The sequence below is a fragment of the Papaver somniferum genome, unplaced genomic scaffold (genome assembly GCF_003573695.1).
Source record: "Papaver somniferum cultivar HN1 unplaced genomic scaffold, ASM357369v1 unplaced-scaffold_79, whole genome shotgun sequence".
Lineage (NCBI taxonomy): Eukaryota > Viridiplantae > Streptophyta > Magnoliopsida > Ranunculales > Papaveraceae > Papaver > Papaver somniferum.
Genome location: NW_020650859.1, coordinates 875,287 through 946,727, shown reverse-complemented (window position 1 = coordinate 946,727; position 71,441 = coordinate 875,287). Strand labels below are relative to the sequence as shown.

The window sequence follows — 71,441 nt, the reverse complement described above, 5'->3', positions numbered from 1 at the left end:
ACGAAATTGAAGAGATGATGGGGAATTTTAGTAATCAGTGAAATTAGGGTTTTTTAAGTTTATTAGAAACTCAATTAGGGATGGCTAATAAGAAATTAGAGGATGGGTTTGCATGATTTGAATATTAGGATTGAGAATTTGATCTCGAATAAGGGAAAAGGGGATTTGAGATTTGTTTCAGGGTTTCTGAGAATCAAGATGGTGATGAAGTTTGAAAGGTTGTTGTTAAGTTTGGTAGGAGTTATTGGATCGAGTCAAGTGAAGAGAAAAAAAATTGATTCCACTGCCATGGAATCAACGAGTCTATGATAGAGAAGGGGTTTTGAGTTGAGGTTGTGATTCCGAGGAATGGTGCTGTGAGATGCTTCGTCTGCGAATGGGTTTGACTTTGAATTATGGGTTGCGGAGAAGAATTTAAAGCTCAAAACAGAAACTGAATGTGTTTGTATTAGACTGAATCATTGCAGGGACAATATGTGTTTAGTGGATATTGGAGAACTGAAAAGAGCGAAGCATAAGTAAAAGTATTGATGAATGTTAAGAAATTTGCAGGGGAAAATGGCCAGAAATTTGCCTGAGAAAAGCCCAAAAAACAGCGGAAACTCGGCCAGATTCCTGTTCCGGTAAGTCAACTTGGTACCGACGATGGCTGAATCTGGTGAGCCCGATAATTGATCCAACCAGCCAAATCAGACAGGCAATGACTCACACTGTTAATTCGATTTGAATCATTCTTATTTAGACAATCTGGGGGCTTAAATGTCTTTTACTATGTTTGATTTATTGCCACATATATACTAACGGCCATGAATTGTTTTCTCAAAAAAAAAACTAGATGGAAAAGGTCAACAGTGTGGCACTTTATAAATATTGAAAAAAATGATGGCACTTTATTGAACATGAAATCGAAAGTGTGACACTTTATTAAAATCCCCAAAAATATTTTGTATGCCGGCAAAGAACGATGGATGACAACATTGGTGTAGAACCAAAATGTAAATCTCATGCTCAGCCTCATCTTTTTATCAATTGCGATGCTTCATATATTTCCGGTAAGTGGGTAGGTCTCAAGAATCAATATCTCTGTTCACAAAATCTGTGAAACAGCAGTCTTGGTTTGGCTATCATACAAATGTACATATATCTTTTGGATAAAATGAAAGTGAAACAGTATGTCGTTGACAAAACGCTTGTTAATTTTGACATTTTGCACATCTTTAAGATACCTAATACTAAATACACAAAATTGGTTAAAAAGATCAAAATCAACAATTTTTGGGTGAAATGGACAGTTAGATTTTGATACTGTTTAGATGAAAAAAAATGTAAAAATAGGCAAGATGTAACCAGTTTCATCGTGCCCATTTTCAAATATTTTTTCTTATTTTTAATTTACAGAGGATGTATCCGGTTTATCCTTGCTATTTTTTAAATTCAAACTAGGATGAATCCAGTTTCATCCTTACTATTTTTTTTTGGCCATTTCACCCAAACTATTTTTTACTCATCCATTTGAACCGTGATTTAAAAATATTTGGACAAATGACCCATTTTCCGTACTAAATACTGTTACGCACATACAATGGATTAATATTACGAAATTAGGCTGGAGGAGGGAATTGGCATTTAGGGCAGCCAACATCTTTCCGTCACTGCTTTGTGTCACACATTTTTTTTTTCTGAAGCTAATTAAGAACATGGCATTTCTCTAGTTTCGGTGGAGTATTAAGGTCCAAGTAAAACCGAAAATTCTATTCAACTCTTCCTTTTCACCTCTCTACAATTTAAATACCAGATTTAGGAAATGGTGAACCATATATGAACCATAATATAATAGATAGCTCGAAAAATGCCAATGAGTTCCCCTGCAGCATCTGATCAAGGAGTACTTGATGCTCTTGTAATAAATCTTGTCATTTAGGAAAATTATGAAACTCTTCTTACATCAAGAAACAACTACAAGGCGCCCTCTATATGATCCATGCACTCTGTGCATACTCCCCACATTATAGAAGATAACCAACTATAGATATTTAGAGATCCAATGCAATTACCTTTGGATCCCAAAGAAAAAAAGCATTTCTTTGTGTAGGATGATTTTGCAAACAAGTTAAAAATAAACATAAGATATTGAGTAGAGAGCAATGGAGAATAAGTAAATTAGTTGGTATATACTACATAGGGTTCTTCGTTTCCCTGACAGATCAAATCCGGTAGCACCTCGCGCTCTGTGAGGCAATCAATGACGCAATAATATTCTCTCTTAATTTCAGGATTTATATAGAGAAATTAGTAAATGATTATAACGTGACTTCCACAGAGAGTTGGTGGGGAGTATATTAATGGATGGTTTTACAAGAAAGAAAAGGATACAAACAAGAGAAAAGTTGAAAATCAGAACACAACTGAATGGAGTTTTATGAAAAAAGAAAATGTGCATATAAAATAAACACAGTTGTATTATACACTGTCAGTTGGAAAAACAAAGAAAAGGGAATCAATGTTGTGGTGTAACTGACTTACATGTATCTATATCATCTTGGGATATCCATTTATTTGGTTTTTGGTGTTTGTTTTCTTTTTCTTGGTAGAACCCTACTGCTGCCGGATGATACCATGCATGACGATCTTGAATTCTATCTTTGTTATGAAACACAGGTTTCTGTTGCTAGGAAAATAAATTAAACTATCTGTTTTCGGAAAACAGATATTATCACTTTTTCGAGAAACAGAAAGAGTAACTACTTATAAGATCGGCGTTGTATATAATTGCCTCATGGCAAGTGCTGAATGAACGAAGATGATTTTGTTGAACATATAATAGAGTGAAGCAGGACTTGATATAAAATTTTGTTTCCACGAAAACATTAATAAACATTAATTTCAATGATTTAATTAACTAGTATATTAGTTCTCAATATCAATTGTGTAATTTTGTTGCCGATTATCTGTAAAAGACTTGTACAAATATCCAAATGTAATGTATGCTTATCTAAGTAACTAGCAGTTGAAGCCTAAAGAGACTTGGGATTAAACCTTATTTATAACTATTAACTAGACAAGCTAAGTAAAAAAATTTGATAAACATGGATTAAATAGGTACATACGTCTATTTGAGGTCCATGGTGCGCAAAGAATCCGTTGCCGCCTATAACCGGAGCTCAAGATCTAACTCATCCATAGATGAGTTATAACTGTGGAGTAACCCATTCGTCTTGTCAAAAGCTGAGGATGTTGAACCAGCAGTACCACCTGCTGGCATAAGCTGGGAGAGAGATGAGGGCGGTTGTATATCTCTTCGGCGTCGCTTGTTACTAGTCGAAGATACATGACGATGAATGTTAATAGAGCATGTAGGGCGCCGGTTTGAGTCTATATTACACGATAAGCTTACACCTGAACCAGCAGCTGCCGTTGAATCCTCCTTGGCTAATTCATCTTCGAGTATGTCTATGTCATTTGCCTTTGATGAACTTTTGTCTCTATCAAGCTTTACGGCTGATTGACAGATAACAGCACTACTACTACAACTACCACTACTACTAGGGACCCTAACCAAAACCGGATCTGCTGTTTGTGAGAGATTTTGTGAAAAAAGTGTCGATCCTGCTACTTCCTTAATCTGTTCATAATTGTTTTCATGAACAACTGTGGGAGACCAAGCAAAGGAAGGAGAAACCAGTAATATGGTCTTCCCGGCCGCACCGTTGACATCTCTAATCTCTTGCGTTGATGATAGAGGTAACAGTGATACAATACTACCGTCAGAATTGTAATCCACAGCTCGATGGATATTGTTATTGTTGGGACTATAATGATAAATTGGAGGATGATCAGATTCTTTAAGCCTAGCTCTATCCCTCCTGTGTACGTTCATATGCCCACCTAAGGCTTGAGCTGACCTGAATTCTCTTGCACAGAAACTACATGTATAAGATCTTGGCGGCCATACAAATCCCCCTAGAGGTCCAGCTGAATCCACCGCAAACGCTCGTTCTTCCCAATTATTAGCTTCACCGACAATAACGTTGTTTGAGCTTGACCTAACATCACCGACGGGTTTGCTGTTCATCCACATCCAATATTTGGCTGCATCCTCCATAATTGTACCACTCCCTGTTTCCATTACTCCGCAGCTAGCCTGGATGGTAAATCGTCTTCCTGAGAATTCTTCTTGTATAACAGAAAGATGTAACTAAGGTCCAATGGTTTGAGAGAGAACATATGATCAGATAGAGTATATATATATATATATAAATGACCTTGAACTGGTTTTGGATGAATGCCTTGAGGTTGCTAGTTAGGTTTCCTTAATCTATTCCCGGTCGGCTAATTAAAAACCGCTGTCACTCTCAAGGTAGATGCCTCTGTACGGTGATTACAAAGTCATGGTAATATTTTCAACTTTGGTATGATCTTCGGAAGGTTATTCTTCTATCTCCTAATTTACCAGTATAAAAATAAAGTGCAGCCCTAGTTAAAATCAATTATATAACGCCTCAACTGTCCCTGCTGTTGGTGGTTAAATTATCGAGTGCTGATTTAACACGGATAGTGGTGAACAACATAGATTTCACTGGCCGGTTTATATTTTAATTCTACAGGACCACAAGAATCTGGAACAGACGCTCATTCTCATACTCTAGGCTGTATAGTCTCCCGACACAGCAGAAATCATGGAATTTTCTATGCGGACAGTACTTCTCCTTATCTCTGAAATCAAGATCTCTGCGCAAATTGATGAAATTATTGTTTGTTTATATGCTGATTAAGCTAATCAAAATTGACGCCTACTTTCGTGACTAACTATCGATTTTTTGTAGTCAACTTACTCTTCAGATGAACGAACGTGTTATCGGTCGACATCCGATGTCGTCTCAAACTTAGTTTTGATTATCTTGACAAATGAAAATAATGCATGTAAATTACAAAGCATCACGTAATGTCGTGTACATAAAAAAACTTAATTTAGTCCAAGTATCGACAGTACTAATACACTGTACATGCACCATATTTTCATCTTCATCGTCGTCATTACCATAACGCGGCCGAATTAACAAATCATACAAGAAGAAATATTGTATTAAGAAGCTGAATTAATCAAAGATTAAGAGAGAATCAAACAAGAAGTAGTCGCTTAAAACCACTTTTTACAAAAATATTTTTTTATAGTTTTTGAAAATTTCTTGCTGTTTTCATTGATCCAAGGTGATGTCTAAATGGGTCCATAGGAAATTCCAAAACATTGGACAAAAATTGTATGATTATTTATGAAAACTTTACACCTCAAATGTGTGTACAAAAATCAATCAGAGAAGTAATGATATAAAATTGGAAGTGAGATTGTCATTTTGTACTTGGATTCTACTACCTATGTATTGTCTTCACTCTCCACTCGCTTAATCAGTTGGATCAACCAATGCTTCAAATACACACATACAATAAGTGATTAACAACAACTTGATAATTGAGAGAGATTGTATCATTGATTAGTTAAATAAGATGAAGAAAACTAGGAGAGGATTCAGGGAGAGAGATGCTTTAGTTTGACGAGGGCAGCAGCTTGTTGGACTTAAATGAAAAACTATAGTCTAGATAGTTCTTGGTGGATTTTGTTCATCAAATGGGTTCTATGGTGTAGTGGTTAGCACTCAGGACTTTGAATCCTGCGACCTGGGTTCGACTCCCGGTAGGACCTCTGTTTTTGGTTTTTCCTTTATTAGTTTTCGTTCTTCCCAGACTTTTAGTTGCTCTAAAAAAGAGACCTATTTCTATCATTTTTCTTTTTTTAATTTCATTTCATCATGGATCCGCTTGCAGCAATGTAACTAATTTTCTGGGCCTTGTTTAGAAAGGGGCGAGGGATGCAATCACAATCAAGCAAGCGCATCACTAACCCCAGTAAGCCGACGCAGCAACTCAAAAAGCATACACTGGCAGATATGTCAATACACAAAAGGAAGAGCTTAAGACTCTCTTTCTCTGTACTGCCAGCAACTTGGATCATGCCGGGTCCAACCTCAGCAATCATGCCCATAGGTAAGAGGAAAATCCCTTCAATCACCTTATGAAAAATGCCATCACTGTTCCCAATGATTCCCGAAAAGCTATCACCATGGAAGTTTGAAGGATTGTCAACCAAAATCCTTATGTAACCCGCAGCATCACCACTACCAGCACCAGTACCATCAACAGAAGCTTCAACGGGATGAGTACCACGGCCATCACTCTTCCAATTGATTCCCGAGAACTTATCACGAATTAAGTTGAAAGGATTGTAGCTGACAAGACTTGGGCGACGCGCAGCATCACCACAAGAAAGGAGGCTGTGTCTAATCAATTTTATATTTGTAATATGAATTCATTCTCCATGCTTGAAGAAGAACCTAAAATGAGTTCCAACTGCGATAATATCAGAAAATGTGCTAGCAAAGGGAACTGAAAATCACCCAAGTAATGTGTCAGTAATGACAGTGAAGATTCGAATGGTGGTAACGAATATGTTAGTGATATTTATGACAGGGATGTCCTTTGTTAGAGTTAAGTTTAGATCGGTTGGGGTTAGGTCTGCGTGCCGTTTGCCTTTCTATTTATTGCACTAGTCTAGTGCGTTTGTTTTTTCTTTCTTTTCTCTTTCAATACAATATAAACCTTTTCTGGCAAAGAAGAAAAAGAAAACTACTTACTGGTGGAATTTTAACACCAGAAGGATCACCCTTAGACAGAGTAGCATTTTCAGGAACATCAAGTTGGGAGGTGTTTCCCACTTCGAAAGACCACTGCAATGAGTTGATGCACAGCTATGAGTTTGCTTTCGCAAAAACCAAACAAACATGGCTAAGTTGAATTGATGTGTCCTGTCTTGTAAAACAGTTTCTATTGTGTCAGACAGACGAATTTGTTGACAAGATATGGCTATAGATGCTGTCAGTCATTCCTTTCACCATGCTCAATTAAGCCCTCATACCCTAACAGGAATATATGCCTAGAGGCCCCCAAACGCGTGGTTCAAATCCTAAACCATTAGCAACAAGAAGAAATTACATACAAGAGAATAAATGGGATCCGTGTATATATATCATCGTAAAAGAATTCCATCTTAAGCCACAGCCTCTCTAGGTGTTCCTACCTCTACATACCAGCAAAGGTCCTTTATATCCAACAGTAATTAACTACGATGGCTGATCAATTTACAGCCGGCTCACAACCACATAAATGTTACAAGAGCGTGGCGTGATCCATTTTTGTTTCTCTCTTCGTTGGCAGTAGCTTTGTCCATCATTCTTTTGGAAAACAAGAAATTTTTGACGGGAAGAAAAACAAGAAAATGTCACCTGTGCCATTATCTCCACAATGGCGTCATTCTCCTCCATCTGTATGAAACAAAACTTAAGCTATAATCATATTGCTTCTACCTATCAGAATATATGCTTTTAAAGTTTAGGCATAAGCTTTTAACATAAGAACCAGGTCTACTGAACTTACCGCCGGATTCACTGCTGCTGTCAATGCCTCTTTAACTTTTGCCCGGAGTGCAGCTTCCTGTTGGGGATTTGTGAGAGGACAATAGTTCCACATCACTAGTTTCCGCATATTGAACTTAAATAGAATATGGAGGACCGCTCCACTCATTGCCAATTGGTTTTGAGTTGGATGCCCGCAGACTTTAACATGGTATCAGAGTAGGCTCGTACGTGGGGTGTAGGCCGAATTAGTGGTCACCGTGACCGAATGACTGGTCACATGAGCACCCGTGATCGAATGACTGGTCACTCGTATGACCTGTACGTGGGGTGGATCGTGACCGAATGTCACCTGCACATCCATGACCCACACGTGCGTAGGTCCACGTGTTAGGCTGAATGACTGACCTTACACGTGAGGGAGGGAGTGAAGATCAGAAGTTTCCGCATAATAAACTTAAATATAATATGGAAGGGTCGCTCCACTCATTACCAATTGGTTTTGAGTTGGATGTACGCAGAATTTAACAGGATTCTACTGAACATATTGATATAGAGTTCAGAAATACTCAAAAATTACCACTTTTGAGTTGCAAATGCTCTCATCTGACGGTAATCCTGCAAGAAAAGATTCATAAAAAGTTCAGAAATGCCCTTATTTTCTACTTACATAAATATACATGACCATAAAATTGTTGGGTTAGTAAAAACAATAATGAAAATAAATTGAATAAGCATAAGTGATACTTATCTTTATTTGCAGCAACTTGGTGTATGCATCATGTCGAGTAGCATCCAGAGCAAAAATTAATAGAAATGTGTATATGATACGATGTCCTAAAGACATTATCGTCTGCTACTCCTCTAAACAGAGAGATGATATAGCTTCATTGACGAGTTGCCTCCAGGATAAAATTATCGTTAGAGTTCCTTCTTGTAGCATACAAGAGAACGCCCTAAGAAATTGGCAGTGAAAAACAACTCATTGAAACCATCTTGTTTCACACACATACAAAAAATTCATGGAGAAAAATGAAAGATGAACACTTGTTTTCTCTTTTTCACTCCTACTCTTTTTTTCTATCAAAATTAAAGGAATTAATTTTTGAGTTGTTTCTCTCTCAAAACATGAAGTAAACTTAGGTTTTTCATAAAACAAAAAAAAAATAGATTTATTATTTTTTTTTTCTCTTTCTCTCTTTTAGAAAATAATAGAAGAGTTAAGTTCATGTTCTACTCCTCTTTTTCTACTAAAAACATGAGGAATTAAAGTTGAGTTGTTTCTCTTTCAAAACAAAAACAAAAAGAAGCTCTTTTAGGTTTTTCTTTTTCTCTAAAAACATCATCAGAGGTTTTTTATTTTTCTTCTCCTCTTTAATGCGTTGAACACAATTTCTTTATAGTCTTTCAAACGTGATAAATAATGAAAAAAATCTTAACATTGAAAACAATAAAGATGTTTTCATGCATATGACAACAAAATTGAGAAGATTTTCATGTAATTTTTAAACTTGTGTCAGTTATCAAAAGAAATGTCATGCATAAACAATGAAAAAAAATTTCCTCACCTAAAACAATTATTTGGAGACAAAAAAAAATTCCTCACCTCAAAAATTTCCTCGCAAATTCCTATTTGTTTGATTGCGGATTGAATTGAGAGATAGAGATATCACTCTTTGATATACTTTTTTTTACTAGATTGAGTGTAATTGTCTAGTTGATTCTCTTGAAAGTATATTGGAGTTTGTCTATTCAAATTACCGAACAAAATATTGGGTGTGGTTGTTAGACCCCCGCTTTTTCAATATAGTGGAATTTTTAGAATACGGGTAAGGAGTCGCCATGGTGATTTTTCTTCTATTTTCGGATAACAAATAGATAAAAATGAATTTAATAAATTAAAACTAGGAAATAGGTGAGGAAGAGACGACAAAAGGGTATTCTTTCATAGAGTATAATGGCCTGAGGACTAACTTTTTAGAAAAACTAGTCGTTAGAAACTCAATCATACTGGTTCAAGTTAGCAATCCGCAATAAATGGATCAGTTGAGTGTAATAATCTCATAAATGGTTGGTCTTCTAAGTTGTTTTTGTCCTCCACGGACGGTTAGCAACTATGACATGGTTTTACAACTAGGAGTTGTTATATAGACAACCGTAACTACGGTTCAAGGTTTAGAATGCCGTCTTTTTCCGGCCGTTTAAACGTCTTACGGTTGGAATCAACAAAATATCTCAATGCTAAAAAATCCAAATAATTTTTCCAATTTTTGACGGATCTGAATCAATTTAAACTACTATTGCTGCTTGGTTTAAAGGTTTCCTGATTATTTTTATGAATTCGTCATCTGCTTCAAAGTTTATTCGAAAAACCTGGTCAAAAATCCTATTTTTCCTTTTCTAAATCAAGAAGAAAATTAAGGAAATTAAAGTTTTGATTTTCAAAAAATTAATAATTGATTAATCCTAATCCATTGCTACTTCAAATTAGGTTGATTAAATATCTTAATTAACACAAATTCAATTAATGGTACATTATCCTAGCCGGATGCATCCCAATAATAGGATTCATCATAACCATATTCAAGAATAGGATGTTAAAATCAGCCGTTTTTGTCCTTCACATTTGGTTAGCAGCCGCAACATGATTTTTACAACCAGCAGTTCTTATATAGACAACCGTAACTATGGTTCAAGGCTTAGAAGCACAACTTTTCCCGATCGTTCAAACATCTAACGGCTGGGTCGACAAAATATTTTAGACATAATTGTCAAAACAACCAGATTTTTTTTCGGATCTTTTTCCATTTTGAATCAACTTAAATTACTATTGCGAGTTGATTAAAAAGTTTTGATTTTCCAAAGCTTAACAATTTGATTAATCATGATCCCTTGCTAATTAAAAGTAGGTTGGTTAAATATGGTAGCTAATGTTAATTCAATTAAGGGTACATTAGGCATTAAACAAAACAATAGGATTATGATTATCTATCACGCGGTGTACGGTTAGAAATACATCACAACTCTTAATTGTCTGGCCCCACGGCTCCACCATCATCAATCATTCATTCTCTTGCTATTTCTACTCCCTCTATCATTCACTCCCAATTCCCAAATTCGCCAAAATCAAAAACCCTAGAGATCTTCAAACCCCAGAATCGAAGGAATCACAACAATCTATGAAAAGGGTTTCTTCTTCTTGAATCGAATTAGCAGATTCGACGTTCACTGGGGTAAGTTTTCATCACCAATCGCTAAACTCTTAATTATTAGATCAATTCTACAATTTCCGCCGAATTTCTCTGCTTTTAATTTCAATTCTGTTAGATTTTCACTGTATCTTTTGCTTTCTGAGATTCTGATTGCTGCTTTTATTAACTCAATTCTACACAGAATCTATAAATTTGAGTTGAAAATCGTCTTTGAATTCGTCCAACTTATCAATTTCACTTAGTTTCTTATGGTTGTGCCCAAATTTTAGTACCTATAATCCATCATAACAGTGGTGTTGTTAAATTTATTGCAGAATTTTTTAAGATAAATCAAACGATGTCGTCGGGGTTTGTGGCAATGAATTTCAACATGTCTCAAGGTGTAAACCTGCTGTCAACGGTAGTGCCATTGCTGAAACTCATCTCCCTTACCATGATTGGCTTAATTCTTGCACACCCATCTGTCAAAATGGTTCCAAGAGCAACATTCAAACTTCTCAGCAAGCTTGTTTTTGCATTGTTTCTGCCTTGCCTGATATTTACACAGCTTGGTAAGTCCATAACTCTTGAAGGCCTTCGTAGTTGGTGGTTTGTACCAGTGAATGTTCTGATCAGTACACTGGTTGGTTGTGCATTGGGTTATTTGGTTGCAATCATATGTAAACCACCGCCTGAGTTTTTTAGGTTTACTGTTGTGATGACTGCGTTTGGGAACACCGGGAATCTTCCAATTGCAATCATTGGGTCTGTTTGTCATAGTAAGGATAATCCGTTTGGTCCTGATTGTCATACCAATGGTATTGCTTATGTGTCGGTATCTCAATGGGTTGCTGTGATTTTGGTTTATACTTTGGTTTATCATATGATGGAACCTCCCATAGAGTACTATGATATTGTTGATGAGGGGATACGAGATGAGGAAATAACTCCGGTTCATGATATGAGTAGGCCTCTTCTTGTTGAAGCTGAGTGGCCTGGTATGGAGGACAAGGAAACTGAAAACTCCAAGAGACCTTTCATTGCTACGGTCTTTAACAGCCTTTCAAATATCTCCCATCAAAGTTTGTCTGACAGTGATGTTGATGCACCGGTGGCGAGTGGCGCCAGCAGTCCCAAGTCTGTCAGGTGTTTGGCAGAGCCGAAGATGGTTCGCAGGATTCGAATTGTTGCTGAACAAACCCCAGTGCGTCACATCCTTCAACCCCCAACAATAGCTTCTTTTCTTGCTATTATTATTGGGTTGGTGCCAGCTCTCAAGGCGTCTGTGTTTGGGGACGATGCTCCACTTGCTTTCATCACAGATAGTTTAGAAATCTTGGCAGGAGCTATGGTTCCTTCGGTGATGCTTATTCTCGGTGGAATGCTTTCTGAAGGTCCAAATGATTCTAAACTTGGGATTAAAACTATTGTTGGTGTTAGCGTAGCAAGGCTCGTAGTGCTTCCTGTGTTGGGGATTGGGATAATTGCTTTGGCTGATAAAATGAACATTTTGGTCGACGGTGATCAGATGTACAGATTTGTTCTTTTGTTGCAATACACTACACCTACTGCCATCTTGTTAGGGGCAATTGCCAGTCTGAGAGGTTATGCAGTTCGTGAAGCTTCAGCGCTCCTATTCTGGCAGCATGTCTTTGGCGTTCTGTCTCTCTCAGTATATATCACAATTTACTTTAAATTGCTTTCATATGTATGAGATTTTTACTGGGATGTCTTTCAAGCTCCAGTTGCAGGCTTGCAGCAGTGAGTGCTGAGTAATCTATACAAAAAAGGATAATTGATTTATATTGCTACAGATGTCAGTGTGTTTGTTGTAATGCTTTATTCGATTGTATTGATTCTTGAAATAAAGAATCCAAATGGAGAAATATTGTCACTGTTGGATGCGTATTACATTAGATTGTCAAGTTTGCCTGAGCAAATGATTATTTCTTCTTCTGAATGGGTCTGCATTGCGATTCAGTGATTTTTGCCAGTAGCAAGGCTCTACTGTTTTGGTAGTACTTATTTTGTTGTTTGCACTGCTTACACTCTTTATCTTTTTACTGTGTTTCGATTCGATTTGCGAAAACTTTCTGTAGAAAATATCAATCAGTATTTAGTACTAGTATAGGAGACCATTTACAGACACCAATACTGTGCATCACCTGGTAAAGTGGCAAGTATTACAGCTTGCAACTTTCTTGAGAGCTTTTAAATAACAGAAGGGGAGAAAGGAGGCTATTGCCTATTTTACAATGCTGTGAAGGCAAATTAGATGAGTATTTTAGCTGTGTGGCTAACATAGTCCTACCTGAAGGCATCGCCTTGCCTCATCCTGCCATAGAAAACCACCTCACGTTGTACAGTTCAGATATGGATGCAGACAGAAAAGTACTAAAGCAAGAGGACGGGATGCTTTTGCAGACAAAAGTTCAGTTAAGCAGCACTGAAGAGTACAATCTTAATTAGCATTTCGCGGAATCCTCAATATCCGTTTCCAGTCATTCTTTTTCACAGAAGAAACACATATCCCAAAAGAAAAAAGAGAAAGAAGAAGGAAGAACCCTAAAACTACTAGATCTAGCAAGGGAGTCTGCTCTTTCACTGTTCAGAGTAAAACAGTACCTACATTGGCATCTTCAAACTGTTATTTACTAAGGTTAAAACATCATTTGGATACTTGAAGAGGCTGTTGGAAGTGCTCTAAGCTTATCTCTAAATAGTTTCCTTTCTCTCACTCCATCGGGAGAGCTAATGCCAGCACGAAAGGATAGAGCAACTTTCCTCAAAACCTTAGCATGTTTTAACAAAAAACTCAGAAGCTTGAGCTCAGCATCACATCCTTCCACTTCGTCAAAAGTAACATGATCGAGGTGAGATAACATCCCCGGCGATGACAATCCTGCTTCCCAATCATCTCCAACATCCACTAAATTTGACTACATTAAAACAATCAAAACAACTAATAGGTAACTTGGTGACATAGAATAATAGCACAAAATAAGAAACCTGACTCAAAGGTTCCGAGAATGTTCCACAAAAATAAAAGTCTCCGTGAGATGCATTATAAACATAGATGCTGTATTCCAATTGTCGGAACGACATCATAGGCCAAATCAAAAAATATAAAGCTTGGTTAAACGTTACCTCCTCGGAGAAATCTTGAGAGCAAATATGCTATAGCCCGCAAGCAACCTCTTGTCGACCGCATTTTGCAGGGACAAATATTGCAGATTACATAAGCGAGGTGGTTGACAGTCTAATAAGTCAGCCGCTCCAGAGAGAACCTTGAGAAACAAAGCAACTTTTTAAAATAATTCTTGAGAGAGGAAGAATTTTTATTTTTCTTAATGGAATATTAACTTGAGAAAGAAACACAAAAAGTGTTGGCGCAATGCGGACGTGTGATGGGATTTATGGAAATTATTTGAGAAATGGGTATAGGAAAAGAGGTTGGTTAATTGAAAATTATTGGTTTAAGAAAAGTGAGGCTTTGATTAATTTTTGAAATGGAAAATGTTTACAAGGAAATTTAGTGTAGCTCTTTGGCTCACTACGTTTACAAAAGGCTCTTTGGCTCTTACTAACTCTAGCTCTCACTCTACTCACTTCTTCACTCACTTGAGTTTTTGATTGTTGTTGGATGATCAAAATGAACCCATTGATTGCCTATTTATAGGATCAATGGAACACTCTAGAAATAAAACATTCTAGAGAACACTTGATCAATCTAAGATTAGTCTAGAGATTGAATATTCTAGACCATGACCAAGGGACCTAGAGACATGGAATATTCTAGAGTCTACAATTGAATTTCTAACTAAAAAAGAGAAGAGTCTAGATATCTCTAGACTGGGCCCAATCAATGGAGATAAGCCCATGGGTGTTTTAGCTAATCTAGACCATCACAAATTATCTAATATCTTTAACACCCCCTCTTAATTTGTGATGTTAAGCTTTTCTCTAAAATGGTTGAACTTATCCGCCGTGACTGCTTTTGTGAATATGTCCGCATTTTGTTCTTGTGTTGGACAAAATTGGAGCTCAATTTCCTTGTTTTCTACCATCCCTCTGATGAAGTGGTGTCGTAGCTCTATATGCTTCGTTCGTCCGTGGAAGACTGGATTTTTTGTCATAGCAATTGTAGACATATTGTCACAGTAGATAGTCGTCGGCTGATTTTGCCTTTGTTGTATGTCGGCCATTAATCTTCTCAACCATACTGCTTCACATGCTGCACTTGTTGATGCTATGTACTCTGCTTCGGCTGACGATAGTGCCACCGTACTTTGTTTTTTGGAACTCCAAGAGATAACTTTTGTTCCCATACAGAAAACATAGCCTGATGTGCTCTTTCGGTCTTCAATAGAACCTGCCCAATCGCTATCTGTGAAGCCAATTAAATCATTATCTTTTTCTCTTGTATACTTGATGCCAAAATCCTTCGTTCCCTTGATATACCGAAGAATTCTCTTTGCGGCTGCATAGTGTAACTTGCTTGGCTCGCTCATAAACCGAGAAACAATACTAGTTGCATTGACGATGTCTGGTCTTGTATTTGTTAAGTAGATCAGTGAGCCGACTAGACTTCTGAATAAGGTTGGATCAACTTTTGTCGCTCCATCATTTTTTACCAATTTCTCATTGGTACCCATTGGAGTTGCAATTGGTTTGCAATCCATCATGTTGAACCTTTTCAGTAAGTCTTCCGCATATTTTTCTTGAGAAATGAATATTTCTTCTGGAGATTGTTTTACTTGAATCCCAAGAAAATATCGCATAAGTCCTAAGTCTGTCATCTCATATTCTTTCATCATCTCCTTCTTAAATTTTCTGCCATCTCTTGTTTTGTGCTGGCGTAAATTAAATCATCAACGTAGAGACAGACAATTAGGAAATCCGTACCTTGTTTTTTAATGTAGAGGGATGGCTCACTTGGACTTTTCTGAAATCCATTATCTCGGAAATACTTGTCGATTTTGCTGTTCCATGCACGCGGTGCTTGCTTCAGGCCATAGTGCTTTCCGTAGACGATAAACCATTTTTTCTTTTCCTTTTCGGACATATCCTTGTGGTTGTTCAACGTACACCTCTTCTTCAAGTTCTCCGTTCAGGAACGCTGACTTTACGTCCAATTGGTGGACTTTCATTTTGAGTTGAGCTGCCAAGGCTAACACCATCGGATTGTTTCCATGCGAGCGACTGGGGCGAATGTCTCGTTGTAGTCGATTCCTGGTTGCTGGGAATATCCTTTTGCAACTAGCCTTGCCTTGTGCTTTGAATCGAACCATCTTCGTTGTATTTTGTCTTGTAGACCCATTTCAGACCAATTATTTCTTTGTCAATTGGCTGATTAACAAGCTCCCATGTCTTATTTTTCTCGATTACTCGCATTTCTTCGTCCATGGCGTCTCTCCATTTTTCTTCTTTTGCCGCTTCCTCATATTTTGAGGCTCTAGTGCTATAAATGCACAATTAGATATTTCATAAATATCTCTTAGGGAACGCACCTTTCTAGGTGGGGCACTTGCTTCCGATGAACTTGGACTTTGTTGTGTTGGACTAGGAGACTCGGGCTTGCTGGTGGAGTACTTTCTTCTGACGTGGCTGATCTGGCTCTTCTTCGATGAGTAGTGGAGACTCGTGGTTATCTGGTTCATCATTCCAATCCCAAGCTTTGAATTCATCAAAGATAACTCTCTTGATATTACCAGTTCCTTTGTATCTGGCTTTAGAAGTCTATAGGCTTTAGACTCCTCGCTATATCCGATGAATATTAGCTTTTCTCCTTTTTCATCAACTTTTCTCTGTGTTGGATGGAATATGTGAATGCAACGCAACCAAAAATTCTGAAAGAAGTTACCTCGGGCTTTTTCTTATGCCAAGCTTCATATGGAGTTTGTTGAGAACTGCCTTTGTTGGAGAACGGTTAAGGATGTAACCGCCGTGTTGACTGCTTCTGCCCAGTAGCTATTAGGTAGCTTCCTTGCTTTTAGCATACTCCGAGCCATTTCCACGATCGTACGATTTTTCTTTCCGCGACGCCGTTTTGTTGTGGAGTGTATCGACGGTTAGCTCCTTCTTAATTCCATTTTCTTTGCAGTAGTTGATAAACTCTTTTGAAGTAAATTCTCCACCACGGTCTGTACGGAAAACTTCAATTGATGGCCACTTTGCTTCTCTGCCAGCGCCTTGAATTCTCGGAATTTAGTGAATGCCTCGGACTTTTGCTCGAGAATATACACCCACATCATCCTGGTATAATCATCCACGAATAAAGAAAATATCTTCTGTTGTTGAGTGAGTTGTTCTTGTCGGACCGCAATATCGGCGTGCACCAATTCGAGGGGCCTTCTTGCTCTCCACGATTTGTTTGTAAATGGAAGTCTATGAAACTTCCCAAGAATACAACCTTCACATATTTTATCTCCACCGATATATGGGAAGACCAATTACCATGTTTTTGATTTAGAACCTTCAAGGATCTGTAGTTTAGATGCCCGTATCTCAAATGCCATAGCTTTCCTTCGTCAATATGGTTGGTACTCATTGCACAATTTTCAATTGATGACATAGATAGGGGAAAGACAAAATTTCCTGACATTTTTACTTTTGCCACCAATTGATTATTAATTTTATCATAAATTGTGCATTCTCCGTCTTCGAAATGTAGTGAGTACCCTTTTCTTATAAGTTGTCCAACACTTAATAAATTTTGAGCTAGGCCAGGAACATAAAGAACATCAGATATGTATCGAGTTTTACCTGACCTTGTACGTACGGATATGACTCCTCTTCCTTCAACATTCTGGAACTTTCCATCTCCAAGTTTGACTGGCGGAATCTCTTGTTCCTCCAATTTTACGAAATATTCTTTGTTTCCTGTCATATGGCTGCTGCATCCGCTGTCGACGTACCATATACCTTGCGATTCTTGTTGCGAGGTGAGGCAGGAATAGAATACTTGATTCTGAGAATTGTTTTTCTCGGAATAGTTTGCTTCATTAAGCCAACAATCTTTCTCCATGTGATTTAATTTATCACACTTGGTGCACTTATACTTGCAATCTTCAGTTGCATGTCCAAACTTTTTGCAAACATTGCATCGGAGATTTGAGGAGTTATTTTTTCCGTACCTTTGATTGTTGTTTCTATAACCTCCTTTTCCTTTTCCACGTCCGCGGTAGAAATTTCTGGGTCCTTGATTTGACGTCGACCCTTTCTCGTACTGCGAGTTGGATGACGATCCCCCTCTGGAGCTTTCTTTTTTGGCTTCTGTATTTTTCTTCTCACTGAAATTTATTTTTGATTGAAATGCCTGCTCCAATGGTTGCTCCGCGAACCTATTTATTTTTTCTCGTGCGCCTCGAGTGAACCCATTAATTCATGTACCGAGAGAGTCGATAAATTTTTTGATTCTTCAATGGCAGCGACGATATGATCAAATTTGAATGGTAAGCTTCTTAATATATTTTCTACCACTCTTTTATTTTCAATGGTATCTCCATAACTACTGATTTGATTTACTATGCCAGTAACTCTTGAGAAGAAATTCTGGATAGTTTCATTTTCTTTCATAAGTAAATTATCAAAATCTCGCCATAAATTTTGTAGTTTAATGGAGATTACCTTTTCTGATCCTTGGAATGCTACTTTGAGAATATTCCAGGCCTCCTGTGAAGTTTTCGCCACCGAAATTCGAGGAAAAATAGCTTTGGTTACGCCCTGTTGTAGAAACAGTAATGCTTTAGCATCTTTCTTCTTATTTTCCTTATACTCCTTTTTCTCTGCGTCCGTCCATGACGACAGAGTTTCTGCCGACTCTGGTACTTTATAACCTTCTTCTATAAAATCCCACAGGTCTTGTGAAATGAATAGTGTCTTCATTTGTAGACTCCAATAATCGTAACTCTCACCATCAAAAATTGGAATTAGACTTTGGGCATAGTTGAAACCTTGAATATTTTGGTTAATTGCCATGAGTAGAGTTTTAGGATTACTGGGTTAGGTTTGCTCTGATACCAAATTTGTTGGCGCAATGCGGACGTGTGATGGGATTTATGGAAATTATTTGAGAAATGGGTATAGGAAAAGAGGTTGGTTAATTGAAAATTATTGGTTTAAGAAAAGTGAGGCTTTGATTAATTTTTGAAATGGAAAATGTTTACAAGGAAATTTATTGTAGCTCTTTGGCTCACTACGTTTACAAAAGGCTCTTTGGCTCTTACTAACTCTAGCTCTCACTCTACTCACTTCTTCACTCACTTGAGTTTTTGATTGTTGTTGGATGATCAAAATGAACCCATTGATTGCCTATTTATAGGATCAATGGAACACTCTAGAAATAAAACATTCTAGAGAACACTTGATCAATCTAAGATTAGTCTAGAGATTGAATATTCTAGACCATGACCAAGGGACCTAGAGACATGGAATATTCTAGAGTCTACAATTGAATTTCTAACTAAAAAAGAGAAGAGTCTAGATATCTCTAGACTGGGCCCAATCAATGGAGATAAGCCCATGGGTGTTTTAGCTAATCTAGACCATCACAAATTATCTAATATCTTTAACAAAAAGGACCTACTATATCCTGATAACCAAAAAGCAGCATCATTAAAAATAAGAACCTTTTACATGTAATGGAAGTCATAAATTTGACTAGGCAGTTAATCAAACCATTTTCGCAAATATTAAAAAATTTATGCATGGAAGAGAGGAAGCACCCATACCTCGAGGAATCCAGATGACAACCAAATTTCTTTCACCATATAAACCACTCCCAGAAATCTCATCATACGTTTAGCATATACCTGTTTTTCCCCTGTAGACAAATTCAACCATGCTTCTGCATTCTCATCTAAAAGTCTTTCTTTGAGTCTTATGTCAAACTGTACATTGGATAGAAGAGAACATTTTCCTAGAGAATAATGTTGTGTCACAAAAGAACCACACTCGAAGTCTTTGAGATTTGGAGCAGTCAACTTGATTAGAATAAGGAGATGCATTTCTTGTTTCTTCCATTTTTGTTAACCTCAACTGAGCAGTAAACCTTACTGAACTACCAGAAAATTAGTTGTTCAGAAGAACCCTAATTTCCAATTTAGCAATCAATCAATCAATTTGAGAAGAAACAAAAACCCTAATCTCCAATTTTGCAATGAATCAATCCCTCTGAGCAGAAACAAAAACCCTAAACCCCAAATTTTGCAGACCCAATTAGAAGTTGTAGTTGAAAACCCAGAAGTAAAAGATGGACAAGAAAGACCCAATTGAAATTTGAAAGACCATTTGAGGCCTTCTTTCTATTCTAAACTACTGCACAGCTCCCTAGAACCAAAATGAATGAGTTGCAGTTCTTGTGAATGTGAAACGCTTCAATTTCTTTCTTTTCCTGCCCAAACAGTTCAATTCAAATGGTCCAGAGGCTAGTCAAGTCTTAAAGTCAAATGGTCCAGAGAGTAGTCAAGTCTTAAAGTCAAAACACGTCAACAAGAAGTATTTATATTTTTATTCACCACTCTTTACATGTTCAGCTGTTTCTTATATTCTCTATTCTGCCATCGGCATATTTTCCTATGCAATCTCCGGGATATTTGAAATGTCTGTTGGAAAATTGACACTAAACAGGTGAAGAAAAGAATATCGTCTCCCGGTTAAAGGCTCTAATGTTAGATTTTTTTTTGATAATTATTCGTTCCTTTCCAATTAGATCGACTAGTATAAATAGGTCAATGAATCAGGATACTTGAGGCTCCACAACAATGTCGGATTCGAAGCTTGTACAACCATGACCTGTGAGGAACTTCAAGCTCGTCAACGATATTTGACCGGTCTAATGATGATCAAGAGATGAATTAGTAGATAATGACGCGTTTAATTTAACATGAATGTTATTTAATTGAAATTAGTCTACAAATACTTAGGTACGAAATTACTAATATTAGATAGATCTTGAAAAGTTACGTGGAATGGACTACTCGAGTGTGTCATTGGGATACCAGGCAAAGAAGATGTCTTCAGATTAGTACAAAGGGTAAAATCATCATTTCTCATATAAACGTTTTATTGCGACACAGACACGTTGTGGCTGCCTTATCGAAGCAAGTGGGTGTCCTAGTAATACCTTGACCTTATCACCTACGCCAGATCGAGGAAATCATTCATTTCCTTTCTTTATCTTTTTTCTTTCTTCCTTCTTCTTCCTTCTTCTTCTCCGTTCTATCTCTGTTATTCTTATGTTGTTGTTTTTCCGTGTGTATTGATTGAGAAAATTGATTGATGTTGCCGTGAAGGTAAAGAGGGTGGAGGTGTTGCTGTTATGAGTCAGGAAAGAGAAGAAGATGATGTTGTAAATCGTGAGAAGAAGGAAAGGGTTCTTGAGTAATGAAATTGATTTGTGTATTGAGTTCCTGATGGAAGAAGATTGAATGTATTGACGTTTAATTTTAGTTTTGAAGTTGATTCAGTGATGAATCGAAGAACTAGAAGATTGTCAAGAGTTTCGATTGATGATGAATAAGATAGGATTAGAGATGGGTTTTGTGTTTTTAGAACAAAGAAGAAGAATTGAGTTTTCAATTTGGGGTTTGGTCACAAAGAAGAAGTTTATTGAAGAGCTGAGGTTTTGTGAGATTATGTTGTAGAGTTTAGAAGTTTAATTGGAGGTGGGTTTGATGCGAATTAAGAGTCAAGGTTGAAGAATAGCTTGAGTTCGATAGTTTGAGTTTTGAGTTTGAATTGGAGAAAGGGAGATTTGGGAATTGAATTAAGGTTTGACCAAGAACAGATGGTGATGAAGATCGATGGTTTGCTAAAGTAAATTCCATTGCTTGAGTTGATCTGTCTTTCAGGTAATTATCTTAATCGAAGTAGTTCAAGTTGAATTGTTTTGGTTTCATAGTTTGTATGATTGTGAATTGAACTGAGATTGATGATGGTATGGATTTGGAAGTGAACTGGTGTTGTTATGAGTTAAGGGAAAGAACAATAATTGATGCTGGAGTTCTAATTAGTGTAATTGGTAAACACTGGTTTAATGTTGCAGGTGTTAGTACTGAACTAAAGAGAATTGAATTAGTGATTTATGGATTGAAATTGAGGCAGGTGGTATGTGATATAGTTGAGTGTTACTCATCCAATAGTGGTGATCAACTTTATGTGTTGATGTTGAAGTGTTTGAATGGTTTTCTTGTGGCAATGGTGTTACTGATTATAGGTTGGTTGAAGTCTGAGTTTGTGGTTGATTTGAGTTACAGTTAAATTATATGGAATGAGAGGGTAATAGGATTATGTTGTTAAGTGAAGAACGGATAATCTGGTGATACAAGTATGAGTGGATTGAATTACTGTTGGGAGTGAAGTGTGATTAAAATGAAGGTTGAAGATTAGGTTTGAGTCTGTATTGTAGTTGAGTTTGCGATGAATTTGAACTTAGGTTGAATGCCAGGTTGGTATTGTTTAGAGATGGAAATGCAGGGATGGTTCTGTTTAATGAATGAGACTGAAGTTGCAGAAAAAAAACCCGTATCGGTGATCAAAATTCTTTCATAGAGCTGAGTCCCATCTCCGTACACTTTATTGAAAATACTTCCTTTGGTAGACACTTAGTGTTAGAGCACTGCTTGGTCGAACTCGCATGTGTTGTTATCTCAAGCTTGTTTTTCAAGGTTAGTTGATCAAAATTATATACTTGATTTTTAGTCTACTTATATCTATGTCTCGCATTAGGATAAAAGTGTAGTTGAGTTTTAGACTTCACAGCGTTCACCAATTGAAGATGAAGATCTACTGAAGAGTTTGGAGGAACTTCATAGATAAAAGGTATGTGGAGACTAAAACTTATTTGTCACTCATAAGTCTATTCTATTTTATCTTCTAATGATACTAAGCCGTATAACTATACATACTTTTACATTATGCGCATTTGATATTTCGAGATGAGTTTATCTCACTTATCTGTTTCTCGAAATATGTGTTGAAAGCTTTTTGCTTTAGCTATTTTCATCATATTCTTGACGAGTTTTGTTGGAAATAATTTATTTGTTAGAAACTAAATAATAAATCAAAAGATGATCATGTGAAAATTACCTTGAAACATCTTATATGATTTGTGTGAGACAGTCATTTGATGTCGACTTGAGAAGTTTCGTACTGATCGTTCGTTCACTTGAAAATTGTTTGAAATCTAATAGTATGTGTGAGATTACTATTGTCATCTTCCACGAGTGTTTCAATGATTGATATGAGAGTTTAGAACAATTACTTATATTTGGAAACAACACAATATGCGAACTGTATTGTTAATGATTCAGGTCCCGAACTCCTGTTTGCGTACCTGGTATGCGAGCGGATTCACATGAGAAGGTCCGGAACTTCTGTTTGCGTGCCTGGTATGCGAAGGATTTACCTGAGTTAAGTTCGGAACAAGGACAAGGTGCAGAGCTGGTTTTTGCATACCCATTTGTGAACACAGTAGGTTGATTTCTAAAACCGGACATGTATGATTCTCATACTCATGAACTGAAAAATTTATAAATTAAGGAACGAAATCTTTGCAAACCGTGGCTAATGTTCATGAATTGATTCTTGTATAAGTACTTTGTACAATTATGAATTAAATAGTTTGTTTCAATTGGTTCATATACATTTATATTCAATGATGAACAATTGAACAACTATATTTAAAACACAATTAAATTCATTTGATTATCTGATCATCATATTTTTCCTAGAAGTGTTGGATGAATAAGGCTAAGACAAAAGTGTTTATATGGTTAACTTCTGTTAACTATTGTTGATACAACTCAATATACACGTTTAGGTATGGTTACCCATATCTAAGTAAGTATATTTCAGTTGTGTGTAACAATCGAGATAAGACCATCTAACGGTGGAGAGATATTGCTTTGGTTTTAAGCAAACTTATCTTGAATCTTAAATCAGGAGTTCATCTAACGGTGGATATCAATTTCTTTGTTACTAAGCTAAACGTATATTTGATTGTAAGCAACCTTGATTTAAAAGACTATATAAGGGAGAACTCTAGCAACTGGAAAACCTAATACCGACACTTTCCTGTGCCTAGTTGCAAACTAGGATCGATTCTCCTTTAACCAAGGTTTTTCCAAAACCATATTAGGTTAACGACTTGAAGACTTCATTTGGGATTCGTGAAGCCAGATCCAACTATTTTCTTTAAAGTTTTGTATTCCGATCTTACTTTTTCTAGCGTATTGAGTTTTATCTTCTCTGAGATTTACTCGAGATGTATTTACGATAGGTAAGATTTAAAAATTAATCACATAATTTCTTTGACTTAGACTTTCGTGATTCCGCAATAACTTCTACTACTACCATATAGTTTAGTTATTCTGAGGTGATTGATATTTCTATGTTGTTCTTCGGTAATTAATGTAAGATCGGATTATCAATTGGTTCATGTTCACCTTGATTTATCATAAGACGGAACAAAAATAAAGAATAAACATTTTTGTGGGAGACATATTTGTTTATAAGTCTTCGACTTTGGGTGGTAGCAACTCTTAGGCGTGGGTGAGATCATCTAAGGGAATCAAGTGCGCATAACCGACGTGGTTCTAGAGGCGTAAGGAACGCATTTGTACCTTAATCTGTGTGAGACTTGGTTAGGGCTCAACTAAATTCCAGTCCGAAGTTAACTTGTAGTAGGCTAGCGTCTGTAGCGGCTTAATACAATGTGGTGTTCAATCTGGAACACGTCCCAGGGTTTTTCTGCATTTGCTCTTTCCTCGTTAACAAAATTTTTGGTGTCTGTGTTATTTTTTTTCCGCTTTATATTTTTTTATATAATTGAAATTCACAGGTTGTGAGTTGTTCAATAATTTGATAAATCTGACCTTGTTTGTTGGATATAATATTGATTGACACTTGGGCATTGGTCTTTAGTACCGTCCAAGTTACTTCTCACATATATCAGGCTCATAGATTTCTATCTGTTTGATTTGATGATTGTATTGAGAAATAGATATATAACTCTTTGATTTCTTTCTTGATTGATCTAACTTTATAAGTTGGTGCTTTCGAGATAATATTCGAGTTGGTCCATACAAATTACCGAACGAAATATTGGGTTGTGTTGTTAGACCCCCGCGTTTTCACTTAGTAAAAAGATCATCCAAGTTCTTCTTTGATTCAATATAGTTCACTGCAACTACTCCCTTATTGAGTAGTTTTCTTACAATTTGATATCTAAGACTAGCATGTCTTGAGTTTCCATTATAAGTCTTGTTTGAGACATTATAGATCGTAGCCTAATTATCACAATTAATCACAACCTATACTTCTCTATTATATTATTCAATTCGTTCACGGATAATAGTACTAATTTCGTAGGCTCTAATAGTTTCCATGAGTCTTTCTTAATTCTTTTTTATAAGGACTAGTCGGTTATTTATTTCATCGCCCCAAATATTTCAATATTAGCAGCGATGATGCGTCAATGTAACTCGCTGTTCAAACAACTATTCAGAGCTTCTTCCATAATGGGGTCGAACCGTAACTGGATATCCCAAATAGTTTTTAGGATTTACGCTTGGTATTTCTTCAATAATCAACTGTAACACCTTTGGAAATCGAGTTTACGATTGGTAACTGATGAATAACCAACCGTAACTCCAAAAATCATACCCTTTTTTTTTGGTTTAAATGTATTTGATGATGATTATAAAAAGAAAAAAAAAAACTGATTTTGGTTTCGTTTTTTTAGTGATTAGGTTTGAATAGATAGGAGGGAGATTTAGTCCTTTTAGAAATGAAAGGGTACTCTAGACCTTTAACATGACACTAGGATACCCCTAACCAATTTGGTAGACGTTATTATCATGGTTCATCCCCTACAATAGAATCATGGGCCCTATAACTTCCTAGAACCTCTTTATCTTATCCACGAATTATTCGCGGACTATCCGAACACGCACTAGTACGCGCGTTTTTTACGCATTATTATCATATTTGCGATTTTTGTAGTATTTCCGAATAGTTCGTGAACTCTACGAATTCACGGATTATTTGACGCATTTATTCAATCCAATTTTATAGTGATTCCATCTTATTCATCTTATCCTCTTATGTACATGCTTGTTGGTGATTATGTTCCACGATTTTTGTATATACCATTTCGATCCTCGTTTTTCATACCATATACAATAAAAAATCATAAATAACAATAATTAAATGATTTTTAATACATGGTAATTCCCAAATAATATTTTTATACAATAATATATGACGAATTAAGATATGTAAAACGCATTAAACACGAACATACACATTTTTTTTCCTGAATCACGAACTATCGATCGTATATTCAACCATTAACGAGCGCACTTTTGCCGACCCGAATTTTAGCCTCCCACCGAATTGATAACTAGGCTCTTGGTTGGGTGACCTCTTCTTTATCGAAATAAGTTTCCCTTTTCTCTTTAAAAAGAAAAAACTTTTAGGGTACGTGCTTATGGTAGTCATTCAGTATCCAGGTGAACCGACTTCCAGAAGGTTTATGGATTACAAACGTATTTTCGAAATCCGAGGGTATCTATATAATCCTCACCTATAATTAAATCCCGAGCCTTCAGTATTTGTTGCGCTCTAAGTTTTCTGCTACACCTTGGGGAATAAATTTCTAGGGTTTTCAGAATGGAATTCGCCAGTTCAACACCGCCACCGCCACGTCTAATCACGAGAGGAAACAAAACACTACTAGAAGATATTGATCGAGTATTCAGGACAGAAGAGGATGAATCTCTTCTTGAAAAAATTGCTGCGATGGATGTCGATAACTCAGATCCATCGCATGTGATGGGGGAAGGAGGTGTTATCGAATTTGGTATGTCTGATTTCCCCAATAGATTCGCAGATGATTTTGATGATTTAGATATCAGTGAAGTGGAAATTTGGCATCTGTTTCTGTTAGAAATTAGAGTTTCTCATAATCTTACAAAAAAGGAAAAAAAAAATTGTCGGGTTGTTATTTTGTTTCTGCAGGAATTGATGTTAAATACTTTTTTTTTTAAAACAGAGTAAGGGAGGCTCAGAGGAGAGCAACCTACTCCAGATGTACAACATTGGGATCAACTGTGCTAAGGCTAGCACCATGAGGATCCCTTAACAAAATATTAGAGTTATTACATTTATCTTGAGGAAGAAAGTTTGGACTGAACTGTAAAGCTTGCAAAAATAAATACAGATTGGAACCTTTCCAGTTTAAGTTTTATAGTAAGGTAGAAGAACTGGATATCCTAGCTAATTTAGCAACATTGTTAAGTTGCTGGGAATCTAGCTTTATGAGTCTTCCCAAGACAAAGTCTATTACTTCAAAATTCCTAACTTCATTCCTATAAGTCCCTTGAAATATGTGTTGAATTTATAGTTTGTAACCTTTCTGAATGGCATGTAGAACATCTTCCTCTTCTGCTGCAAAGTTAATTTTGGTCTTTTTCATCTCCTTTCCCCAAGTCAGTACTATGTGAGATCTTCTGCTGGCTCTGCTGAGTCCAGTTGATGGGTCTTTAAAGTTCCTTGCTCCCCTGCACTGCCCTGTGAAAGATAGGGCCACAAAAGCAAAGTTAGTATAGTGTGATAGATCATTATTAGCCATATTATTATTAACTTCTATATTGTGTATGCTAATAGTGATGCCAAACTTATATCTAGTGTTTGTATTAGGACTGCTGTGTCTTAGGTTCTGATTAGTGGTATTGTCCTGATAATAAATGTTGTTTAAGATATGTCCTGGATTGTGAATCACTCTGCTATAGGTGCATAGGTGCTGAGTGATTTTCAGAGCAGTTGCAACAACATTATGATCTATGTTTCTGAAGACCAGATCACATCTAGCTTTCCATATGAACCAGAAAATGGTAGCAAAAGTAGTATTCCAACTAGCAGTGGGATTGTCAGGGAGGAACCAACAGTTGAACCAATCATGAAAATATCTGAAAGCAGTAAAGGGTTGATGATTTCCCCAAAGAGTTTCCTCCATACATAAGAGGAAGCTGGGCAGGCTAGGAGAACATGAGTAATGTCTTCAGAAGCACTATTGCAGAAGTTGCAGATAGGATCAATGTAGTTCAGAATACCAGCTGACTTGGCATTAATTGGAAGAATACCATGAGCACACTTCCATATGAATAGATGAATAGCTGGGGTAGTGTCTAGTTTCCATATTTACTTCCATGGAGTTGTATGGGTATGACTAACATATTTATCATTAATCTGTCTGTCATAAAGGGCTTTGACAGTGAATTTCCCTGTATGGGTTAAGATCCATTGTATAGTATCCTCAGTATTTGGGTAATGGTTTGTCTGGAGGATAAGATTTTGGATGTCCTGAGTGAACCGGAGAGTTAGAACATTATCATCTCACTCTTCATGGGTATTGAAAAGTTGATTGACAGTTTTCAGGCTTGATGGGCAGTGAGTTGGTTTTTGGAGTATGTCAGGTAGATTTTCAATCCATCTATCCTCCCAAATGTGTATGTTAGTGCCATCTTCTATTTTCCAGATATAATATTTCTGAATGCAAGAAATGCCTTCCAGAATTCCTTTCCAAATCCAAGAATCAGTGTTCCTTGGCTTGATATCCATTCTTATGACTTATTGGTTTGGAAAATGAGAGGCCTTCATGGTACCAGTCCCTAGGGAGTTTGGTGAATTTTTTGAGATCATAGCCAAATTGGAGTATTCCATATTTTTGAAGCCCAATCCACCTAACTCCTTTGGTTTATTGACAGCATCCCAAGAAATGTAGAATAGACCTTTAGGTTTGTCTTGATCTTTGTTCCAAAAAAAAAATCCTTTGTATAGTATTTATCTCTTTGCATGTGCCCTTTGGGATCTTGAAGCAGTCATTTGGTAAATGCTGGAGGTTGAGGTGACAGTTTGGATCATAGTAACTTTTCCAGCTGTCGATAGAGTTGATTTCCAACCAGCAAGTCTGAATTTTAGTTTTTCAACACAAGGCTTGAAAGCCTGAATCTTGCTTTTGTTAGTGAAGAGAGGAGATCCCAGATATTTGTCAGAAGTGTTAATCCGTTGAACCTTCATTGCAACACTTATGTTGTCTGCAATGCTTGGAGCAGTATTCTTGTTGAATAAGATTCCTGATTTGGAGAAATTTATTAACTGCCCAGAGGAATGACCAAAATCTTGAAAAATCTTGATTAAGTTTTTACACTCTTCCATATTAACTTGCAGAAAATCATGCAATCATCAGTAAAAAGTAAATGATTGATTTCAAGTGCTTCACTGCAGAGTTTTGTTCCATGTATGAGTTCTTGAAATTTAACATTAGTCAAATATCTAGATAGAGCTTCCACGTAGAATAGAAATAGGTAAGGTGAGAGGGGATCCCCTTGTCTGAGGCCTCTAGTAGGTTTTCCAGGAGAACCATTTACAAAAACAACAAGGTTGGTGGTGGATATGTACTGATGGACTAGACTACACCATTGGGAGATGAATCCCATTTGTCTCATAACTTGAATAAGAAATTCCCAATTAACCCTATCAAAAGCTTTGGCCATATCAATCTTAGTGCCCATAGTACCATTTGCTCCATTTTTCCATTTCCTTGTATTCATATGGTGTATGAGTTCATGTGCTATGGCTATATTGTCACAGATTTGCCTACCATGAATGAAAACTATCTGAAAGGAGATATAAGGTTTGGTAAAAGAGGTTTTAGTCTTTGAGCCAGGAGTTTAGAGATGATTTCGTAAGTGGTATTGCATAAGGATATTGGTCTGAAATGGGAAGGGGTAGTAGGACTTTCTGTTTTGGGGATGAGGGAGATGAAGGTAGAGTTCATTTCTTTAAGGAGGTATCCAGAAGTAGAGAAGTTTTGGATCATTGTGATGATGACTTCACCAACAACATCCCAATTGGCTTGGAAGAAATTTGGTGGGAAGCCATTAGGACCTGGAGCCTTGTCACCTACCATACTAAATAAAATATTTTCGATTTCCACATCATCAGCTACCTTTAAGAGGTTGTTATTCTCGATGGTGGTGATAGTGATGGGTATGAGATTTATGAGGGATTGGTTGATGGTTATAGGTTCGTAGCCATCACATACTTACGGGTTTGTTGATATGTATAACTGATATGAGATGATAAATTTTACTTATGCTGTTTGGGATCTTGTATAGCTTCTTTTAAAATTTTAATTATGTTTTCGGGTCCTGTATTTGGTAATTTTAATTAGGCCAACTTGCACCAAAACCTGAGCATGTTTTAACAAAAAACTTCAAAGTTTGATCTCAGGATTCCCAGCATCACATCCTTCCACTTCTGCAATATCAAACAACGCGCAGTAGTAGAGATGCGAGTTTAGAAGCAGAGCGGATACGTTTTTACCGGTCTCTCTATTGAATCAAGATACCATTAACATGCTTTAGCAAAGGCCCATTGGGCCATTCACACAATCACCATGCACATTGTGTATCCTTATTTAGGCTCAAACGATACGGCTACCGGTACAAGCAACATTTGGAGGTCTTTTGGATTTCAATTGACCACCAAAATCAACCAAGAAATCTACCTCAGTTTGTACAATTTAGATATGGATGCAGACACAACAGAATTAAAGCTAAAGGATAGAATCCTTTTGCAGACAAAAGTTCTAAGATGCACAGGAGCACAGTCTTAATAAGCATCCAACGAAATCCCTAATAGACATCTCAATCATTCTTTTTCACAAAAGAAGACAAATCGAAGAAGAAAAAAAGGAAAAAGGAACGGAAAAAACCTCAAACTACTAGATGTAGGAAGGGAATTCTTTTCTTTTCGTTATTCGAGTACAAGATCACCTATTTCCAAGGTTGAAACGACATTTTACTTTGACGCTTGAAGATGCTGCTGGAAGTGCTCTAACCTTATCTCTAAATAGTTTCATTTGTCTCACTCCATCTGGCGAGCCAATACTAGCACGGAAGGATAGAAAAATTCTCCTCAAATCCTTGGCATGTTTTAACAAAAAACTCAAAAGTTTGAGCTCAGCATCAGATCCTCCCACTTCGTCAAAATTAACATACTTGAGGTGAGACAACATCCCCGGCGATGAAAATCCTGCTTCCCAATTATTTCCAACGTCCGCTAAATTTGACTACATCAAAACAATGACAACAACCAATTAGGTCACTTGGTGACAAAGAATAATATTACCATACAAGAAACCCTTTGGAGGTTCCAAAATTGTTCCACAAAAATAAAAGTCGCCAAATGAAGAAAAATCAAAAAACATATATGCAGTATTACAATTGTCGGAAAGACAAATCGAAAAACATGAAGTTGGGCTAAATGTTACCTCCTTGGATCTTAGTAAAACAAAAATAATACGAGGAAAAATCTTGAGTAAGTATGTTATAGCCCGAAAGCAACCTGTTGTAGACCACATATCCATCGACAAGTACTGTAGATTACATAAGCGAGGTGGTTGACTGTCTAGTAACTCAGGTGCTTGGGAGAGAACCTAGAGAAACAAAAGAAAATTCTTCAATAATGCAGCTAAAACCAAGACTACTCGAGAAAAGATGAGTAATTTTTTTTTTAATGGCATATCAACTAAGCCATACTAGTTTGTAATAACAAAACTTTTGAAGATATTTTATGTCAGCTCTCCTCATCCTGGACTCGAGTAAATAACACAAAAAGGACTTATATCTTGACAATCAGAAAGCATTGTCCTAAAAGCTAAGAACCTTTTACAAGTAATGAAAGTCGGGTAGCTTAAGCAACAACACCTTTGGCCTTCATAAATTTGACATTTCTGCAAATATGTTAAGATGTTTATGCATGGAAGAGAGGAAGTACCCATACCTCGAGGAATCCAGATGATAACCCCATCACTTTCACCATGTAATTCGCTCGTAGAAAATTCACTAAATGTTTAGCATATACTTTTTCTTCCTCCGAAGGACAATAACAATATGCTTCTGCATTCTCTCCGAAAACTCTTTCTTTGAGCACTATCAATTCAAAAATTACACTGGATAGAAGAGGACAGTTTTCAAGAGAATAATGTTGTGTCACGGAAGACCTGCACCAGAGGTCTTTCAGATTTGGAGCTGTCAACTTGATAACGTTGGGCAAACTACTGTGAAATCGCTTGTACACGAAATTCTTGAGGGTGAGAGAATTAACAGTCAAATTTGGTATGTCACAATGATATAGTTCTAACTTTTCAAGAACTGGACAACTTGAAAAGAGCTTTTTTGATAGTTCTTCATTCGAGATCGCAACTCCATGAACCCACATAACTTTGAGCCGAGGTAAATCAATTGATTTTGGTAAAATAACATCTGTACATCTCTCTCCGAAATTCACCTGCAATTCCAACTTAGTCAGCGATTTGCAATTAAGGAGTTGATGAGGAATCTGAAAAGCTGCAGGATGACCTTGACGGATTTGTAAATTGATTTCTTCGACATTACGCATAACAGCTTGAACAATCCATCTTTTAACATTTTTCATCACAATATCCTCATCCTCATAATCGCTGAACCAATCTAGAGCAAATCTGTGAATATCAGATTCATTGCGTAGAATGAATACCATATCCACAAAATCTATGAACTTCTGATCATGTTCTTTGCCACGAGGAAACAAATTCCTCTTGATGCTTAGATATGGGATAGATTTCCAGATATGAATCCATCTTTTGGACAGAACACTAGTTTGGACTACATTTTTGGTGTGATTGAAAGAGAGGATATGGTGAATTAGTTCTTCAGGTAACCTACTGATTCTATCTTCCCCATTGGAATATGGAGATGCACTTCTTGTTCCTTCCAGTTTTCTTAACCTAAACCGAACAATAAACCTTAACGAACTAAAAACAAAAACCCCAAATTAATTGTACATAAGAACCCTAATCTCCAATTTCGCAGTGAATGAAGCAGAAACAAAAACCCTAATCCCCAATCTTGCAGAGCCAAAAACTAGTTTTACAGAAGAACCCTAATCACCAATTTTACAATAAATCAATCAATCTGAGCAGAAACAAAAAACCTAATCTCCAAAAAAACTCCAATTTTGCAGAGCCAATTTGTAATTGAAAACCCGGAAGAAGTAAAAAAAATACCTTTGGTTGTAGAGTAAATCTTCAGGTGCAATTTGAATTTCTTGAAGTGGGATTTGGAAGAAGATTAAAAGCTAGTAGATCCATTGTCACCGGTTTAGCTGTGAATTGAATGAGAAGATATTGCCTAATAAAGCAAATCTCGGTCATAATTTTCTAGGCCCATTGGGCCATTCTAAGAATATATGAACAAGAAACGTGTTCAGCGACAGAGAATAGAAACTAGATAGCAATGGAGGTTGAGAAAGTAGAGAGTAGTAGCAGTAAGAAGATTACAGTTGCTGGAGGAAATGGAAGATGGTCTCTCAATGGAATGACTGCTCTAGTCACTGGTGGTACTAGAGGAATCGGGTTTGTTCTTCTTCCACCTCCTGATATTCAATTATTTTTTTTCCCTTGAAAGTTAAAATTATTGATAATTTGATGGAAATGTAATAGAAATGATTTTTAAATGCTTTAATTGGTAAACCCTTTTTGTGAATTGAGAAGCTATTTCGATTTTTGATGTGTTTTAGATATGCTGTTGTGGAGGAATTGGCTGGATTTGGGGCAAAAGTACATACTTGTTCAAGAAATGAAATTGAACTTAATCGATGTTTACAAGAATGGAAGCAAAAGGGTTTTCAAGTTACTGGCTCTGTTTGTGATGTTTCGTCTTCAGAGGGTCGTGTCAAGCTCATGGATTCTGTGTCTGGTCTTTATAACACCAAGCTCAATATCCTTGTAAGTGTGTGTGATTCAAAATTATCGCCTCAAATTCTTAAATTGTTTACAATTTCTTCAATTAAGTATACAGAATTACTCAATTTATCGGCTCAAAAAATTTAAACTTTGTTTAATGTAATAGTTACAAGAGTATAGGCATTCATCATGCTACAAAATTTGTCATAAAACTAGTTAGAAATGGAATGTCAGAAACCACGCACATTTGGTACACACGGTGCATTGTGATTGTAGATGCTAGTCTTTTACTTCGACAGGTTTCCCATCCAATGAATTGGGCATCCACAGGGGATTCATTCTGGCCAAATCTAAAATGTACATGTCTTCTTCTGCGAATTTGTGAAGTTTCATTATGTGATGTTGCTTGTACGACTCGTATCAGGTTAATAATGTTGGCACAAATATAAGAAAACCGTCGGTGGAGTACACTGCTGAAGAATACTCGAAACTGATGTCTACCAACTTGGAATCCTGTTACCACCTATGCCAACTTGCACACCCGCTTCTGAAATCTTCAGGGATGGGAAGTATTGTGTTTATCTCTTCTGTCGCTGGTGTGGCGGCATTGGCTACTGGGAGTATTTATGGAGCAACTAAAGGTACATAATGTCGTTATGTTTCTATGTATGTTTGAAATTTTGTTTCTCTGTTTGTTGCAAAGATTTGAAGAGGTTGCCTCTAACTTCTGCCTCTTCCTCGTAGGAGCAATGAATCAACTCGCAAAAAGTTTGGCATGTGAATGGGCGAAAGACCACATTAGGTGTAACTCTGTTGCACCTTGGTACATCAAAACCTCGCTTGTCGAACATGTAACTTCTCCCCCCCTAAAACTTCTTTTTCTGTTTCTGTTTTTACGAGGAAAACCAAAGCGCAAAGAATAGTACAAAAAGGAAAGCTGGTACTACTACCATTTTCATGTAGGATGCTTTCAGAGAAACCTTTCACACTGTCAACTAGCCCCTAGAGAACAGAAAATCATGAATTTGTCTCTGAACTTAAACTAGTCGCAGTGTTGCATTGTTTGTCTAACTTATAAACACAGGACCCTTATATTGAAGTCAATTGGCTGGTCGTGCTCCCTCCTGAAATGCCCGAGGATGATACAGGACAAATTTTATGCTATGCACAGTCAATTTCAGTACCCATTTTTGTTCTGATATCTGAAATATGTGAACTGTATCAATATTTTGGGGGTGATGCATGTGACTTGTCAATTTGCACGAAACTGTCTCAGCAGATGACTTTGTCTGAGTTTCGTTCAAGTAATACTAGACAGTTCGTCTGTCATAGAAATCTTAGTTGGAGTGGGTCTCAAAGGTCACTTAGTGGGGTTCATTTTATGTTTCTTTGGTAACTCAAAAGAGGATGCACAACTCAGTTTTCTGTCTGTTTGATCAGCAATTTGCCATAGCCCCAAAATCATATGCAGCATTTTAACCCCCCAAATCTCTATTTCTGCTTTTGTTAATCAGTTGCTTGAAGACAAAGAATTTGTAGATAGAGTAATCGCCCGTACTCCTCTTCGACGAGTTGGAGAACCGCAGGAGGTTGCATCACTGGTTGCCTATCTTTGCTTACCTGCTTCCTCTTACATCACGGGGCAGACTATCTCTGTTGATGGAGGGATGACTGTCAATGGGTTTTTTCCAACTCATGACTAGTAACAGCGTAACTCAATTCAACATTACTACCCCTTTGGTCGGGTGAAAGCAGCTCAAATAATGTAAGACTATCAACGTCTGAAACATGTGAAATCTGTTATTTATGCCTGAATCTCTTTCAATTTGTCTGTGCTACTCGATTTTAACTGTCAACAAAACCTGATACTGACAATCAAGCACAAAGTTAGTTGGAGTTTGTGTTATGCTTAGATTGCTGCAAGATGTGCAACCCTTTCTTGTGAATCTCCTGATACTCTGTTAAGGAAAGAAGCTTCCTGTTCTTACACCTTCTCAACTAATAAAGGCCCAATTAGGTTCAGGTGCCAATAATATTGACCGATGCTGCTGCTTGCCTTGGAAAGTTGCATAACAAATGTCCAATAACTTCCTGTGACAACTCCTTGGTATTCCTGTAACTAAGGATATTGGATCTCAAAACTAGGTGAGGGTAATTCGGCAGAGGGCCAAAATTTAGTTGGACCTCAAAATATATTTGGCAATTCAATCAAGAGCAGTGTGCCTAGACCTAGACCGAAATCTGCAGGACTCGGAAAACTAGTTCACCCATATATCAGCACTGCTAAGCGCCAACTACTAACGTCTGTTCTGGAAAACAACGGTCAGGATTGGGGAACAAAGACGGTGGATAAAACATTTTGACAAAATTTTTAAAGTCATAGGATCATATGTTTACCGGAAGAAAGAGAGAGATTGGGGTTAGGGTTCCTCCGTTACCTGCAGCCGATTGAGAGAGGAAAGATGGCGGCAAGAGCAATCTTGAGAAAGGTTTCTCTGAATCCTCGAGCATTTTCGATGATTGGTGTAGATAGAATAAAAAGTATTATACCTTGGTTTTCAGTGGCAAAAGCAGCGGATCCCCTGGAACCTCCGGAGATGTTGAGTTGTGGCATAAACAGCTCAAAAATCAGCAGCAAACACTCCTACCACAAGAGGTTCTTGTAGAGGGATTGACAAGAGGTTATTGTCTAATCCAGCACCACCGCCGTGAGTCAGGAGGTGAAGGAATTATTAAATTCACAACCACTTCGTTTCATAAAGGGGGATTAACTAGTAGTGTTATGAGGAGATTAGCATTACCGGAGCGTCTAGGTCCCTATGAATTACCAAGAGAAGGGCGTGGTGTGTATTACCACACCCTCCAAGGCTGGATTTTCTCTTGTATAATCCTACCACTGGTGATACATCACCTTGGATTGAAACTACCGCCACTAGGGAAGTATATGAAACTGGAAAACATAGGCGCCAAATTGACTCCATTGCTCTAGGTCTTGAATGTCCATGGTCGTACATGGACTACTGGTTCACATAAGTGGAGAAAAATGAAAAATACAGATGGCCCACCGGCCGTCCATGACGGAGAGAGGTTTGTATTTGTGGATGGTCCGGTTTATGTTGATGATCAGATACATTGGCAGGTCCATCATGGTGATTTGAGAGATCATGAGCTGATACTTGGGATTCATGTTGGAAAGGAAGACGTCAGTTATATCCCAATTCCTGAACCTCTCAGTCAAGAATCTTCACGAAACGTACGGTGATGGAAGTAGATGGGAGAATAGCTATTTTAAAGAGTACATTAGATGAGAAAACTTCTTTGTGGACTCGTCAAATTCTATCCGAAATTGACAGGTATGGAGTCTTGATACCTTTAGCTGATGTATGCTCAGGTTCTTCCATTGTAGCTCTAACAGGGATAGATTTTCTCTTCATCAATCACATGGTCGTCTATCCTACTATAATCTAAAGACAAAGAAGGTATCTCCCTATCCCGGCCAAAGATCACTCATCTCTGACAACTTTGATTGGGCAAGGATAATGGAATTGTAGGCGCGATTGCATGGCCTTGAGACTGTTGTCCTGGATCAACTATGTTTCACGTCGTGTTTCCTTTATTTAATTTCAGGTTTTAGCTCTGAGTTGTCGAGTCATTCAAGTTCGAGCTTGTAGTAATAATAACCCATCAGAACTGAAAATTGTTATTTTGCAAGGTTTGGATGTATTACTTTTTGTGGTGATTTCCTTAGATGATCAGATGCATTGGCAGGGTTCCATTGTGCGGTGAGAACTGAGAAGGGCGTGTATAATATAAAACAGCATAAATTTAAGAGGTCAACCCATGTCATAAAAAAGTGAAAAGAAAATAACTGTGGTCCAGAAAATAGTACACTGCTACTACACTGAAAATGCTTTCAGCAGCATCTGAGAATGAGTATAGTTGATCGACCAACACCAATTTATTTTTCTTCATAATTCAACTTATCACAAATAAATCGGCAAGTACAGCAGGTTAATGAATTGTGCCTTGAGGATTTAATGAAGTCCTAATTAGGGCTGCCAATGGGTATCCGATTACCCCGAATAGAACGAGATCCGGATGAAATTGGACCCATTAACAATATCCGTAACGGACGGATAAAACCTTCAGGAACTGAAAAGCTTTCTTTCATAAGGAGGAAACCCACCGGGTAACCCTAACAATTTTTTCTCGACCCCATAACGTATTAGTCCCGGCTCAGTGGCTCCTTCCCTCGAAGCAAACGCCAACAATTACAAGAAAAAAAAATAGAAAAAGTAAGGAAGTAATTCTTCAATAAGTACCCAGATGCAATTTTGCAACAGAACGTGAACAATTTGTTAAGAGGTCACCCTTTTAATAGTTGATACATGAGGTCCCAAGTTTGACCCTCAAGGCTTTCACTATCGTAGAATTTAGTCAAGAATTGACGAAACAAGTTTGACAGACACGATTCACATGTCCGATTCGAATCGTATGATTCTAACAACCTTGAACATGATAAGAATTTAGTCGAGAATCAGTGAAACAAGATTGACAAACAAGATTCGTAATAAACACGAATAAGACGATTCTGACAAACTTTGAACCTGATAATCAATTTGACAAACACGATTCAAATTGGCAAACACGATTCGCTCGTCTGACTCGAATCGAACGATTCTAAAAACTTTGAACCTTGTTAAGGCACGTATTGATGCATAACCGGGATTCTCTCAGTCAAGCAATATCCATGAAGACTCAACAACCAAGTCTGGTCAGCAACAACAATATCCGACTAATAACATGGGATAGTTATCCCTATCTATGTTATCTTGATTTGAACTTATTTTGTGTATAAATAGAAGTGTTTAATCTCCACAAGTTCTGTGGAAGAGTATCTACCCAAAACAAATATCAAGTTCTAACTTGGTATAGGCCAAATCGATCCAAACACGCTTCAACCAAAAGAAAACACACCAGAAATATCCCTGAACAATGGACCAAATCAATCTTATGATCCTATTGTCACTGCCTTGAGTACAATAGAGAACATGGACATGGAAACTTTCTATGCTCACCTTCTCACCTATGATATGCGCTTGGAGCAACAACTTGCACTGTTGCAACAACCAATTGCGAATGTTGCCATGTATTCTTCGGGCTATTCCAGCAACAAACCAGATCAGCGGAGAAACAACAATCATAACAACCAACGACCCAACAACCAGAACAACTATCCAAGAAACAACAATCAAGGCTATCCCAAAAACAACAATCTGCAAAGTCAAAGTTCGTGCCAAATCTGCAAAAAGAGAAACCATACAGCTGATCGTTGTTGGTTCGTTATGAAAAAGACAACAAGGGTCAGCAGAGAACACCAGCAGCTTACGTTGCTCTTCCTGGTGGCCAAAATGAAAACAACTGGGTTACTGGACCGTACCACATGAGTATGATGGCTTAGAACAAGTTCACGTCGGTAATGGTAATACATTAAAAATTTCTAATGTTGGTAGTGCAATTTTCACAAAAAATTCAAGATCTTACATGTTAAATAAAATTCTCCATGTTCCACAAATCAGCAGCAATTTGCTCTTTGTTCGTCAGTTTTGTAAAGACAATAATGTATACTTTGAGTTTCACACGGATTTCTTTTTTGTGAAGGACATCAGCACGGGAGTAATGCTGCTGCAAGGGCGGAATAGAAATGGGTTGTATGTCTTACATGAGGATATTGACAGAATAAAGCCTAGAACATATATCTCCACTAGTCTTCCAGTGTGGCATCAGCGTCTAGGTCATCCGATGCTTCGCACGGTCTCTAAAGTTCTCCACAGTTATTCCCTTCCTGTTACCAATAAAAGTTTTGATTTTTGTCACTCTTGCCATATCAGTAAGAGCAAGAAACTTCCATTTCTTTCTAGCAAAACTACTTTTGATACACCTCTGAGTTTGGTTGTTTCCGATATTTGGGTATCTCCCATAACATCTAGAAATGGCTATCGTTATTACATGTTAATTATGGATGTGTTCTCTCACTTTACATGGGTTTTTCCATTGGTTCAACGGTCTGATGCTTTCCATTACTTTGTTCAGTTTCACAAACAAATTGAGAGCCTTACCAACCACAAAATAAAAGTTTTTCAGTCGGACAATGCTTTAGAATACAAAAAAATCACATCTTATTTGAATAACTGTGGGATACAACACAGGTTCTCCTGCCCTCATACATCTCCTCAAAATGGATTAGCGGAGCGTAGGATTAGACATGTCACGGAATCGGGACTAGCCTTGTTGTTCCATGCACATATGCCCAAGAGTTTTTGGTCTGAAGCCTTTGTAACATCGTGTTTTCTCATTAACAGGCTCCCAAAATCTCTCTCTGAGTCTCGCACACCACTAGAACTGTTGTTCCACAAAGTTCCAGACTACAGCTTCCTCAAAGTCTTTGGATGCCTCTCTTATCCATGTCTCCGCTCTTATAACTCCAACAAACTAGAACTCAGATCTCTGCATTGTGTTTTTATAGGGTATAGTTCTTCCCATAAAGGTTACATGTGTCTGCATCGTCCAACCAACAGAGTTTACATCTCTAGGCATGTTGTTTTTGAGGAAAGCACATTTCTATTCCAACCCTCCCTGCAACAGCAGCTCCCTGTGGTAAGTAACAACCAACACTTTCCTAATACATGATTTTTAGACTTACCAATTTTTAGCAGAAGGGTGGTATCACCTGCACAGTCAAGTACTCAGGAGGCACATCCCGGTTTGAGCAACCATTCTGATCTCCACACTGACTCGGCTAGCCCTGTGGTCAGCAGTTCTACAGAACAATCGGCAGCTGTGCACTCGGAAGCTCGGCCTCTCGATCTGCCTGCTACTACTGCACCGACAAATCTGTCAACCATCCATGCTCCTGCTGATGAGTCTGAAGTTGTTCTCTCACATGATACTTCCTACCCAACATCACAACCTACTACAGAAGATGGTCAGCTGCAGGGTCACTCAATGGTTACTCGAGCAAAGAGTGGTATTACTAAGCCTGTTCAGAGGTTGTGTCTTACTGCAACCAAACACCCACTGCCTGAAGATGACTTCATGGAGCCGACTTGCTACTCCAAGGCCTGCACAATCCCGGAATGGAGACAAGCTATAGACGCGCAGATTAATGCACTGATAAAAAATGGCACGTATACACTGGTAAAATATGAAAAGGGTATGAGTGTTGTTGGTTGTAAATGGGTTTTCCATGTCAAAAAAAATCCCGATGGAACTATAGAACGTCGTAAAGCACGCCTTGTTGCAAAAGGCTTTCACCAGCCGTGTACTATCAGATTGGTGATCTCACTTGCAGTTATGCATGGTTGGCCCATGCGTCAATTAGATGTAGAAAATTCCTTTCTCCATGGTGTCTTGGAAGAGGAAGTGTATATGAAGCATCCACTAGGGTATGTAGACCCAAACTACCCTGATCACGTCTGTAAACTCCACAAGAGTCTCTATGGTCTCAAGCAGGCACTGCGTGCGTGGTTCTCACAGCTCAGTAAACATCTAATTCAGTTGGGCTTTACAGGGTCCATTGCAGATACGTCTCTGTTTTTGCAACTCACCTCAACATCTATCACCTATGTTCTCATATACGTGGACGATATTATTGTAACTGGTTCAAATCCGAGAACCATTGATCAGTTAATCAAGGATCTATGAGTCGTTTTTGCGGTAAAAGATATGGGAAGTCTATCTTATTATTTGGGTGTTGAAGTTCTGCAGCAAGGGGACAAGCTGGTGCTTACTCAAAGAAAATATGTAGCCGACTTACTTAGACGCACCAAGATGGATGGCATCAAACCTGTGGCCACACCTCTTGCTGCTACTGCTACAGTTACCAAGCATGGGTATGTTAAGTTCGCTGATTCCACACTTTATCGCAGTGTTGTAGGGGCTCTGCAGTATCTCCATATCACCAAACCAGACATCTCGGTTGCAGTTAACAAGGCCTGTCAGTTCATGCACAATCCTTACATAGAGCACTGGGAGCTGGTTAAGCGAATTCTCCGGTATTTGAAATTTACCGTCGATTACGGGTTATCATTCAAATCTAGTCCTGACAGAACTTTGCATGCTTACTCCGATGCCGACTGGGCGGGTAATTTGGATGATTTCCGGTCCACCAGTGGGTACTGTATTTACTTTGGGGGTAATCTAATATCGTGGAGTGCTAAGAAGCAGAAGACGGTATCAAAGTCAAGCACTGAAGCTGAATACAGAGGGGTGGCAATTGCAACTTCAGAGCTCATTTGGATTCAGTCCTTGTTGACAGAATTGGGTGTTGGGCTATCTACTCCTTCCATTTGGTGTGATAATTTAGGGGCAACTTATCTTACGGCTAATCCCATCTTCCATGCTCGAATGAAGCGCATTGAGATTGACTATCACTTTGTACGTGAAAGGGTGTCTAACAAGCAGCTGCATGTTCGTTTCATCAGCACTAAGGACCAGATAGCGGATATTTTCACCAAGGGTTTGTCATCAGCGAGATTTCAACAACTTCGCGACAAGTTGAACGTTCGTAAACAATATGCTTTGCTCAGTCATACATTTCGAATTGGTATAGGACAGCGAGATTTCAACAACTTCGCGACAAGTTTAACAAACACGATTCAAATTGGCAAACCCGATTTGCTCGTCTGACTCGAATCGAACGATTCTAAAAACTTTGAACCTTGTTAAGGCACGTATTGATGCATAACCCGGATTCTCTCAGTCAAGCAATATCCATGAAGACTCAACAACCAAGTCTGGTCAGCAACAACAAGATCCGACTAATAACATGGAATAGTTATCCCTATCTATCTTATCTTGCTTTGAACTTATTTTGTGTATAAATAGAAGTGTTTAATCTCCACAAGTTCTGTGGAAGAATATCTACCCAAAACCAATATCAAGTTCTAACTAACCTGATAAGTATTTAGTCAAGAATCCGTTAAACAAGTTCGATAAACATGATTCATCGTGAACACGATTCACATATCCGACACGAATCGTCCTATTCTGGCAATTTTGAACCCGATAATTGAATTGTCTAGGCCCATCCAATAGATGAAGGAATGCTTTTCCGCGATACTCTAACGTTACTACGTTAGTCTGAGTGTAAACGAAAACTGACCCAAGTGTAAACCAATTTGATGCTTGAACTACCGAACTGAGTATAAACCAGAAGTGACAAGTAAAGAACAATGTTATGGCGCTTATAATGTGCTTAGATTGTTGCAAGGTGTTCCATCCTTTCTTGTGAGCGTCCTGAACCTGCGAAGCCTCCTGCACGTAGCACCTGCTTCACTTATGGTGACCAATTAGGACTGGTGCAATTGATGCTTTGAACCAACAATATGCTTTGCTCAGTCATACATTTCGAATTGGTATAGGACACGAGTATTACTCTCACGCGCTTCAGCGCAAATTGATAGGCATGAGGTTTCCACTGCAATCATTCACTACAGGTCAGGGAGTAATGGTTTCAAGATTTGAAGGCTCATATTTATTGTTGAGGGCAAGCACAAGTTGTTTACCGACACATTATCAAAATTCCAACATCCCTAAAAATCAAGTGAGATTACAGGACTCTAGTTACTATGCAACATTCCCGAACTAGTTTGAAAATTTAAAACAGGCACCTGAATGGCTGAATCTCATGTTTCCGAAATTTATAAGGCGTTTGCCTGTTGGACACATTTAAAAATAATTTTTCGCATTTTAGAAGAAAAAAATAATTCAGAAGTCAGGTTGGGAATTAAATTTGAGAACGTTTTATAATAAAATGAATTTTCCCATTCTTTCGAAAGAAAAAGGTTACATTATTAATGAAAAAAACTCAGGACGTGATACGGGAGTTGCAAACACAAGTTACCGTCAATAGACCTCCATACCAAAAGTCCAAAGAACCAGAGTTGGCCGCTAAAACAGTCCTTTCCTCGGCTAATTTATGTTTAGCGAAAAAAACCCTGTCAATCGTTGTTTCCTACTTCTGTGATTAATTTCTGCTTTGACATTCGAAAACCCTCCAAGTATATTAGTGATGGTATATTAGTTTCGCAGATAATATATGTAAATTGGTACTCACAAAATAAAACCATTTATTCAGGATATTGATGTAGATAATGTTATGAAATTGATATCCTGAAAGTTGTGCCAGCGCAACTGGCAACCTCATGGTCTTGTCCCACACTCGACTGTGTGAGAACACCATAACACTAATACGTTTACTGGTGCCTAGTTGCTGTGCATGCAAGGCATAAGGAGAAAGTAAGATGCATGCTGCTGCTGTGATGTTGTTGTTTTCATTGGGAAATTGCACTACAGATGTCACAAACTTCAATTCTTCTCTGACATTGGATTATGTGTAGCTCCTTAATTTGCTACTCTTTTAACTAAAGAAATTGGAACAACTTGAAACGCCCAAGAGTAAGACCAAGTGAGCTGTTTTTGGTGCTTATCAAGTATTATTCTTCAAAGTTTCCCTATCTCTTCCTTTTGGCATCTCATACGGTCTCTCTCATGGTTTTACCAACGACCACACCACATGTCTTACACATGTCAGTTGTCATGAACCTCATTAACATATTCAAAAACTTGAGGCACTGATTCAGCTAAGGGGGCCAAAAATTTAGTTGGACCTATAATGTTTGGCAAAGAAAATTTTCAACCAAGAAATTATGAATTCAACACCCTTGTGCGCGCTCTAGCAATATCAGTGTACCTAGACCAAGACCTAACGCAGGACTCAAAAATTAGTTCACCCATCAACACTGCTACCAACTAAGATGTCTGTGGTTTGTGTTTTCGGCCTTCCGTTTGTGTTCCACGTTGCAGTACTTGCAAACGTGCTTAAGCAGGATACTAACAAGAAAAGAAAAAGCAATAGCTCCCAGTAATGGTTTGTAGTGTACGATGAGAAGACATTATTTCTGTTGAGATATCCTTAATTGAGTGCTCAGGAGAACTTTAGATTTCAAATATGAGGAAGACTTGGACTTTAATTAGTCATCGTATTTTTCATTAAGTAAATGAGAATGATAATATGCAATCAACCCATGCCACCTACCTAAGACTTGAAAGAGGAACGAAAAATGAAGCTTAGTTAATTAAACATTTCAAAAGCAGCACCTAATGAACACGCTTAGGTGTCCTAATCATCATGGAATATCTCAAACCAAAGATTACGAAAAGAATAAAGATAGGATTTTGTTTGATTTTTTTATGAGCTCAAAACGCACCTGTTACTAGCTAACTAGCTTATAAGTAAATCTATGCACTTTTTTGAAAAAGAAATTAGGCAACAAGCATGAAAGGAGCTGTTGCAGTGGGGGCACTAATAGCATGACTAATCCCCACCATTCTCTTGTGTTCCGTTTTCTTTCCTTTTCTTTAACCACCTTTTGGTAGGGGAGGGACAAGTGTGAACGACACCTCTAAACGTGTCCCTCATGACACACCACCTATGCCTCGCAAGAACATACTAATTTGTTTAGTTTGTATTTTTAGTTGCCCGCATAACTCTTATTTATCTGGTTTACCAATGCAGTGAATTTCGAATCTTTGTCTGTTTTCGTCTTTATCTATGCCAGTAATATGGGATACCATTACAGTTTTACTTGGGGGCCTTAGTTCAAATATATTTAAAGCAGTTGATGAAGATATTAGGGATTTTAGACTTGCTTGAAATCAGCTCTCCTAATATGATAAACATCAAACAACATAGACTTGCTTGAACTCAGCTCTCCTAATATGAAATTACAAAATATCTAAATGAACCATCCCACAGACGACGCTAGAAAACCACATCTCACATAAAAAAGTGTTTTTTTCGTTGTGGTGGCATGGCATTTCCATGTGACCCGCCATCATCTGAGATTCTGAAAAGAGTTTTTTTTTTTTCTTTCTTTTTTTATACCTCTAGGTCCTTATATTGCTTCCAAACTCTTTAAATAACTCCTTAAACATGAATCTTCCAAACTCTTTAAATAACTCCTTAAACATGAATGGATTTTGACAATTATAGAGTTTGAATTTCTACCTTCACTGTGGGAGGGAGCATGAAACTTTCAGAATTCCACTTGCTAATTAACTAGGTTAAGCCTAGATCTCGTCTCGCCGAACTTAGATAATTTTTAGACAATGGCGGTCGAGATTGACCACATTGGATGCATCTTACTCATGTATGTACCAAGTCTTAGTCCGCATAGTCGGTTCAAATTTCACTCATGTATGTACCAATTCTTGGTCCGCATAGTCGGTTCAAATATCACTCATGTTAGTCCGCATAGTCGGTTGAGCTACTAGTAAATGGTTGATGGATACGGCTGCTACTAGTCAATTACTTATTAGGTGGTGCCGCGGGATAGTAGTTACTCACCCTTGGTTTATTGAATGACCGACACGTACGTCTCTTGAATTCATGCAATGCGGCTTCTTTATCAAGAATCAAGACCTCTTTAGGGGTTATGTTGATGAGTAATGCTGTTAAAAGTCTGAACCTGTCAACCTCATATTCTCACCTATTTTACGTAAGCTTCTGCAGTTGGACTGAACAGTGGACACTTCATCATTTATCAAATTCAATTTTTTTTTCTAAACTACACCTCGAAGATACCTATGCTCTCCTCGTATCTCAAGACTTGGACACTTGTCGAATAAAGCCTGAAATACTGTTTGGCCATGATCTTGCTTATTATATAGCCTGGAAACATCTTTTACCGTCTAGACAATTTTCCTGAATTTGGACACTTTTCTTTTGGTAGGTCATAAGGATGAGAGGTGAGAACGGTGAAGAATTTGCTTAGATACACTTTAGAAGTTATCTTTTCGTTAATTAAGTAGAAAACTCGAAGACTAATCTGAAAATATTTTTGGATTTGATAATAACTTCCTTAGTGATCTCTATTCACCAGGATTCTTATTATATGAAATAATAGTATCCTTTTTGGGAATACAAAAGTTATGGCGGAGATAATCTCCTCATTACAATAATTATGACAGGAGATATTCTTCTTAATAAAAATAAGTAAAGCAGTATAATATATTCTCTAATACACCCCCTTAGTCTGAGCGGGAGAGGAGCAAACGCTAAGACTAGAACGAAAACGAACAAATAGCTGTCGTGGAAGGACCTTGGTGAAGATGTCAGCATACTGGTTTTCAGACGGGAAGTGCAATTCATGAATATCACCAATACGAACGCGTTCACGAACAAAGTGTATGTCAATCTCCACATGTTTAGTGCGCTGATGTTGAACAAGATCTCCAGACATATATATCGCACTTACATTATCACAATGTAGCACGTCGTAAAGGTAGATGGAGATCTAGAAGAAGGTTGCAAATCCATGTTGTTTCAGCAACAACGTTTGCTACCCCCCGGTATTCTGCTTCAGCACTGGATCGAGAAAATGTTGCTTGACGTTTTGATGACCAGGAGATGAGGTTGTCTCCAAGAAATACACAAAAGCCATAAGTTGAACGACGTGAATCAGGACAACCCTCCCAATCAGCATCAGAGTATGCTGTTAAGCCAGAGATAGCGGAGACCGAGAGAAATAATCCGTGATCAATTGTGCCCTGAAGATAGCGAATAACCTCTTAAAGGCCTGCATGTGAGGCTCTCGAGAATCATGCATGAATAAACATACCTGCTGGACTGCATAGGATATATGTGGCCGTGTGAAAGTAAGGTACTGCAAAGCACCGGCTAGGCTTCTATACAAAGTGGGGTCCGTGAGACCAGGGCCAGAGGTAGCACTGAGCTTGGCATTGGTGTCGACCAGAGTAGCCACTGGATTGCATTTTGTCATGGACGCACGTGCAATGATGTCCTGAGCATATAACGACTGAGACAAAAATAGCCCTGAGGATGAACGAGTAACAGTAATACCCAAAAAATGATGCAAATTCCCTTTTCATCAAATCAATGAAGCGGCATAGGAGAGCATCAGTAGAGGCAGTTAAAATAATATCATCAACATATAATAATAGGTATGCCGTCTCGGAACCCGATTGATAAACGAAGAGGGAGGGATCACACACACTAGCACGAAAACCACAATTAGTGATAAACTTGGAAAACCTCTGAAACCACGCCTGTGGAGCCTGCTTAAGACCATAGAGAGACCTACATAGTCGACATACGTAATCAGGGTGATCAGGATCAACAAACCCCGCAGGCTGATGCATATATACTGTCTCGGTCAAGTCACCATGAAGAAACGCATTCTTGACATCTAGCTGATGTATGGGCCAAGAACGCGAAGTAGCAATAGTAAGAACGGTACGAATAGTAGTTGGTTTGACAACCGGACTAAACGTTTCAAAACAGTCAACCCCAACCTGCTGAGATTTACCATTAGCAACTAGACGAGCCTTGTATCTCTGCAAGGAGCCATCATCATGATATTTGTGACGAAAGAGCCACATGGAATGAATAACATGAGCGTCACGTGGTCGTGGTACCAGTTCCCAAGTATTAGTTTTCAACATAGCATTGTACTCATCTTTCATGGCAACATTCCAGTTTATGTCTCTAAGAGCATACGAGTGAGAACGAGGGAGATGAGAGATATGACGAAGGGTTTGGACATGAAAATTAAGGCGGTGGACAGGGCGGAAGATTTCACGGGGAGGCGCGAGTTGTGGGGCGAGAAGGAGCTGGAGTAACAGTAGTGATTGGAGGTATGCAAGAAGGTGTAGGGACAGTGCTTGTTGTACGGGAAGAAGTGGTTGGTGGGGATGAGGGGTTAACGTCAGTAGGCTGTACGCAATGATTCGATGGTGCAGAAATGGTTGGAGTGGGATCTGACGCAGTGGGAAAAGAAGAAGAAAAATAGGTGAGGGGAGCTGCTGACTCAGTGGGGTATGGAGGTGGGAGTAGAAACTGACATTGGGGAGTGGGAGTGGAAACTGACGTATTGGGGGAAGAAGAAATGGTGATGGGGCCTGCTGACTTAGTGGGGACGGAAGTGGCAGGAGGGAAGAAAGACGTTTGGATGGGAGGAGTAGATAATGTGTTGCGACGATGAGGTGGGATGTAAATGTCGGGTGGAGTAGGCTGTATAGGAGATGATTGGTGTACAATAGAAGCAGTACTAGAGGATGGGTAAGAGAGGTGATTATTGTGGGAGGAGTTAAAAAAAGAAGGAGACACATCGTCGTCATCAGGGGGTTGTTTTGAGGAGGGGTAGAAAATGGGAAAACACTCTCGTCAAATGTCACATGACGGGACAAGATTATTTTGTGTGTGGTGAGATCTAAGCAGCGGTATCCACGGTGGTTAGGAGGAAAACCAAGAAAGATACACCTAGTGGAACGAGGGGAGAGTTTGTGAGGAGTTGTGGAGGAGAGATTTGGATAGCAAAGGCTACCGAATGTACAAAAATGATCATACGTTGGTTGGCGTTGATAAAGAATAGAAACAGGTGATTGATTATGAAGGAATTTGGTGGGTAGAATATTATGGAGATAGACAGCCATATGAAGAGAATAAACCCAATATTTAGGGGGAACGGTTTCGTGAGACATAAGAGTGCGAGTGATGTCGTTGACACGGCGAATCATGCGTTCAGCCTTGCCATTTTGGGAGGAAGTTTGGGGGCAAGAGAAACGAAAAACAAGACCATTGTTACGAGCAAAAGTATGGAAGGAAGAATTGTCAAATTCGCGGCCCATGTCGCATTGAGAACATTTAATTTGATGTTCAAATTGAGTTTGAACAAATGAACGAAATTCCAAGAACTTTTCATAAAATTGGGATTTAAACTTTAGTGGATAAACCCAAAGATAGTTGGTAAAATCATCCAGTAATATAAGATAATAACGGAAACCGGTCTCTATTTGTAAAGGAGAGGTCCCTAAATCACTGTGAATGATATCAAATGGTGCAAAAGTAATGGAATTTGATTCATAAAATGGTAATCTAACATGTTTACTAAATTGACATGAATGACAAAGTTTAGAATGTTGATTCTTATTACAATGAATAGAATTATTTGTACGAAGAACATCTCAAACAGCCTTGCCGGGATGACCAAGGCGGCTATGCCAAATATCTGGCGAAAAGACAGCAAGAGAAATGGGGGAAGACTGGGATGATATTTTTGGTGGCACGACAGAGTTGGTGATCGGGTAGAGCTCCCCAGAACTATTACATCGAAGGATAATTTTCCTCGAACTCAGATCTTTCACAGAAAAACCAGAAGGATCAAACTCAACAGACACACAATTATCAGTGGTGAACTTACGAACGGAAACTAAGTTTTTGAAAATATCGGGAACAACAAGGGTATATTTGAGTTGAAGAGTATGAGAGGGAAGGGTTATGAACTTGGTACCACTGGCAGTAACTGAAATACTATTGCCATTGCCAACTAAGATAAATCGTACATTGCTAGAATTGAAAACGTTGTGTAGATTACCTGGATCAGCAGTGAGGTGCGACGTAGCACCGGTATCCATGTAGAAAGCATCATCGGGTTGCTGTAGATGCATAGGACTATATGCCTCAGCAATGTCTGTGAGCTTCAGTTGTTCCCTCGCCGTTGATTTTTAATGGTTTAGAGAAAATAGGATCGTAGGGGGGATAATACCATCTTGGATTTGATGATAACTTCCTTAGTGATCTCTATTCACCAGGATTCTTATTATATAAAACAATAGTATTCCTTTTGAGAATACAAAAGTTATGGCGGAGATAATCTCCTCATTATAATAATTATGACATGAGATGTTTTCCTTAATAAAAATAAGTAAAGCAGTATAATATATTCTCTAATAAATACTTTCAAAACTACCTAAATTCAAAGACGAGAATGGTGAAGAATCCTGTCCGAGTATCATGTGATCCTGAAACAACATTTTATATATTTTGGCGGTCTACTGAAGAGGTCACTTTTCACATTTCATTTCAATGCCATGATTTTGAGATGGTCGCAACTCGCACAAAACTTGACGCTTTACCAAGCAAAATGGTTTTGTTTCGGACTCTTAATAACACCTCAAAAAATTATGAGATCCCCATAATTGGGTCACTTACGATATTTATGTGCCATCCACCGAAAAGAAAAAAAAAAACGTAAAATGCACACCAAATTATCTTTGGAGATATTGTTTTGGTTCTCGGAGAATCAAAAAACAACTTTGAAACCCCAAAAAAATATCACTTATTAATAAAAACCTCCCTATCAGAATCTTTGTAAAACCAAAGGTCCTGCAAATCCGATTAAATTGATATGAAGGACTTGTTTTGGTACCACCAAAGAAATGCGGTGTCATAGAAACAAGCATGTTGTCAAGAACAAAATACGTGTTTATATGTAATTGCGCCCCTCTTATTTCATATTCAACACCTCCCAAACACGTGGTTACTTCCATTTCTCTGCCCGGTCAGTGAGTCAGTCTACTTGGACGTCTAAGATTCATCTCTAAACAAAATCTCATGCTGCCCGTAGGTCTGTAAACAGTGACGTGCACCTGCCCGTATTCACTTCTTTATTGACACACTCCAACCCCACCACCACCACCTCCTGAAAAGAAATTTAAGGTTTCCTCCCACCAGAAGATATTTTTGTTATAAGTCTTATTCTTGATTAGTTTATAAGAGGAGTAATAGTGAGATTGAAATCTTGAAAAAAAATGGCAGAAATATGTTGCGAGGTTGTGAGTAGTGAGAATGAAACAACATCTTCATCATCGTGCGATCCTAATTCTAGAGCTGCAAGACGGAGAAGAATGGATATTAGATCAAGGTATAAGTGCATCCCTGACCATCATGTCATGAAGTTCCCAGCACCACCACTACCACAAAATGATGGTTCTGATGATCAAGAATTTAGTGGTAATAAGAAACGGTTAACTATATCTAACGCCGACAGAAATTTTGGTGGTTTAGGAGTGAATCATCAACATGATCTTGATCAGACTGATGCTACTCAGAGATATGTTGCTGCTGATGGTCAGATTTGTATGATGAAATCGAATGTTATTGATGAGTGTCCTAAGTTTGGTGCCACCGCTGTATGCGGTCGGCGGCGAGAAATGGAAGATGCTGTGGCTATTCATCCTTCATTGTGCGCGGAGAATTCGTCAAGCAGTAGACTTCATTTCTTTGGTCTTTACGATGGTCATGGATGCTCTCATGTAAACATCTCATCTCTGCTTACTTCGTTCATATAATTAATTAATTATCTTTGTAATTAATTTGTTTATGGAGATTCTAATGACTGTTAATTTTGTATAGGTTGCGATGTCATGTAAAGATCGGATGCACAAATTGGTAAAGGAAGAAATAGAAAATCCATTAGCAGTAATTCCAGAACAGTGGAAAGAATTAATGGAGAGAAGCTTTTCGCGAATGGATAAAGAAGTAATCCAATGTAAAGATGACGGTACAATACCGATGATAAATAGAAGTTGTAGGTGTGAACTAAAGATGCCGCAGTGTGAATCTGTTGGATCAACGGCTGTGGTTTCGATTGTCACACCGGAAAAAGTTGTTGTTGCTAACTGCGGTGATTCTCGAGCAGTTTTATCCCGGGGAGGGAAAGCTGTCCCTCTCTCGACCGATCACAAGCCAGATCTACCAGCAGAGCTTCAGAGGATACAAAGTGCTGGTGGCCGTGTAATCTATTGGGATGGTCCTCGTGTTCTTGGAGTTCTTGCAATGTCTAGAGCTATTGGGGATAATTATTTGAAGCCTTACGTGAGTTCTGAACCGGAGATCACGGTTACGGATAGAACAGAAGAAGATGAGTTTATGATTCTGGCGAGTGACGGGCTATGGGATGTGGTGTCTAATGACACCGCCTGTGATATTGTGCGTATGTGCTTGTTAAATGGTTCCGGTCGAGTTGTGTTGCCTCAGTCATCGTCTGCTGGTGTCATGAAGAATGTATTTGGAGGAGGTTCAAATCCAGACAAGGCTTGCTCAGATGCAGCTATGTTACTAACAAAGCTTGCATTGGCTCGCCGTAGTGCTGATAACGTGAGTGTCGTTGTAGTCGATCTTAGGAAGGATTTAGGATCATCATCTAAACTAAAAAACCAGAAAGTGTCTGTTGCTGGGTGTTGATGAAGCTAAGCTAACATCTATACCTAGTAGTAATCAAAAAAATCTGTTTCTGTATTACTACAAGGTTTTATACAAGTAGTTGTAGTTGTAATAGCGTTAATGTACAAGAACAGAAAACTCTGTTTCTGCAGAACAATCTAATACCAAAACCATAAAGAAAATTCTACTGTTCTCTATATTTCTAAGAATCTCAGGCTACACCACAAAGCAATTTATCGCTTTTTGGGGTGCTTGTGAAGATCATGGTATTCACTTCAGAGTCAATCCAATCAGTTGCAGTAGCATGAATTAAGAACAGAAAATTAGCATGCATTATTACAAATGGCATAAGCCGGTGCCGGGAGGCCGTAGAGTAGTAGTTTGAATGAAATAAACAGAATTTACATGCACGTTCAAAGATTAGTTCTCTTCTTAAAGTTTAGAAACGAGGGGTACATGTCCTTGGGGTGGCCCTTTTAAGTGATGTAGTCATACGATGTGTTTTTTGTAATCATGGAACGATTTTACATAAGTTGACTTCAGCTGTTTAAATCTTGTTCATCTTGAGAAGAAGGGAGGAAGCTCAAAAACCTGTCCATCATCGGAAGTTTTGTTAACGGCCCCCCCAAGAGCAAATCCAAGAGCTCTTCCAACAGGAACCGCAACTGCATTTCTAAAGAATATGTTTGAAATTCAGCACCTGGTAAATCATTGCTAGTTATAGTGCTAATCATCTAAGCTTAACACACTCCATCCAGAATAAGATTCGCATAAAAATAAAAGTAGGTCCACCTGGTTATGTGGATCAGCTCTCCCAACCACAGTAGAGACTATCTCATCCCACCAAACCTTCCAAAAGGCCTGAACCAAAGCAGATATAAAATATAAGATGATCTAAAGAAGGTTAATTTTTCGTTACACTAGAGACAACTGACCAATTGAAGGAACAAATTCTCACTTTTTTGACTTTCCCTTAAGATAGTTTACCAGTAGCTTCCTAGATCTTATAATGAACACTCTGTCCATCTCCGGATCAAGATGTGCAACGTTATTGTCATCAACTATAACTCCAGGAAGATCGGCCAAATAATACAATCAATAAATGTATACAAGATGAGAACTGATTTTGACAAGTTAACTAAAGACTGACCTTTTCCTTGGGAATCCATGGAACTCGAAGATAGTCATCCTTACTCAATTTCAGAGGCCGGTGATCATACAGCTTTGGCCTTACTGATTCCTTTGATTGAGGAGCTGATACCATCAACTCTGAAAGAAAAGACGATGTTTAAGTTTCTTGAAAAATGTCTAACAGCAGGCTAATTGGAACTTGAAAGCACTAGTAGGGAAAAACTTACCGTGCTTTGGTAAGCGTATTTTGCTCTGGAAGTCTGTTATAGGATCATCCCGATACTCCCTTTCATCCGCAATTTCATCTGTAGTGATCTACAAACAAGAAGAAGTACCGTAGTTACACCAGTTAATGTTAATTAAATAAAACTAATAGAGTTAGATGTCAAACTTGGTTTACCTCAGGCAAATCTTTAATAGCATTTTAAGGAGTAATTCCTTCAGCAATTTTTTTTCATCCCCTTTAACAAGATTTCTCTACACAAACCGAACAAGAACAAATTTTTTGATGAATACAAATACGTTTAATAATTCAAAGCCGGAAAATCACATACATACCTCGAAGGCCTTAGGAGCATACGCACGACCGATAACCTTATGTGTAGGTACGGGAAATTGTGGTAGTTTCTGCAATAAATAAAGTTAAATATAAAACTTTAATAGCCGGTAAAACAATGTTAAACAGTCTTAATAATAATTTCTAAAATTAAAAAGTTTTCAAATCAATTTTACCTCTGTAGTTTTTGCACCCCAGAGAAATGCTCGCATACGGTATTGGGGTAGCCCAAAATTACAGGCTACTAATAACCCAAGACGAACTTGGTAATGCATTGCTACAAGACGAGCAATAGTTAAGCGCCCTAGGGTGCCATCCAGAAACCGCAATATATCAACCACATTCTCCATTATAGTGAACCGTGGTTGTAGAAAGTTAACAATCTCCATAAACACTTCAAGCTGAAATTTTTTGGAGTCTTTCAAAGGGTCCTCATAATTTATTTTTCTGTTTAATCCAGAGATTCCTTGGCATGGCGGACCACCACATTTGACATTGACAGATCCCTATAAAACAAATATACATTCATACAAACACTAATTATGACACAACAAGACAGTTTCTTTTTCAAGTTAAAGGCTTCGAAGTGTCTCGTGTCAAGCAGTTACTAGAAACCCCAAGCTACTAATTACTAATGCCACAGATGAATGGGAATTTGTATTCGCTCCTGTCGAAATCAAAAGTACCCAATGTTATCTACAAGATAGTTGGGGCTTTGGAGAATATGCATCAGTATATTAGCACTACGTGAATGTTTGGATGAAAATAAGAAGAAAAAAAATCGAGGCCGTGCAACAATTTTTGAAATTCTACTGGTTACTTATTGAAATAGAATTGGCAGTTTGAAAAACATATAATGAATTAGCGATCACCGTGCAAGATGTTATAGACAAAAATTTGGATAACAGACCTTACAAATACAATACACACAAATGCTTCCAGGTCCAAACATGAATCAAAATGCTGGTATCCGAAAGTACATATACAGTATAAGAAACAGTCAATTAAATAGTAAAACTAGATAGACAGACTTACAGGGAGGGGTAATATACGGGATTTGTACCCTGCAGTAACAAAATCATCGATACTCTCCTGGCAGTTCCTGAATGTAAAACTAATATTAATCCAATGCACCATGGAGCTTGTTACTGAAGAATGCAAAAAAAAAAAAAAAAAAAAAAAAAAAAAGGAAATGCAAGGAAGATATATACAAATTGCTAAGTAACGATAACATACCCAAGGTTTGAAGCCGGCTCCCATGTATCCCAATTAGAACCCCATCCCTTCCACTTCACCTAAATTATATAACAATTACAGAAATCATTAAGAACTTACGAAAAAGAGGCAGGCGCTAAGGTATTGGAAATTGCAAAAGTAATTTCATTTCATTGCCCTTCATCAGTGTCTGGATTATTGCCATAACATATTCCAATAATCTTTTCCACCTCGTACACCGCCGTCATAAGAAGGACGAGCCTGTGGCTCTAATTCTATTTCCTCAACTTCTTTGTTTTCAGTTGGCACCGCTGTTTTGGAATAGTCGGCATCCAACAATGACAAGTTCTCGCAAAGCTCTTTCCATTTAATTAGCAGTTGCAAGAAGTCTTCAGCCTTCATACATCTTACCTGAAATCAGTTGGCAGTTAAATTTCCGCAGAAAATAAAAAAAAGAAAAGACCGTAATAATTTGCAAAATACCACACCTATGTTTCCGGGTGGTTATAGCGAAGACTTTCACAGGCATCTTCATTGAAATCTACTGCCCATCTCTGAAACGTCATACTTAAATTTCAGACTGTCCCACAAGTGCTGAAATCATTTCTGATTTATATCACGAATTAACTACTAAATTTATTGATTTTACTTACAGTAATAAGGTTAACATCGGATGCAGCTGCACCCATGCAAAGACCAGTGGACATCCCACCACAGCCAGCATACAGATCAAGAAGTGTCATAACTGGTTTCCGAGAATCACATGTTTGAACTTTCAAACCACTTTCAAGACTAGCTTCACTTGATGTTGTGGATGATGATGTATCAGCACCTTGTCCATTTTCTACAAAAGAACAATGCTATTAGTGCAAACAGGAATTAAAAGAAGTACCGTGGTTTCAATACATAAAGTTTATTACCTTTGCACAAGTTTTCGAATGTGCAAAACTCCTTCGAGTATGTCATGTCATAGAATAAATGACTTTCAGGGACCTGAGAGAAAATCATAAGAACAAAAAATAGTTTTTATAAACTAAATGGCAAACCGAAAGAAGCATAAAAATCACCAAACAAAAATCAACAACTATAGAATCACTATACTTCTTTGCATGCTTGAACAACTATAACTTTTTCCACAATACAGTCCAGTGGAATGTCATCTCTAGAGTCGGAAGAGAATACACAGTTAGCTTCAATTTTATCAGAATGGTCTTTGATGACCTGAAAACATCCAAAAATTTACAAAATTATTAAACAAGATACATGACCAATCAAAAGAAATATATGAGTATTCCAAATCGGCTAATCCAAACAGAACATACTGTCTCTATAGCTCTGTAGAACCACTTTACAGTAACGTATGGCTTTTTCTTAATGTTCTCGAAGAATCCCACGATTCTCCCTATATAATCAAGATCACCTTCTTCTGCCTGAAATGAAGAAGTAGTATAGGTAAGGCTAGATTCTTGACATAATTCATGATTAAATAAGAACATACGAAAAATAGGAATACGACAGGACAGCAACTGCTTAACATTTCAAGAATACAAATTGTTAAATCTTGAAATAAAATTGAAACTCATACATTCAGTAGTAAACTCATTAATGAAACCAAAAAAATACACAAAGTATGAATGCAGCCATGATATGAAAAAAGTATATAGAACATCAAGCAAACAATATAACTCATTCAGTTACTTATATATAATCTACTATTGCCTCTTCGGCCTAAAATAAAATCAACCATCTGAAAATACCCTTCTCATACAATAGATCCCGAAATGAAACATAGTACTTCTAGCAATATTACATGAATAAATCTACAGAATAAACAAAACGTGATTTTTGCGATGAAAATATCAATAGAACATCATGCAGAAAGTATTATCATTCATAACTCATTCACCTTTATTAAACAGCAATCATTCAGATTGTAAGTGACACCATTAAACTCAGCACTAATGAAGTACCTTCTTCCCGGCTACATAAAAAAAAACAATCGAAACATGTCAAAAACTACAAAATAAATAAATTAAACAATAACAACTTAAAAATCACAATAACAACCTTAGAAGCATGATCTGGCCACCGTTGTCTTGGCTCTTCCATAGGTTGGGATTCATTAAAACTCAATCTTAAATTAAATTGATACAAAAACCCCAAATTTAAAAAAATTGATACAAAAACCCCAAATTTCAAAATTGGTTTCATCAAATTTTATGATGAAACCAAAAATTGATTTCGTCAAATTCTATGAGGTTTTGTCAAATTTTGGTTTCATCAAAATTTTATTTTTTGGGTTTTTGTGTTACTTTTGTTTTGGCGAATTTTTTGTAGATGGATAGTGACATCTTTGGAATTATGACTCGCCTACCGTAACCATTTAACTGATATTATTTAGCAAACCTAGAACTTAAAACACTCCATCCAAGATAAAATCTGCATAAAATTAAAAATAGGTTCACCTGATTGTGTGGCTTAGCCCTCCGAACCACGGTAGACACTATCTCATCCCACCAAAGCCTTCCAAAAGGCCTGAAACCAAAGCAGACATAAAATATAAGATGAGCTAAAGAAGGTTAATTTTTCGTTATATTAGAGATAAATGACCAGATGAAGAAACAAATTTTCACTTTTTTTTCTTTTACTTTCCCTTAACATAGTTCATGGCATAGTTTGGTACCTGCAGCAATATAACTACGTCAGAATATGTTCACATAATAAATCGACAAAAAAACTAGCTATAGTGATAAGAAAGATAAAACGATAAAAAAGTGTGATTAGGAACGATGTATATTTCAGAGTGGGAAAGTTTTTGGGTTAAGATTTGTAGATTATTTCTTAATTGAATGCTTAAATATATGATTTAGATTCCTTAGTGCCTCTTTATTTAGTTAATCTCTTGGATTACAAAACTGCTAGGTTTGAGGGAGTTATAATCTTGATCCAAAGACATACATGAAAGTTTCTGATAGCCTTCCACTGCCCAAATCAAATAACTCCGATCCATGGGGTGCGATTTTAATTAAGTTGAGACGCTCACTTTACGGATTAAAACAATCCGGGAGGATTTGGTATACCCTTCTAGTGATTATTTGATTGGAAAGGCATATACAAATAAATAATTATACCCCTGCGTATATACAAAGAAAACGAGTTCCAGATTTGCAATTATAGGTAATCTTGATGAAAGAAGAGAATACGCAAGCTATCTTAATTCTGAATTTGAGATGAAATATTTTGGGAAAACGTAATTTTACCTAGTTCTTGAACTAGAACACCAGTCTTGTGGAATATTAATCCACCATTATGCTTATGTCCATAAGATAATCAGGAAAATCAACAATGAGAAGGTGCATCCTGCTAGCACTCCAACGATATGTTATAAAAGACGAGCGCCAAAGGCCCACTAAGTATAGGACCAGCGCCTAGTATAAAAATCCCAAAGGCGAGGCGACATGACAATTTTTTTTATTTTCTGGGGGCCTTTGGCGCCCAGGAAGCGCTAGGAGAGGCGATGGGCTTGGAGCCTTACCTCGCCTAGCGCCTTTTACAACATTGGTCGAAGTTTAGGTGTACAAAAAGACCCATTTCTTTTAGAAAAAAAAGATAAGGAAGAGGTAATGGGAGCTGAAATTCCCTACCTAAGTGCAATAGGTGCATTATTCTACTTAGCGCAATGTACGCGACCTGATATATCAATCTCAATGAAGTTGTTAGCTGGATGGAGCCTATGCAACATCATCAGAATGGTATAAACCAATTGACATGGGTTTATTTATCCCTATGAATAGCTATACACTATTGTACTTCATTTGAAGCATGCTCTGTTTTTCTTTTTTCTATTTGAGTATGTGGTTGCAAGTTCTTGACCCAAGCATGTCATTGCATCTTCTCCATTGTAGGTTGGCTCACTGCAGAGAGAAATATACATGACACATGTACTGCTAATATAGAAATATTCAAGATGAATAGTTCCAGAAATCTAAACCAAAGCTCTCTGCCTGAGCTTTTCATATCATTTTTTCAGAAGGTAAATCTTGAATCACTTCATTTTGGCGGTGTGCTATAATGGCTAACACCCCTTGTGAGAGTACTTCCGCAAGTAGAATGACACTAGAATAGAGCGGTGTCATTTTGGTTGTCAGATGTGCAACTAATAAGGCTAATTAGGGGTTGACAGAGAACCTAGTGTCTGGAGTCATTGTTACAGTTCTTTCATCTGGTTGTTTCATTAAAGCTGATAACGATATTTGATTGTGCAATTTTTTCTTGGTAGTTTTCTAGAATAAGCGTGCTGGCATCGGAGTACACAATCTGTACTTATACAGGGCAATGGGAATACAAAAGAGGCAATGATAAGTGGACCAAAGACTATCCTTTACTTGTAAGTTTCGTAAAATTCTTTCTAATCTTGCAAAATGGATACCAAGAATCAGATAATAAGTACCATACTTTTCTGTACGTCATAACCAACTTACACTGGTTTTGATGCTAACTGTTGGTTAGATTGAAGATCCGTTTGAGCAGCCTGATAATGCGGCAAGGGCTGTTTCCATGAATCAGCTTCCCAGGATATCTGAAGCATTTGAGAGGACCCACCCTTCACTTGTTTCATCCAATCAAGACAGAAATTCTGTGATCTGTGGTCTAGTTGGACGTCGGGTCAGCCCCCAACTTATTCCATCACATAGTACTCCAAGGTTTATCAAAAGAGGTGCTACAGATTTTCCTTCACTACCGCGTGCTACACCCCCATCTCAGAACGAGTTTTACAACAGGACAAATGGAACGTATCCCGCTACATCCCCATCTCAGAACCAGTTATACAACAGAACAAATGGAACGTATCCTGCTACATCCCCATCTCAGAACCAGCTTTACAACGGGACAAATGGAACGTATTCCGCTCCCAGTGTCACTATTCGCAGGCCAATGGCAGCAACAACTCATTTTCAAAGCCAACAGCAGAGGTGGGAGCCAAAGACCACCAGATGATGAGCATTATTAATCTATGGTATGGAGATACTACTTTGTCATTCTGGTCTTTAATGGGCATCTGATGGACATTAAAGTTTCAGTTTGTGGGGTGAATCTTTTTGGGTTTATGATACAATTATCCATCAGCAGACAGGAAGATAGATGTTTCATTTGCCGAAGTCACTAAATGTTGAACACAGTTAAAAAAAAAATTCTTGTAAAAATGGAAGGATTATTGTGAATTAGATTTGATTGAATGCTTCTTCTTAATCTAAATTACGATTACTTTGGTATCACATGGAAGTTGGTACAATTTCATTTTCAAGTACCAAACAGATGCCCCGCTCCACTATGTTTATCTAGTATTTCTTCAATGGCCCATAACACTTTCAATTCAGATTCACGTGCCATGTGAAATTTGAAAACAATGGAAACCGATTAATTTCCTTAAACCACTGAAAATTATTAGGTATGGAAAAAAGTTCAAATTTCCATTTTTTCATGAATTATTTTAGTTTACACATGGGTATGGTGTCCCTCCTCTATCACTCACTCCTCCCTGCCTGTTAAAGAATCTCTCTGTAGCTATATATACATGGAGTTGCTAGATAGCTAAAATGCATCACATCCTGAAATTTCTTACTCAACGCCTAGTTCTGTTCTTATTCTTGCTTGCAACTTCCCGGTGCCTTATTGTTTGCCGATCTAGACTTGCATCCCACACTCAACCAAGGAATTCGAACTAAACTGAATCAACTTTCTCCAAACCCAATATAACAATTCTGTTCCATCTTCATATGGATAATGACCAAAAAGAAAAGGAAGAAATTAACAAAATGGTGGCTTATGTTGATAGTTGGTATAGGCGAACTCGGACACAAGAAACAGGTAACATGGGTTTTCATCTCTTATTGCTTAAATTTTGTGGTTTTTGGGTTATACTATCTTTATCTAAGCGTCTTTCTGTTGTGACAGAATTCTGAACTAGCTTGTTAATGATTAAATGGCAGCGTTTGTTTTAATTTTATTTTGTTTTTCTAGATATATATCTGCAAGTGTTGATAACCATGGGAGAAGACAAGACCAGAAGCTTATTTCCCATTCGGGATGGACTTAACAGATGAGGTACTTAGCACCGTAAAATCCTTTACAACGGCATGGCTGCAGAGTAATATTGGATTTGAAATCTTTAACATTGTTGAACCTAAAAGGTAACAGTATTCAATAGCCGATTCCGAAATTCAACAGTGGTGTTAGGATTATATTTATACCGATGTCAAGAGTCCTCCAATTCCAAAGCTGGTTCAAACACTGGAAGGGGATTTATTCTAGTTATTATTCATAGCGGTTTTTACCTGTTGAGAACCCTGCTGGTTGGTGACCATACCCCAATTCATCAATCACCGTTTAGTTTGATGGGAAACAACTTCCGGCATCGCTACGGCAGAGTAACCGTTAATGATCAAATGGTTTTGTTTGATTTAATTTTATTTTCACTAGCTTTTGGTTTTTCATGTGTTGATTGATATAACCATGGGAGAAGACAAGAGTAGCACCTATTTAGCTCTCTGCATGTGCCCGAGCTTTTTCATTTCATTTCATTCGCATTATTTTATTTTGGTGCATGGTTTGCTACACTGGCCAAGAGAGTACTTCCGCAAGTAGAGTGGCAAACCGGCAATAGGATAGTTACCAGCGGTACTGTCAGTTTGGTTGTCAGATTGTCAACACAGTTAAAAACAATTCTTGTAAGAATTAAGGAAAGGATATATTATGGTGAATGATAGTGAATTAGACCTTTGGTGTTTGACATAAAGTGCTTGCCCATTAAAATTACTGTAAATAAATCAAATAGCCAAGTCTATCTATTATTTTTAAAAACATTGGGTGTTGGGTCAAATCCTTTTGTTGATTTCAGTTCAATTTTTCAAATAAAAGTTAGGATTTAAATAAACGTATCATAAAAGTAGTCACTGATGCTTTTGTGCAAAATGCAAATTCATCTTCCGGTTTGGGGCAAGGACTGTCGAAATTTCTGTAAGGGCTTCTGATCAAGGATAAAGACAATAGTAGAATGCGAAGACAATGATATTCTATAATTTTTACATTACTTCATACAGCTGCGATTGCACCAAAGTGTTCTAAGGAGGCAATGCACACTCTTTCAGAATCACATCCTTCAAAACCTCAAAAAGGTCAACGGCCGTTTGATATGCTTGACTCACTTGTGCACTGATAAATAGTTAACGATTTTAGACCGCATTAATAAAGTCATTCTAGATTCTAGTTAGTTATTTGCCCAAAATTTCAATGTTCGAGAATTTTCATTCTAGACTAGTTAGCCATTTTTACTGATCATATACATACACGGTCGATGCCAACTACAATAGTACTCGGCAATGCAGAATATATCACATGGTAGTTGGTACAATTTCATTTTCAATTACCAAACAGATGCCCCCTCTACTATTTGTGTGCTTACTAATCTTCAGTGGTGCCATGTTAAATTTGACAATGATAGAAACCGAATAATTTCCTAAAATCCCTGAAAATCATTAGGTATGGAAAAAGTTCTATTTTCCATTTTTTCATGAATTATTTTACTGAATCATACATATTCATTTTGTTTGATGCCAATATATTCATTTTGTTTCTTCAATGAGAATGACCATAGACCGAAAAATCGTATTTCGTTTTTCATGTCATGGAGTGTGTAGGCTATGTGATCATCCATAACCGAAATTTCAAGTCTTGTACTAACTCATACATATAACTAATTAAAAATGTATTCAGTTTGTTTCGTAAATCCCATGTGATAATTTTTTGTTATAAGCAGAATGCATGTGTGTAGGGTATACATGTTGGAATTTCTAGGTTACAAACATGCAAAAAGGTATGCCAATCACTTATAAACGAAACCCGTGGAATAGTTTGTCAAAATATACACTACAAGAAAAACCATTTATTGCAACACCAATCTGCCACATCCTGGCAATATATGCGGCAAAAAGTAGTTTTTTGCTGCACCGCCACTGAAGGTGCAGCTAATAGTAATGTTTTTTTGCCGCACCCAAAATCTGGTGAGGAAAAAGAAATCTTGTTGCCACACCTAATATTTTAGTGCTGTAAAAGGGGAACTTTTGCCACATTGGTGTAGCAAAAAATTCATTTATTTCCTTCTATATATTAAATGGACAAAAAAATGAAAAATAAATTGTTTCATGGAAAATGCATGCGCCAATTTTTTTTCGCAAAAATCAAAATCCAATTTTTTTTCACCTAGAAGAATCCGCAACCAACCCTTTTTCTCTTAAGCAACCACCGAAACAAGCAGATCCTCATCTCCAAAAAAACTGAACCCAAAACTGCCGAAAGAACTTCGCATCATCCCCCTCTTCACCTTTATCTACACCTCATTAGAAAGCTAGGTTTTCAGTTCGATCTCTTCTAATCTATCCAAAAGAAAACAGAAAAATATATCGGTCGCCCATACAAATATCTTGATAAAGATTTCGATTCTATCGATTGCTGCAAATCTTGAGCCTCATCTCCAACATGTGTAGAAAATAACGAATCTGGAATACAAACATTTGTCTCCACGATTTATTGGTGTTGAAATATTAGATTTCCTTTTTGTATTTTAGTTATGATTTTGAAATTAGGGTTTTTTTTTTCAGATTTTACTTTTGGTTTTTGCTTTGGTTTCTAATTGTTTAGGTGGTATACTGGAAGATCATCTTGGTTTGTTTATCTAATCGATTTCTTGTTTGTTTGATTAGTAGGTACAAAAATTAGTGCCAAGAGGCACTAGTACAAATCTTTACATTGGCCACACTTAATCACCGTGTCCATAGGCTTTTGGTCATGGATTTTTTTCACTCCAAAAATGTGGCATCAGGTGCCGAGACAAAAAGGTATCCCTATGGCTGCATAAACTTTGAGTGGCTATAAAATATGATTAACCATGGCCATAACTCTAAAACCGTGTCTATATGGTACTCAATATTTTTTTGGTAGTTAAGCATTTTCACTATCACCGTGGCCATAGGATCCTTATAGACACACAATTTAATTATATGTGGCTAAAGTTTACCTTAAAGTCACGTAAATTTTATTATAGTCGTGGCCTTTGTCATCAATTGGACACGCAAAATTCATTTTATCATGGCCAATTCATGAGTTGCGGTCACACTAATTTTTCTCAACCATGGCCATCTCTATCATTTGGACACACGGAAAATAATTTAACATGGCTAATACATGATTTGTAGTCACGTTTAATCTATGGTACCATGGCCATCCATATTTTTGGACACATGATAAACATTTTACATGGCCAATTAATAAGTTATGGCTACTAAAAATTTGTAGCACCGTGGCTAAATTTTTTCGAAAGACACATCAAGTGTGTTGAATGTAGCTATTGTTCACCTTTTGGATACATCAAGTGTTTTCAATGTAGCTATTGTTCACCTTTTGGACACATCAAGTTTTTTGAATGTAGCTTTTGTTCACCTTTTGGACACATCAAGTGTTTTGAATGTAGCTATTGTTCACCTTTTGGACACATCAAGTGTTTTCAATGTAGCTATTCAAAAATCACCTAAATAACCATCCATAAAAAATTAATGAAGACTAGAATTAGAATTGTACCAAAATAATTTCATTTCACAATATAATAAACATCTCAATCTGATAATTGTGCAGTAACCTTGAGAAAACAAACTTTCAAAGAGAGACTTAAAAGTTTAAACATCCAAATCCTATAGTCCACGATTATTTCTATTAATAATTAGGCTGCAGTCTTGAGTCTCTTGCTGGATCTCCGAGACTTTAGTTCCCCGCTCTTCATATATGAAGGTTTCTTCTTCTTTGTCTTCTTAGTGTTTGGGTCAGAATCATATTCATCGTTTGGGTCAGAATCATGTTCACCGGGGTCTGAAAGTGGATGGCCCTGCAGCAAGCCAGTGGATGTATAATTAAGGGAAAAAACCATGTTAACAGTTATATGGTCAGGATGCAGAAGGTAATAAACATGTATAATAAAGCAACTTACACTAGAGCAAGAGATCACAAACTCTTTAGGCCAAGCTACTATAGATTTTTCAGCATCCTCTACTGTTTTGAGATGAGTAGATGGGACTGGCAAACAATGATTCTTTAATATCGACTTTTCAACCGTCACTCTGACACAATCATCCCGGAGTGGATCTCCATGAACCTTCTGACCTGGCACTGATGGAAGAACCGAACCCCATGCAATGATATTTCTCAGTGAAACATGAGCCAGTTTGCATTTACCAATCTGCAAAACATAAATGTTATATTGACATCAACAGATTCAAATCTCAAAATGCTTAAATGCCTGTGAAAAGGACATACCGTTGAAAGTTCAGTTTTGTCTTTCGATTGAGAATTGTCTGGTGAACTAAGGGGTAGATGCTCAGATGCAGGAGACTTTTGTTTGTATTTTCCAGACTACAAAAATATACGCTATATTAACATCAACAAAAAATGGAACTCTCAAAGCACTATATATTTTAAATACCTGCAAAAGAAACATACCATTTGGAGTTCAGAACTATCTTTCGATCCCGTAGACTGAGATACATTTTCAGATTCAGGGTCATTTCTATTTGTATTAGATTCATTCCTTTCAGTCGGAGAAATGCTTGTAACAGGGAATTCAAGCATAAGAGACTTCTCTCTAATAGGAGATTTCTATATAGTGCAGTTGACATATTAGATACTGCAGAATTATTAGGAAATACATACTTAATCAAAATTACTTGGATGATGTTAAACATACCCGTGCCTTTTTGCTTTTGATTTTATTTTTCAATATGCCTTGAGATTTTAGCTGAGACATTAAGCTGCTCATCATTTCTTCTTGTGCCTTCATTGCTGCCTTCATTTCCTTCATTTCTGCATCCTTCCTATCTCTCTCCATTTGGTTCGCACGTCTTTCATCTTCCAGTTGTTTCTTCAGTTCAATGTGCTCCTTGGATGCTCCTTTCCGTGGCAGGTGCCAGTACGTTGTTGGAGTCACTCCCTTGCCTATACATCTTACACGCCCAGCATGTTCTTCCCCAAACACAAGGGTGATAGAATCATTGCCTGGTTGTTTTCTCAAAGTTCCATCTTCCAGCTGCTTATCAAAATCCTCCTGCACAAAAAAAAGAATTAAGGGATTAGAAGTGATAATCAATTAAATCAAAATTATTTTCACATTTACTCAAGCACAAAACAAATAGCTAGATAGTTTCAGTCGTCTTACAAGCTGAGCTGCTTTTTCCCTAACATCATCGTCATCGTATTCTCCATTTTTGTTTTGATGTGCCTTCCTCCATAGTAAAGACCGTGAAGGATTTTCATCTTCAAGGATCTCTTTCTCATTAATCTAGTAATTATAAAATACACAAGAAGAAAAATTAGATAGATAATACTATAATTTAAACTGGAAATAATAATAATTTTGTATAACAAACTGGACTTACTAATTTTTCCAACAGCCCTGCATACCCTGCTCTTCCCGTCCTGTGGTTATATTTGTGGTTCTTACGCGCCTTAGCTCCCCTAATGGACAACTCCTGAGCATACAGATTTAAAGAATTTCATTCATAAAAAAGTTAGACTAATTAATGAAATTAATATCAATATTTTCAAACTAAAACGTGCAATATACAACCTTGCATTTATCAGACAACCTCCACTTTACGAACTTGTCCCATTGTTCTTGGTTCACAATGACACGATATTGTTTAGGAACAGTATTTAGTTTAGCAGGTTTACCCAAATTGGGCACTATGAACTTTACATACAACTTTCTTCTGAAGTTGCGCAAATGTTCCCCAAAATATTTCATAATTTGTCTTCTCATAGTCTCCTCAATTTCATAAAACCGCTGCCAAAATATGGAGATGTTAACGGCAGGTAACAAATTAATAACAAATATAGTATTAAAAATCAATATAGATCAGCATATACATACCAATAGTTCGTGCCATAACTTATCCCTCATCACTGAATTCACTTCCTTCCACTTCAAGTGCCTTAGACCAACGTCTCGACGTACCAATACACCCATGTAACTAGCAATTTCAGCTTTATATTTCCCCTTAAATCGACCAAACTTATCAAATTCTATCACATGCTTCTCGCCGTCAAAATTTTTCTTTAGCTTCTTCAATCTTGTTAAACCTCGAACATTATTCTCCTTAGACTCTACTGTATTGTTTGGAGCTCCTGTGTCTTTTTATAGTTCAAAAACCCAAAATAAGAGTAAACATGGTGTAAGAGTGTACTCATATTTTTTAAGTCCAAAGCAAACAAAAACAGACAAGCTAGTATAGCATTACCAGGCTGTTCAGGACTTTCAGTCGATTCATCATCAGAACTGGAGCTATCACCATCGGAACCGGTGCGACTACCATCGGAATCTTCGTCTACATCCTCTGACTCTCCTAAATTCTGCAAGGCTTGAGCCTCCAGGGCTGCAGTCTCATTTTCAGCATACTCATCATCATCATACTCTGGCTCCCAACTCGAATTCTCTTGTGTAGTCATATAGGAAACTGCATATACATGTATATGATTCAATCAAATAAGGTCTGAATTCTTTTCAATCAAAAGTCAAAAGTTATTAAGCTAGACACAAGCAAAATTTATAACAGTCAATTAACATGGTCTTGATTATGTCAGTACTAACATGGTCTTGATTAGTATGATTAGATGCAAGAGCAGGATGCCGTCTCAGAATTGTTAAAAGATATAACAATTAAAAAATTATTAATCGCTGAGGTTTTTACTAGAGCATTGAAAGAACTCAAGCAAGACTCCAGTTCAAACATACACAATTATGTAAACCTACCAAGTTCCCTAAAAACAAACGACGGATGCCGATCTCCGACATAATTATAATCCCATTATACAAAATGTCAATGACTCGGGAGTATACACGACAGATGGAAGCTTACTGACCAGCTAAAGTTGATGAAAATGAGATAAAAATGTGATTTCTAGTGGTTTCAGGGAGAACCACAGAAGTTTAAACTATTGGTTTGCAATGTGAAAAACATTCATCAGAATAGACAAATAAAAAAACCGAGGAATAACATTCAATTGACCTAGCTCTGACATAATTATAATCCCATTATACAAAACGTCAATGACACGGGAGTATACACGACAGAGAATGTGGCCAGCTAAATGAGATAAGAATGTGATGTCGAGTGGTTTCAGGGAGAACCACAGAAGCTTAAACTATTGTTTGCAGTGTGAAAAACATTAATCAGATTCATCGGAAAAGAAAGAAAAAAACATAAAAGAATAGCATTTCCATAACCATAGAAGACTGAGTTGTTATCCAGCCACTATGCAACTTAGAATACAATCTGCATAAAGATCCTAAGCATAACATAGGAAAAGCTTAAACATGCATGCACACCATTGTTCTTCTTAATAAGAAATAAACAGGTGCATAAACCCTGCTTTCAATGAATCAAAAATTAAGAATTAGGGTTTGAGTCAAAACTTAACCTTTGAATCAATTGGGTCTGATTCAAAAATTAAGGTTTGAATCAATTAGGGTTTGAATAACTAAGCTTTTTAGACGAAAGAAAGATTGAGAACAGGATATACCTTTATAAGATTTAGCCATGTAATTCCTCAACACCATACGGCCCTTTATAAAGTCGCACAGATTGAATAATCCCGCCGAAAATATTTTGCGTTTCATTTTCATCCCGCTCAAAATTATTTAGGGTGAACTGAAAAATCGATTGAGTTTGGTCTACGATTTCCTTTTTTCGGAAAAATCTCCTAAGAAAATACCATTTGATTTTGATCCTACGGTAGACCTAAAAATATTTCCAAACTTTAGAAATCCGATTTCCCTTTTTACTCTAACAAATCTCAATGTTTCCCTGATTTTAAGCCTAGAACTTTATCCCCTTTTTACTCTGCTTAGGTTTCTCTAGTTCTCTCCGCTCTGTAACTCTGGTTTAGGAGGAAAGATAAAACGAACAGAATTTTGAGGTGTTACATAGCGTAAGATAAGAGGTTCTTCCCTATTAATCTAACTATTGGTTGGGCTTGTGATAAATATATTCACCGTTAGATTTACTATGGACATCCTATTCGATGCATTTTGAAATAACATAAGTAAAATCGTAATGGACTGGGCTGGAGTGTTAGCTTAAACCATGTAATGGACTGGGCTGGAGTGTTAGCTTAAACCATGTAATTGACTGGGCTGGACATAAATGTGGCATAAATTTTTTCATTATTTTTCATTTTTTACTTAAATTTTTTTCATTTTTTTCCTTTTTTTTCTTTTTACTTTTTTTTTTTATTACATGATCATAATTTAGTTACATAATCAAGACTCGACACTTCACCTGAAATATTGATCGATTCGGAACGAGTTCGAGTAAAACTGATGAAAACGGAACTTCGTCCTTTGGAATCGAGACACGGAAAAATTTAGTTATTACATAATCATAATTTAGTTATTACATAATCAAAATTTAGTTATAACATGATCAAAATTTAGTTACATAATCAAGACTCGACACTTCACCTGAAATATTGATCGATTCGGAACGAGTTCGAGTAAAACTGATGAAAACGGAACTTCGTCCTTTGGAATCGAGACACGGAAAAATTTAGTTATTACATAATCATAATTTAGTTATTACATAATCAAAATTTGGTTATAACATGATCAAAATTTAGTTACATAATCAAGACTCGACACTTCACCTGAAATATTGATCGATTCGGAACGAGTTCGAGTAAATCTGATGAAAATGGAACTTCGTCCTTTGGAATCGAGACACGGAAAAATTTAGTTATTACATAATCATAATTTAGTTATTACATAATCAAAATTTAGTTATTACATGATCAAAATTTAGTTACATAATCAAGACTCGACACTTCACCTGAAATATTGATCGATTCGGAACGAGTTCGAGTACTAATTTAATTTTAATCGAATAATTTATAATTTAATTTTAATTTTAATTGAATAATTTATAATTAACTATAATTTAATTTTAATTAAATTTGTGTGGGGAAATAATTTAACTTTAAAAAAAAAAAGACAAACACATGCTCGGTTTTGATGTTAACAATGTAAAATGGGTATCTTCTCAAACAGGCATGTACGCCTATCAGTTCATCCCTAAAATCCTTAATTCATTCATCCATATCTCTCTATCTTAAGGAAAAAAATTCTCCAACTGATATTCTGGCAGAAAATAAGGGGATTTTTAGGGATGATTTAGTCTTCAATTTTGGAAATATTTCTGCACCTCCATAGGATGAAAATCTGATGAAATCAAGAATATTGAGAACATCTAGCGGTAATAATCCCAGTCAATTTTTTTTTTATTTGAACCCTAACCTTTTTATTTTGGGGTTGAAATCAAAAGAAATAACTTTTGGGCGGGATTATTGCCCCTTGATGTTTTAGAATATCTGTAGATTCAACCCTAAAATCAGTCTGATTTACTCCCATCTTAGGTATGTTGTAGCATTCATTCTTAGATTGCTGAAATTCTCATTATACTAGATGATTTTTGCGTAGTAATAAGTGTTACTATGTTAGCTTTTTGAATTTTGTTGTAACCCATTGCACTCTGTGTTAGCTTCATCTGGTTCCCTTGATGTTAGTCAACATTGATGCTCTCTGAATTTGTTAGTCCTGACAATCTCTTTTGAGCAACCAGGTACTTGTGAGGCTGAAATACAAACCAAGGAGGGGGTAAGAAGGAGCATCACAATATGTGGTAGTGCCTAAACCCAGTTTATACTGGAGGTATCATTCTAAAACCTTAAAGTTATTATCTCTGATAATTATCATGATAGCTTGTTGAACTGTAACCTCATTGTAATTTAGTTAAACCTCTGAACTTTTCATGCTCTGTCTTGAATGATATACCCCATGTTTGCCTGAAATGTTGTTAACTCCTGCAACATATAGAATCTGTTGAGTAAAATTTGTGTCTGAAGTTTGTGC

At 37.3% G+C, this 71,441-nt stretch overlaps 6 protein-coding genes, 1 long non-coding RNA gene, 1 other non-coding gene and 1 pseudogene across 10 annotated transcripts; 6 read left to right on the top strand and 3 right to left on the bottom strand.

Moving 5' to 3' along the window:
- Positions 1-2,877: 2,877 nt before the first annotated feature.
- Positions 2,878-4,204, bottom strand: LOC113344549 (zinc finger protein 10-like). Its single transcript, XM_026588502.1, has one exon. It carries the CDS (start codon positions 4,124-4,126, stop codon positions 3,149-3,151), a length of 978 nt encoding a protein of 325 aa, XP_026444287.1. The 5' UTR covers positions 4,127-4,204; the 3' UTR covers positions 2,878-3,148.
- A 1,422-nt stretch (positions 4,205-5,626) lies between these two features.
- Positions 5,627-5,698, top strand: TRNAQ-UUG. Its single transcript has one exon. It is a non-coding gene; the product is annotated as a tRNA-Gln (tRNA).
- A 4,837-nt stretch (positions 5,699-10,535) lies between these two features.
- LOC113344680 (protein PIN-LIKES 2-like) lies at positions 10,536-12,634 on the top strand. The gene is made up of 2 exons (XM_026588605.1): positions 10,536-10,696; positions 10,990-12,634. The coding sequence occupies exon 2, from the start codon at positions 11,013-11,015 to the stop codon at positions 12,366-12,368; it is 1,356 nt and encodes a 451-aa protein (XP_026444390.1). The 5' UTR covers positions 10,536-10,696; positions 10,990-11,012; the 3' UTR covers positions 12,369-12,634.
- A 17,536-nt stretch (positions 12,635-30,170) lies between these two features.
- Positions 30,171-32,861, bottom strand: LOC113344674 (putative F-box protein At3g44060). Of its 3 annotated transcripts, none has more exons than XM_026588602.1 (3): positions 31,508-32,860; positions 31,070-31,160; positions 30,171-30,794 (listed from the first exon to the last, which is right to left on the bottom strand). In XM_026588602.1, the coding sequence occupies exons 1-3, from the start codon at positions 32,243-32,245 to the stop codon at positions 30,769-30,771; spliced, it is 855 nt and encodes a 284-aa protein (XP_026444387.1). In that variant the 5' UTR covers positions 32,246-32,860; the 3' UTR covers positions 30,171-30,768. The 3 variants fall into 3 exon arrangements, with proteins under 3 accessions (XP_026444387.1, XP_026444385.1, XP_026444386.1); XM_026588600.1 differs by having other exon boundaries at positions 30,996-31,160; positions 31,508-32,855; XM_026588601.1 differs by lacking the exon at positions 31,070-31,160 and having other exon boundaries at positions 31,508-32,861.
- Positions 32,862-32,949: 88 nt separating this feature from the next.
- LOC113344675 (tropinone reductase homolog At5g06060-like) lies at positions 32,950-35,358 on the top strand. Its single transcript, XM_026588603.1, has 5 exons — positions 32,950-33,119; positions 33,284-33,491; positions 33,874-34,090; positions 34,194-34,300; positions 34,964-35,358. Exons 1-5 carry the CDS (start codon positions 33,001-33,003, stop codon positions 35,150-35,152), a joined length of 840 nt encoding a protein of 279 aa, XP_026444388.1. The 5' UTR covers positions 32,950-33,000; the 3' UTR covers positions 35,153-35,358.
- A 15,719-nt stretch (positions 35,359-51,077) lies between these two features.
- On the top strand, positions 51,078-52,701 carry LOC113344729 (probable protein phosphatase 2C 24). The gene is made up of 2 exons (XM_026588664.1): positions 51,078-51,626; positions 51,727-52,701. The coding sequence occupies exons 1-2, from the start codon at positions 51,123-51,125 to the stop codon at positions 52,555-52,557; spliced, it is 1,335 nt and encodes a 444-aa protein (XP_026444449.1). The 5' UTR covers positions 51,078-51,122; the 3' UTR covers positions 52,558-52,701.
- Positions 52,702-53,094: 393 nt separating this feature from the next.
- Positions 53,095-57,547, bottom strand: LOC113344587 (annotated as a pseudogene).
- A 1,514-nt stretch (positions 57,548-59,061) lies between these two features.
- On the top strand, positions 59,062-60,436 carry LOC113344586 (protein HESO1-like). The gene is made up of 4 exons (XM_026588532.1): positions 59,062-59,119; positions 59,344-59,471; positions 59,718-59,825; positions 59,948-60,436. The coding sequence occupies exons 1-4, from the start codon at positions 59,062-59,064 to the stop codon at positions 60,434-60,436; spliced, it is 783 nt and encodes a 260-aa protein (XP_026444317.1).
- A 467-nt stretch (positions 60,437-60,903) lies between these two features.
- On the top strand, positions 60,904-62,234 carry LOC113344604. Its single transcript, XR_003357879.1, has 2 exons — positions 60,904-61,306; positions 61,460-62,234. It is a non-coding gene; the product is annotated as an uncharacterized LOC113344604 (long non-coding RNA).
- The last annotated feature ends 9,207 nt before the right edge of the window (positions 62,235-71,441 follow it).

Excerpts from the sequence above, each read along its gene's own strand:
- LOC113344729 (XM_026588664.1), top strand. The coding sequence starts at position 51,123 with ATGGCAGAAATATGTTGCGAGGTTGTGAGTAGTGAGAATGAAACAACA. Across the intron at positions 51,627-51,726 it reads ATGGTCATGGATGCTCTCAT|GTTGCGATGTCATGTAAAGA; the intron begins GTAAACATCTCA and ends AATTTTGTATAG.
- LOC113344680 (XM_026588605.1), top strand. The coding sequence starts at position 11,013 with ATGTCGTCGGGGTTTGTGGCAATGAATTTCAACATGTCTCAAGGTGTA.
- LOC113344674 (XM_026588600.1), bottom strand. The coding sequence starts at position 32,245 with ATGGTATTCATTCTACGCAATGAATCTGATATTCACAGATTTGCTCTA. Across the intron at positions 31,161-31,507 it reads TATCATCTGGATTCCTCGAG|GTTCTCTCCCAAGCACCTGA; the intron begins GTATGGGTACTT and ends TTGTTTCTCTAG. Across the intron at positions 30,795-30,995 it reads TTTTACTAAGATCCAAGGAG|TCAAATTTAGCGGACGTTGG; the intron begins GTAACATTTAGC and ends GTTTTGATGTAG.
- LOC113344586 (XM_026588532.1), top strand. The coding sequence starts at position 59,062 with ATGGGAGCTGAAATTCCCTACCTAAGTGCAATAGGTGCATTATTCTAC. Across the intron at positions 59,120-59,343 it reads ATTATTCTACTTAGCGCAAT|GTTGGCTCACTGCAGAGAGA; the intron begins GTACGCGACCTG and ends TCTCCATTGTAG. Across the intron at positions 59,826-59,947 it reads CCAAAGACTATCCTTTACTT|ATTGAAGATCCGTTTGAGCA; the intron begins GTAAGTTTCGTA and ends ACTGTTGGTTAG.
- LOC113344675 (XM_026588603.1), top strand. The coding sequence starts at position 33,001 with ATGGAGGTTGAGAAAGTAGAGAGTAGTAGCAGTAAGAAGATTACAGTT. Across the intron at positions 33,120-33,283 it reads GGTGGTACTAGAGGAATCGG|ATATGCTGTTGTGGAGGAAT; the intron begins GTTTGTTCTTCT and ends GATGTGTTTTAG. Across the intron at positions 34,091-34,193 it reads TATTTATGGAGCAACTAAAG|GAGCAATGAATCAACTCGCA; the intron begins GTACATAATGTC and ends TCTTCCTCGTAG.
- LOC113344549 (XM_026588502.1), bottom strand. The coding sequence starts at position 4,126 with ATGGAAACAGGGAGTGGTACAATTATGGAGGATGCAGCCAAATATTGG.